The sequence below is a fragment of the Misgurnus anguillicaudatus genome, chromosome 3 (assembly GCF_027580225.2).
Source record: "Misgurnus anguillicaudatus chromosome 3, ASM2758022v2, whole genome shotgun sequence".
In the NCBI taxonomy this organism is placed as follows: Eukaryota; Metazoa; Chordata; class Actinopteri; order Cypriniformes; family Cobitidae; genus Misgurnus; species Misgurnus anguillicaudatus.
The window spans coordinates 38,369,389-38,441,477 of record NC_073339.2 but is presented as its reverse complement, the minus strand read 5'-3'; the positions used below and the strand labels follow the sequence as shown (position 1 = coordinate 38,441,477).

The 72,089-nt window shown below is 38.0% G+C and overlaps 1 protein-coding gene and 1 long non-coding RNA gene across 5 annotated transcripts in view; one reads left to right on the top strand and one right to left on the bottom strand.

Annotated features, from left to right (window-relative positions):
* The first annotated feature begins 13,428 nt into the window (after positions 1–13,428).
* On the top strand, positions 13,429–41,593 carry pcdh10a (protocadherin 10a). Of its 3 annotated transcripts, none has more exons than XM_055205821.2 (5): positions 13,429–16,557; positions 17,796–17,854; positions 20,259–20,365; positions 36,934–37,251; positions 40,476–41,593. In XM_055205821.2, exons 1-5 carry the CDS (start codon positions 14,068–14,070, stop codon positions 40,493–40,495), a joined length of 2,994 nt encoding a protein of 997 aa, XP_055061796.1. In that variant the 5' UTR covers positions 13,429–14,067; the 3' UTR covers positions 40,496–41,593. The 3 variants fall into 3 exon arrangements, with proteins under 3 accessions (XP_055061796.1, XP_055061795.1, XP_055061797.1); XM_055205822.2 differs by having other exon boundaries at positions 13,437–16,557; positions 36,934–37,091; XM_055205820.2 differs by lacking the exon at positions 40,476–41,593 and having other exon boundaries at positions 36,934–38,845.
* A 25,684-nt stretch (positions 41,594–67,277) lies between these two features.
* The window catches only part of LOC141363522 (uncharacterized), a 7,792-nt gene continuing 2,980 nt past the window's right edge, over positions 67,278–72,089 (bottom strand). For both annotated transcript variants that reach the window (XR_012369014.1, XR_012369013.1), the window contains one exon: positions 67,278–67,617. This is a non-coding gene — a long non-coding RNA (uncharacterized lncRNA). The remainder of the gene's footprint in view (positions 67,618–72,089) is intronic.

Here is a 72,089-nt window from a genome sequence, read left to right as displayed (position 1 = left end):
TACATTTTAATGTGTTTTAAATCAAATGTCATGATTTTTTTACTCTATCCTCTAATGCTGCATTTACACCAACCACGGTAGAGGCGTGAAGCGCAAGTGATTTCAATGTTAAGTCAATGTGAAGGCGTGTTGACGCGCATCAGGAGGTCCCGCGGTGCGGAAGAGGCATTCGGCGCGGAAGACGCGTTTCCGCCTCTTTCGCGCGTGAAACTCGCGCGAAAGGTGCAAATTGAACGTTGTGCGCGGTACGCGCTAATGTGCTTTTTCTGCATTTTGCGGTTCACGAGAATTTGCGGCTAACGCCCGAGTTGAAAATTTTGAACTTTGGCGGAATTTCGCGCCGCGTTAACCAATCAGGAGCCTGCTTGCTGCTGTGGTGGCAGCCCCGCCCGGAGTCACTCATTCAACCAACGCTTGTTATTGTCCATAAGCAGTCACCCGGAGCTATACGACACAAGTTCTTATTTCTATAGGAGACAGGAATAAAAAGGACCTCGCTTGAAAGAGTGTCAGTGAGGACATCGTGCAACCTGGTAAGCTGTAATACACATTTCATTTTTGAGTCACGTGACGTTTATCAACCCGCGCTGTTTATTTTCCCCTATAGTAAGGTTACCACATACAAACCGGTAACTCTCTCGATAAATGCACAATCAACATCAGTCATCTTGCAAACAGACAACCGCATAGCACTTGCCCCTCCCACAAGAAGTTTGCCTCTGATGCGCGTCAAATGCTTGCTTTTTCCGCGTGTCTACTCCGCTCTACACGCACGAATGCATTCAAAGTGTTCAAGTGGCAAACTAGGCGCGGTAGACGCGATTTTGACGCCCAAAACGCGGTTGGTGTAAACTAAGCATAAACCAAATTTTCAAAAGCATAATTTTTGAAATATCTGATTTTATACCACGGGCCTGTTGAATGCTTTATTCTGATTGGCTGAGAAATGGTCCATTGGTGTTGATTATTTTTCTGTAAACCGCACACCTAACCTGTCAAATGTCTTTAAAATAGGCACCAGAGCGAGTTTTGTGGTAACCGTGGTATAAGAGGATTAATTGACTCCGCTTCTTTTAATTATTTGAAAACAAGGGTGTGCAATATTTTCTTATAATCCAATGGCCGGTCATCAATTATTCCTTACTTAACATCTTATTGTTTTGATATATTATAAATATTATGTAAATATTATCACTGTAAAAAATTCTTTAAAAAAACTGTAAAATTCTGGCAGCTGTGGTGCCAGAAAAATACTGTAAAATAACAGGAGCAATAAATTACAGAAATTTTCCGTAATACAAAATATTTTTTCTGCAATTTTACATTATTTTTCTTATTGCTTTTTCACTTACATTTTTTAAGTTTGCGCACGCGAAACTAAACTTTATTTAATTTTTTCTCCATGTCCCATTCTGAGCTCCACACATGCTTTATTTTTTGGCAATTAATGTTCTATTGACGTATGATATTGAATATAATTTCATGTTTTTTTTTATTTCTTCCACAACCAGTGTCAGTAAACACCTGGTTTCCATTGTGACAACACCCACTATGGTGAAATAACTTTTCTTGGGTAATAATGGTGTAAATCTTCAGTAACATTTTGTAGCTAAGATTGTAAGGTGTGTGCTTAAGCAGAAATGAACTTTCAAACATCTCATCTATTAATCTTTAAAAACAATATTCATTCAAAGCAATTCACAAACTGCCCACCTTGACAGATTGAACTATGCAGATACTTAACATCAGTAACTATCTCTCAGATAATGATGTTTCCAGGGTTGAATTAAGAAGCGGTTTTTGCAGGATAAACAGGAAATGGATTTCTTATTAAAATTTCAATCACTATTCTGAAGAGTCTCCGTATTTCAATGTAATATGTTTGCATTTGGATTAGCTGAGCTCGGTGAATAAGAAATAAATCCTCTATTGATAAAGCTCTTTACCTTTCTTTTCTCCTTCTCAATCTAAAAAAAACAGAGGGGGTGGGGTACATAAAAAAAGTGTGAATTTTCTTTGGTACCAATTCTAGGCTTAGTTGAAGAGGACACGGAAGGAGAGAATGAATGAAATAAAAGCAGGTTTCGAGAAAGAAAAGCTACATGCAGAACAAGGCCACCTCTCATGCGTGCAATGTCCTTCATGCCGTTTAAATGGAATGACCACTCATCCATACCAACAATTGAGGGTTGGGGGGGTGGTAAGGTAGCGATGTGCATTTTAATACAGAAATAGGACTGAATTTTGGCGAATGACAGATGACCTCTTATATTGTGCCAAGTTCTTGTTTCTTTTACCCTCTCATTTCGAGCACAGTGGAGAAATAAGAGAACAGCAGAAAGATAACCGAGTCTCATGCTGGAAAACTATTATATCACATATACATGATAACAGCTCTTATCATTCATCACATGAATTCCATAATCCAACATGCATCACTGAAAATGTCAGCGTCTTCGAAAACATGTCTACGAGATGCAAAACAACTTCACTTTATCATCTTTCATCATCTTACCTGCTATAAAGCTGCCATATCACTTTATGAAATTGCATGTGTTTGAGAGCATTTTCAGTGGCGTGTGGAGTTTTAGTCTATACCTGAGAGCATAATTATCTCAGCGATTCTCACTCGTTCTTGGTTTCTTCAGGAGGTGTTGGGGACCGTTTCTGTGCCGTGCGCTCTAAAAACAAACGGTGCTAAAAAGCACTAAAAGTGGTTCACTGGCTCGTAATCATAAGGAAACCATTTTAAGTGCCATATAACACCTATGTAGCACCTGTGTAAAACCATATTGTGCTATGTAGAACCATATGTGGTGCTATAGTGGTGCTATATCACCTAGTGTTGGGGGTAACACATTACAAGTAACGCGGATTACATAATAATATTACTTTTCTGAAGTAACGAGTAAAGTAGTGAATTACTTTATAAATGTACACATTACTATTTGAGTTACTTTTTTACCAAAGTAATGCGAGTTACTTTTCAGTTTAATTAATTTAATTTAAAAATAAAATAATGTACTGAATTAAACTGAACATTAACATAGAATTATGCAGTTTAAGTCAGAAATGGAGATGGCAGGCCAGAGCTTGAAATTTTTGCGATCATAAAAAACACCTGCAAGGCCTGAAAGAGATCAAGCCTCAGCCAAGTAAGAAAAGTAATGCAAAAGTAACTTAAAAGTAACTTATTTAGGATTTTTGCACTCCTACAAGATCATTACCTTATCACACTGTGCGACATGGATTGTTTAAGAAAAAAATGTCAGGAAAGCTTCTGCAGCTGCGTCATAGGTTAGCGCAACGTCACCAGCATGCGCTAGTGGTAAACAAATACCAGTACGCAGGTCGTAGCAGCAAACACACTGTGCCGTGATCATGCTGAATTTCTGACACTGTCAGAAAACTATTGTAGGCTGTCTTTGGACGCAAGACCGGAAAAACTGCCAACTTTGAACCTCTCTCACTGTACGACATGAAGAGCCATGATCACAGAAATTGCAACGATTGTTTCACGATGGCAATCTTTCTTCTGGGACAGCCAAAAAGCATAGAAAAGCAACTTTGACTGAAATAACTACTAGTTACAACCGAGGTATGCAGCAAAGCATTTGTGAAGTCACAACACGCACAACCTTGAGGCGGATGGGCTCCAACAGCAGAAGACCCCACCGGGTACCACTCATCTTCACTACAAATAGAAAAAAGAGGTTACAATTTGCACAAGCTCACCAAAATTGGACAGTTGAAGACTGGAAAAATGTTGCCTGGTCTGATGAGTCTCGATTTCTGTTGAGACATTCAGATGGTAGAGTCAGAATTTGGCGTAAACAGAATGAGAACATGGATCCATCATGCCTTGTTACCACTGTGCAGGCTGGTGGTGATGTAATGGTGTGGGGGATGTTTTCTTGGCACACTTTAGGCCCCTTTAGTGCCAATTGGGCATCGTTTAAATGCCACGGCCTACCTGAGCATTGTTTCTGACCATGTCCATCCCTTTATTACCACCATGTACTCATCCTCTTATGGCTACTTCCAGCAGGATAATGCACCACGTCACCAAGCTGAATCATTTTTAAATTGATTTCTTGAACATGACAATGAGTTCACTGTACTAAAATGGCCACCACGGTCACCAGATCTCAACCCAAAAGAACATCTTTGGGATGTGGTGGAATGGGAGCTTCGTGCCCTGGATGTGCATCCCACAAATCTCCATCAACTGCAAGATTCTATCCTATCAATATGGGCCAAAATTTCTAAAGAATGCTTTCAGCATCTTGTTGAATCAATGCCATGTAGAATTAAGGCAGTTCTGAAGGCGAAAACAGTATTAGTATGGTGTTCCTAATTAACACAGTCTCACCCCATGTCGTCAATATTTGACGACACTTGACCATTCGTCAATATGTGACGCGGAGGGTATACCTTTCGCGTCATTTTTTGACGAACTGGGGACTTCAATACTATTACGTCCGTTGCATTCTCTTCTCCTATTTTCTTACCATTTTTGCGTCGGTTTAGGGTTAGATTACGCAAAATTAAACAGTGTACGCGAAATTAAACAGTGTACGCGAAATTAAACAGTTGTCACCTGGCGTTGGGGTTAGAAACAGTTGTCACCTGGCGTTGGGGTTAGAGTTAGGTTTGGGTAGGGATGTCATTATGTAAATCTAACCCTAAACCGACGCGAAAATGGTAAGAAAATAGGAGAAGAGAATGCAACGGACGTAATAGTATTGAAGTCCCCAGTTCGTCAAAAAATGACGCGAAAGGTATACCCTCCGCGTCACATATTGACGAATGGTCAAGTGTCGTCAAATATTGACGACATGGGGTGAGACTGGGTTGTCCTAATAATCCTTTAGGTGAGTGTAGTTTATTCCTTGAAGCTGACAACATAAACTAAACCAAAAATACTGACTGGATGTATACAATTTTAGTCCAAATACAGAGATCTTTAATAATGTGTGCTAACACTACCAGCCACCTACTCATGATAGCTAGCAAACTACTGTATATGGTTTAGCTAGACTACAGGCTTTTTGTAAAAAAGATAAGATTTTCAATATGTGTCGCCTCAACTTTAGATTTCAATAAAAAGTACGCCAACACAAGAAAGAAAACGGCATTTGTCTTCAACGATAACATTTTTCATACTAAAGGCAGGATTTAATATGTTTTTTTTCAACAACATCAGTGGGGTTGATAACTTCCAAGGTGGGCTGAAGAACCCCTGATGTGCTTTCTCTCTAATCTAAGGCTCCACAGAGCTGAGAAATCCAAGAGTTAGTGGGGTTTGTCAGAAATGGAAAATGAAATAAATGGGTTACGATATTTAGATGCTTCTTCAATGGGGTTGTTTTAGAGTGTAGTGCAAAGCACAGATTAACTCGATGCTCCAACTGTTTAGTAGAGAAACTGCATTTGAATCTGAAACATACTGTTCAAAATACACTTCTGAAGATAATACAGCGTACCTGAGGAGGACAGCCACATCGAGACAACCCTTCAAACTCTATATTAATAAATTCGAGGGCAAAATCCTTCGTCCGTCTGACATGTTTTCTTGCAAATGAGCATATTTTATCAGGCTTTCATGTTTAGGTTCACTAAGTTCGCTTTAAAGACAATGAACAGATTATTAGTCCTTATACCACGGGTCTGTTGAATGCTGCATTCTGATTGGCTGAGAAATGTTCTATGGGTGTTGATTATTTTTCTGTAAACCGCACACCTAATTTTTCAAATGTCTTAAAAATAGGCACCAGAGCAATGTTTGTGGTAACCGTGGTATAAGCGGAATAATTGACTCCGGTCCTTTGAATTATTTGAAAATAATGCACACCTGCAGTGTAACGGCACTCCTTGGTGTGCATTATTTTCTTATAATTCAATGGCCCGTCGTCAATTATTCCTTACATAATTAAAAATGCCTTAATTTCAAAAATGTTGGTATTTAACAAATTTGTTTTTGTAAATTAGTTTTCTGTTGATGTACACATGATATTGAAAATAATTTCATGTTGTTAAGGCAATGAAAAGATTATTAGTCCGTAATTGAAATTCCTTAATTCACAAATGTTACTTTAATCATTTCATTGGCATTTAAAGGCAGGGTGCATGATTTTTGAAAAACACTTTGGAAAAGGAAGTCGGGCCCAGTACCAAAACACACTTGTAGCCAATTAGCATTAAGGGGCATGTCTACTAACCAACATCGTTGCCTGGGTTGCTTATGTGTGGGGCGGATCTATCAAAAGAAAGCCCAGATTTCATTGGGTTGGGGCGTGTTTGTTTAGGTGATTTCAAATGTCAACATTGGCTTTCAGAGATCATGCACCCCGCCTTTAACAAATTTGTCTTTCGCTGCAAAACCTTCTAAGTGCATGCAAGCTTTTTTGGCAAGGTGGCAAAACGGGAGGCATTCGGCATGCATAAACAGCATGCAAAATGCTCACCGCCCATAAAAAACAATTTAAAGAAGGCACCTGCTACTACCAGAAACTGGATGTTATGCTTGCATTTATTTAATATTCAATTCAATCTGTGCAGTCATACTAGTTACCTTCATTTAAAACATGCTTCACATTAAATGTTTGCAATTGTCTAATACTTCAACTTATCTTTAGAAATCAAAGCAATATTAATTAGTAACATAGTACACTGTATTCTTTCCTGGTCAAATATATCCACACAATCCTCTCATGCACTAGTTGATATTTCTAATGAAAGGAACACGTCTGACCTTCGAGTGAGTAAGGGGTTAACTACATATGATAAGGTCATATTTATTCTTTTATTCATGAAATGACTCTACAGCGAAGGCTCTGCCCTGGGTGCCCTAGATTTGTTCATGTCGTGTACACTGCTGTGTGTTCCAACCATACGCTGCATTTTACCTCCCGGCCACCTACACTTCCTCTTTTTCATCCTCCCTTGCTGACATATATTCACTGTTACCAAAGAGGATCTTCTCTGACTAAGTGGACTTTAATATTGCTTCCTCAGCAACCTCTTTTAAAATCATCATTCAATTTCAGTGAAGCTTATTTTTAGCCTTTAAATTTCATAAAACTGAAACCTGACAGTGCACAAGTGCCGCTGAAACTAAATGGCAAACAGGCATTATCTTTTGCTCTTGTTCTGTTTCTTGTTCTAACTAGGCAGTCATGATTAGGCACACAGTTAAGACCCCAAAGGTACTATTACTTGACGATTAACTCTAAAATGTCCTCACACTACAGTTTATGATTTATACAGAGTATGTTTGCGTCATTAAAAGACGCAATTGTTTTAAAGTTCATCATAGTTATAAGTTTATGGCTTATTAGGTGTGTTTGAATTCATATGCACTGCGCAGATTGTTTGGCGTATTAAAAAACCGAGGAGAGATTTAACTCTTTCCCCGCCATTGACGAGTATTTCCGGCTTTCCACAATACCACCTATTATCCACCAGGTGGTGCTCTTCCGCAACTTATAAAACCCAGAAGTATCGCCCTAGGGCAAACAGCTGCATGTCCGTGTAAATTTTGAGGATCGCTCTGCATCTGATCTCTATCAAAAGTCCTTCACAAAATGCAATTTTATCCGCTATTTGCTCAAAATTTGGGGGTTTTGAAAAAAACTACCCATATTTAAGAGGTAATAAAAAGAGAACTAATGAAGGTAGGATGAAAGTTTTGATATATTGTATGTTTATATATTTTGATATATATATATATATATATATATATATTAAGAAGAACATTTTCTGGAAGACATCAAACTTTTGTGAAAATCATGAAAAATGCTGGCTGGAAACTTTTTAAAAAAACGCTGGCGTGGAAAGAGTTAAAAGTATGTAAAGAGCATATTAGTCTGCTCTAGTCCAATCACTCTTGAGCTGCTTTATTGTCATAAACCGGTCGGCCCGTGCTGCGTGCACGATGTCAATCACACCTCTGTTATCTGGGGTCGTTTGGGATGTGGTGACATGCAACTGTATGTATTTGTGCTGTGCTTACCAGGTTGTTTTACAGCGCCACTGAAGTTTTGCATTTCTGCCCCCGATTCAAGCAAACCAAACCTGAGACACTACTTAAAGGGATACTTCACCAATTTAGCATTCAGCTTTGTATCTGTAGAAACCCGGCAGTATTACTGAATGACCATGTTTCCCTCCATCATTTCCCCCTGAGAGGAGAGATATCTGCATTTTGGTTCTGCAAAAAAGTCCTCCGATGATGCAAAAATCGTCATATTACATCATCGGAGGACTTTTTTGCAGAACCAAAATGCAGATATCTCTCCTCTCAGGGGGAAATGAACAGTATGATTCTATGCTTTAGAATGTAGTGAACATTTTTTAGTAAAGTAAAGTAATTTTTTCCCAAGAAAAATACTCTGATAAAGCACAGATGCTTGGAAAATTTCATCAAAGTACTCAAGTAGTGTCCGCCTCTGACCCCAGTACAGTACGGACGATCACACTACCAAAGAACTGTACTTTGAGGTCAAACGTACTCGGGTACGGTGCGGTTCACATAATGTGAGTACACCCTTAAAACTGATTTGTAAAGATTTCAACGGCATCTAGCAAATATTGCAACTAACAGCTCAGTCCACAGCTCACCCCTCCCTTTTTAAACACATAGAGAAGGACAAACATGTCATCATCTGAGACAACGTAGTGACGAAATGCGCTCTGTAGAGCAGTTTGTCCATTTAGGGCTACTGTAGAAATGATATATATAGGTAAAAACGACTCATTCAAAGGTAATAAAAACAACAGTTCATTATGTCTTTATAAACCAATGAAAATAAAGGTATGTAGGGGTGCAAAAACTAACGCGGGGTTAGTTGTAACACTGACCGTACATTGTTGCACATGGTTAAGCAATTTGTTTTTCTCGTATTGTTTTCAAGCTGCCAAAAGATGATCTCCCACAAATGTATGGAAAGGTATAATGTTTTTCCATAGAGTTATTGTTGAAAGTGTGTTTTGGTGGCATGTAAGTAAAATTTTTCATCATATTCAACATATTTTTATATCGTATTTTTCTGTTTCTGAGTTGGGTGTGTAAGATACCAAAACCAATGTTATGTCATCTTAATCAGTGTCTTGTTGACTAACACATAGCATCATTTTGAAATTTGTCTGCAGCTCTTAGCAACCCAGGGCCAGTTCGAGGCATAAGCGAACTAAGCGGCTGCTTGGGGCCCCGTGTGCCACCATGGGGCCCCTAATTGCTTTGTTTTTTCTTTTTACAATTAAATAACTTAAATTAACATACATTTGAGGAATAGAGCACGGAAAAACAATGTAACATTTGTAATTCGTCCTCCGTCTGTGTGTGCACGTGCCAGCGTGCATTTAGGTGCACTCAGTAGTGCACACATGGAGAGATGCGTTTCAGAAAGCAAGCAAACATAACATCTTTCTGTTCTTGACAGGGAACATACAAACAAAATGATCTTCACAGTATTCTTTTTCCAATAAAAACTTTAGTTTATGTCTTAGGTTTATGTATAGATTAGGCAGAAACCAGGTATGTGCTTCAATTAACCAACTTAAGTCTGTGTCATTAATAAAGACAGTGTTATGATTCATTTGATTTGATTTCTGTACCTAATGCTAATTTTAGCCCAACTTTGTTCTTTTTTAAAAAAATTGTAATTTCTTTATTTTTTAATAAAAAAATTGTTGAGGGGGGGCCCAAACACATTCTGCTGTATTTAATGTAAACCAAATGCATTTTGGGCCAATACACATGACTGAAATGTTGTTTCTAAGTTGTTTCGCTGTCCGTGGTGCTGAAATCCACACATTGGAAAGAAAAATACATTTCAATACACAATATAAATGGATTGATAAATGTCACCAAATTTCTTCCCTTTCATGAATTCATACAGTTAATTTTAATGAAGAAACAATCTGTGCCGTCCAGGAGTAAAAGGCAATTTACAACGAGTATCATAACTGGATGTTTCGTCTCTTTAATTCAGTTATGAATGAGAGAGTCGTTTACATTATATGACTGTACTTAGCAATTCGAGTAAACAGGGATCGGCCGCATAGCGCGATGATCTATGAGTAAATTAAAGAGCCAGTCTCCCTGGGCCGAAGATAAGAATCGTATTTCCATTAGGTCGATTGCTAAGAGCCCCAATCGAATGAAAAATGTGTTTCACGCGCTCTTCCTGTCTCTCCCTTTCCTTTCCCTGCAGCACACGGGATCAGGACTAAAACTGCATTGTTTCATCATAATGGAGATGTTAAATTCGATGAATGTGTTTGTATTTTCCATGTGCGTTTAACACGCCGCTGCGTCTGTGTGGGATAATTAAATCGTGAGGCCTGAACAAAGGCCGGACACAAAACAACTCAAACTTCTTAATAACTTCAGCAAAATACCCTGCATCGCGGGAGCGCGCATGCCCGTATCGATCCATCCCCTGCCATTCCCGCGGCACGCCTCTGACCTTGTCCCAAGTTAGTGTAATTAATTAAAATCTGGAAAGGCGTTGACGCTTGATGGATTGTTTCTACTTGTTTGCTACAGCTGCAGAGGTAATCGCAGAGTAGCACTTCCCCCTAACGCTGTCTCTCTCTGTATATATACCCATTGTTGGGTAACATACAGTATATTAGTATGTGTGCATGTTTCCAGGGCCACCAAAAGCTTTTTAACATTCACACTACTTCTACTACAGTACTTATCTTCAAGGTGAATTGATAGGGCATTAAAATGGCAAAAAACAAGTGTGCTCATGATCACGCACACCCCACTCTATACACATACAGTACATACTCACAGGATTCATTAAACATACACACACACACATTTGGATTCGCTATTCATCCACAAATCACAATGGCGCCACTCCAAAAGCCAATTAACTTGCACATTTACGCAATCAATGACAGCTTTACAGATCCTAGACCTTGGATGAGAAGAAAATCTGTGTTAAAGTCCTCTAGCCAGTCAAATGCTCGGTGTGTGTCATGAGCGTAATAGCCCATTTACTGGAGAATTGGTCCGGCTTAGTGTCAGCAAACTTTGACTTCAATCTCACTGTTCTCACATCATATTTGAACAACACCAGTGTTTTATGTTGAGTAGTGTAAGGTGGGATTTGGGAGGGATGAGCGAGGTTTAAATCTTTAAAAGAGTTTGATAGGATCTGAGCAAAATCAAACACAGTGAAGCCCATCTCAGTCCAGACATCATTTTACAGAATGATATTACTGAGAGAAAGAGAGAGAGAGAGAGAGAGAGAGAGAGAGAGAGAGAGAGAGGGAGAAACTGAGACAGAGATGAAAAGAGAACAATTATTGGTCGGTTGCTGGGGAAATCGACAGATGCTCATCACATCATATCTTGGCAACCGTCTTTTCATTTCTTCAAATGGCGCAATATCATTACCTCGTCCTACTCTGACTAACACACAAAGACACTGATTTTAAGTTAAAGATGTGTTTAGTGTGTAAGGTGTGGGTGAATTTGGGGGGAGGCTAAAGGGAGTAACACCTATCACCCTCCTGCTGTGCAAGATGTACTGATTTACAAAACACAAATCAATCCACCAGGGAGATAGACAGCGTGAAACGAAATGGCAAAAACTTTTAATAAAACTAAAAATGCATTTTTTTTCTTCTAGGTAACATCTTTTAACTTTTTTTTCTCTAACTGTTGCTCAATTTAGCTTTGCGTTAGCAACACAAAGGTCATGGGTTTGATCCACAGGGTGCACACACACTAATATAAATGTATACCTTGAATGCACTGTAAGTTGCTTTGAATAAATTATTCTGTCAAATGCATAAAATGTGCTATATTTTAAGCAAATAACTTTAAATGTATTTTTACTATAACTTTGTTTCTGGTGCTCTTTGTTAAAACTCTGTCAATCATCTTCACCTTAGGTGGGTTACAGAGTCTGTCACAAATGCTTATTTACAGTCCCTCAAAATGATTTTCGCATTAAAGCTGCTTAATTATGTACACCCCCTTATAGCCCAGATAATCAACACCTAGAACACATAGACGGGGAAGTTCAAATGATTTAATTAACCGCTGGGCGGCGCTGTTGTTTGATGAAATGCATCTAGCAGTGCAGAAACATAAACCTTTAAGGAGTTCCTGTTTTTAAGAACTGTTTATGATTTACATTTATGCATGCAGACGCTTGTATCCAAGTAATCTTACTTGTGTTAATGCTAATTTCAGCATTTACTAATACATTTTTAAAATCAGTTGATTAATGCACAATGAACTAGGGTGAACAATTGTATTGGTATTAACTAAGATGAACAAAGATTAATAAATACTGTATTGTTCTTTAGTTCACGTTAAGAAATGCATTTATTAACAATAACATCATTATTGTAAGGTGTTTATCATTTATGTAAGGCAACAATAAACATTCGTGACATGTAGCACATTTTAATAAAATAGTTGTTCCTTTCTTTGTTTTTGCTAATATTACAATGTCATCTGAGTGAGTTTGAGCATCCCTCATACAAACCAGTTCTGTAAACAAATCGTTTTAAAACAATTTCTTACCGGAGCATTGCTAAACTTAGAGAAATTTGAAATATAATGAAAACATAAAAATTATAACAGGCATTTTCGCAAACATGACATTTGGGATTAAAATAAAACTGAATAATGCCCGTCTCGTGCCCTAGTAGTTCGTGGTTTGTCTGGTAGAGGGCGCAGTGTGCACGTCACACAGCGCGTGAGCTTACACGGACCGGTAACTGATTGCTACACAAACACGAAGCGGAAAAAAACTTTCTGACCATTAGCAAGATCGCAACAGCACCCACACGTTGGTTTATAACGGAGGCAGGGAGAAACGTACACGGTGGGTTTGTTTCTTGATGTCAACCGATCGGTTTAACCTGTCGCTTGCCTGTACCCGGGAATAAAACTGAGGGAAATTAATGTAGAAAATGATAGAGAAATGTTTACCGACATGAAGCTCGTCAGTAAACAAACTGATGCATGACAAAATCTCATTAGCTTCTGAAGCCAGGACTCCTCCGCATGCACGAGCTCCCGGCATGCGTGCTCGTGAACCGCATACTAAAAGTACACACGCGCACACACCTTTCCCTTGCATCCTAAATCTGCATGTCATCATTATGAATTACTTATCATTTATCGCTAATGATCACATTCATCAAACTACTGCCTAAAATCGCACATGGATTTGTATATTTTTATAACAAAACGCTTAATAATAAAGTAGACAAGCAAATTAATGGGATGCATTTATAAACTAGCAAATAAAAACTGGAAAAAATGTGGAGGGAGAGCTCAGGTAAGCGTGTTTTCTCGTGCTAATATTTACCTTGAAAGTGCCTGTTTGACTTTATAAGACATGTAAATCAATTCTCATTCTCCGTTTAAAGAAAGGGGCGCTGGAGTGAGCTTGTGAGCGCGCACTAAAGAGGGAGCTTTGATTGACGTTCCCACGGACCAATCAGCTGTCGCAGCGCTGGCACTCCGGGGTTTCCATTGGGCGCTGGTAGGAAGAGCTCTGCGCAAAACAACGCACGGACGCTCACTCTCTTTGCAGAAGTCGACAAGGAGACATCCACGGATTTCTAAGCATCCTGTACATACTGGGGACCATAAGAAAACTACGTGCATAAAGTGTTATCTATATGCAATAGTTCGCATTTGAGGATTTTTATGTTTTTGTTCACGAGGAACTGACTGGTTCATGTACTGGGCAAAATAGTTTTGGAAAGATTTGGCTCCCCATCATTAAGGATTGGGTCATCTGTAGATTCTGCAATGTCTTGTTCTGACGCACGGACTACTACATCGCGCACTCCCTGAGATATCAAATGGCTATGGACTTTGCGCGTATGGCGACATGGTTTCAGGCTGACATACCACACAGGAGCCTTCTTGTTCGTTTGGAAAGTTACACATCGCATATGTATTTTTGGACAAAGGCAATGGGTAATTCCTAAGCCGTGATCGGAGAAGAAACTGCGCACAGACAGACACGGAGAGAGCGAGCGAGAGGGAATAGAGAGGAGCGCACTTGTTGTTTGGAAATGATTTTGATATTTCTCTTTTTCTCGATCTTGGATGGAGGGTTATCGCAGCTGCACTTCTCGGTTCCGGAGGAGCAGGAGCGCGGGACGGTCGTGGGAAATATCGCCGAGGATCTGGGGTTGGACATTACCAAACTTTCCGCGCGCCGTTTCCAGACCGTGCCGAGCTCGCGCACTCCGTACCTGGAGGTAAACTTGGAAAACGGCGCGCTGGTGGTGAACGAGCGCATCGACAGAGAGGAGATATGTCGCCAGACCGTTCCGTGCCTCCTGCACCTCGAAGTGTTTTTGGAGAACCCGCTCGAACTGTTCCGCGTCGAGATCGAGGTGATGGATATAAACGACAATCCGCCGAGTTTTCCAGAGACGGACATCACCGTGGAGATCACCGAGAGCGCCACGCCGGGCACCCGGTTCCCGGTGGAGAATGCCTTTGACCCAGATGTAGGGACTAATGCCCTGAGCACCTACGCCATCACCACCAACAACTTCTTTTACTTGGACGTACAGACGCAGGGCGATGGCAACCGGTTCGCGGAGCTCGTGCTGGATAAACCCTTGGACCGGGAGCAGCAGGCGGTGCATAGGTACGTGCTCACTGCCGTGGACGGAGGGCAACCTCAAAGGACCGGTACCGCATTGCTGGTAGTTAAAGTGCTGGACTCAAACGACAACGCGCCCACGTTCGACCAATCCGTTTACTCCGTGAGCTTGCGTGAGAACTCTCCTGTTGGCACGCTCGTTATCCAACTGAACGCCACCGACATGGACGAGGGCCAAAACGGAGAGATTGTTTACTCGCTAAGTAGTCACAATCCCCCGCGCATTCGGGATCTGTTTAACATTGACTCGCGCACCGGGAGGATCGAAGTGACCGGTGAGGTGGATTACGAGGAGAGCAGCACGCATCAAATCTACGTGCAGGCGAAAGACATGGGAGCGAACGCCGTGCCCGCGCACTGCAAAGTTTTGGTGAAGCTAATCGACGTGAACGACAACACGCCGGAGATCAGTTTCAGCACCGTCACCGAGTCGGTGAGCGAGCAGGCTGTCCCGGGCACGGTGATCGCGCTATTGAGCGTGACAGACCGCGATTCCGGTGAGAACGGACAGATGACCTGCGAGTTGCACGGCGAGGTGCCGTTCAAGCTCAAATCGTCTTTTAAAAACTATTACACCATCGTCACGGACGGCCCGCTGGATCGCGAGAAAGCGGAGTCGTACACGCTCACGGTGGTCGCGAAAGATAAGGGGGTGCCCTCTCTCTCCACGACCAAGTCCATCAAAGTTCACGTTTCGGACGAAAATGACAATGCACCTAGGTTCATGCAGGCGGCTTACGACGTGTACGTGACAGAGAATAATGTCCCGGGCGCGTACATTTACGCGGTAAGCGCCGTGGACCCCGACGTTGGACAGAACGCATATGTCACTTACTCCATATTGGAGTGCGAAATACAGGGTATGTCCATTTTAACATACGTGTCCATCAACTCCGAGAACGGCTATCTGTACGCGTTGCGCTCTTTTGATTACGAGCAAATTAAAGAGTTCAGTTTCATGGTGCACGCAAAGGACTCCGGATCACCCGAGTTAACGGCCAACGCCACTGTTAATGTCATCATAGTGGACCAGAACGACAATGCACCGTCTGTAATAGCGCCTCTGGGCAAAAACGGTACAGCGAGGGAACATTTACCCCGGTCAGCCGAACCGGGATACCTGGTGACCCGTATCGTTGCCACAGATGCGGACGACGGGGAAAACGCACGCCTGTCATACAGCATTATTCGCGGAAACGAGCTTGGGATGTTTCGGATGGACTGGAGAACCGGCGAGCTGCGCACCGCGCGTCGGGTGTCCAGCAAACGAGACCCGCCGCACCCGTACGACCTGTTGATCGAGGTGCGCGACCACGGCCAGCCACCCCTCTCGTCCTCGGCGAGCATTAACGTGTTGCTCGTGGACAGTGTAGTGGAGGGCCGGAGTGGCGACCGGGGGTCCGTAAAGTCTAAAGAGGGCTCGCTGGACCTGACGCTGATCCTCATCATCGCGCTTGGCTCCGTGTCCTTCATCTTCCTACTCGCAATGATCGTGCTGGCCGTGCGCTGTCAAAAAGACAAGAAACTAAACATCTACACGTGCATGGCTGGAGAATCGTGCTGCCAATGTTGCAGTCGTCAAGCGCGAGGGCGCAAGAAGAAACTCAGCAAGTCAGACATCATGCTCGTGCAAAGCACCAATGTGGCCGGCACCGCGCAGGTACCCGTGGAGGAGTCGGGGAGCTTCGGCTCCCACCACCAAAACCAGAATTACTGCTACCAGGTGTGCCTGACACCGGAGTCCGCCAAAACCGATCTGATGTTCCTCAAACCCTGCAGCCCGTCCAGAAGTACAGACACGGAGCACAATCCTTGCGGGGCCATCGTTACCGGTTACGCGGACCAGCAACCAGATATAATCTCCAACGGAAGTATTCTATCAAGCGAGGTAAAACGCATATTTTATTACCTCTTTGAGTCACACTTTATTTAAAATTTCATTATTACAAACCGAACAAATGCATAAATTGTATAAATGTGTTATATTTTTCCAGACGTTTTTATCCAAAGCAAAAACATTAAAAGTGCTTCACTGGATCATAATCAGAGTGAAAATATTTTTAGTGCAATATAGCACATATGTAGCACCTGAGTAGAATCATATGGTGCAATGTAGGTGCTATATAGTAAAATGGTTCCCCATATGATTAGGAGCTTTTAGTGCTATTTAACACCATTCTTTAGAGTGTAGAGTGCAATCTTTTACAAGTAAAGGTGCCAGAAAGGATTCTTCACAGCAATGCCAAAGAAGAACCATTTCTTTCTTACCTTTTTAGTTTTTGAACCATTTTTCAATACCAATAACCTTTAGTGCATCGAAAGATTCTGTTACAGCCTGATAAAGAACCTATAAGGAACCTTTTTTTAAGAGTGCATGCATTTTATCAGTATGTGTTTTTGATGCTTCCGTTGCAACACGGTGCTTTACCAATTGAGCTACAGGAACATCTATGAATTAAATAAAAATCATCAACTGTAATGAACGTTACTATACAATGTTCCCAAAATAAGGCAAAAAAAAAAAAAAAACAAAGAGAGAAAAGAGTTAAATTCCCCTAATTTTCTCTTCATACACACATGCCCCTTAAAAAGCAATTTAGTACTTTTCCTGTGTAATTCAGTAGCAGCCTCCGCTGTTGGTAAAGTCAGATTGTAATCATCTGCCTGCTTGTGACTCATGTACTGGTTTCAACGGTGTTGCTCCGGGCTGTTACGTTTCTATTTTCAGAGGCTTTAATTACACTACAGGGTCAGTTACATATGATGCTGCGCTACCTGCCAACACAGCTCCTCTTCTTCCCCCATCTCTTTTCCTCTGAGCCAGGAGATGAGCCATGCTATCTTAAGCAAGCCCCCATATCCAACAAGTTCTACCTTACTATCCTTTGGCACACTCTCTAAGGGTGTACCGTGCTGGGGTTAAGTCTCAGTTGGGAGGGGGAGTGTATTGGATGGGAGTTTTAAGTATGCCGAGCACACACTCGCTGGGTATCAGCCGAACAAAGGCGGTTCTATGGTTGAGGTGCTGTAGTGTGTGGTCAGAGCAGAACCGGGACCTGATCGGTGTTTTAATGTGAAGCACAGATTGTTATTTCCATTATTATTAACATTATTCTTCTCTTTTAGACCAAACACCAGAGAACTGAGCTCAGCTACCTTGTGGATAGACCTCGACGTGTTAACAGGTGCGATGATTCTCCTAATCCACCATTCACATGCACACACCAACTCAGCTACCTACCGTATTTTTCAGTTTAACTTGGCTGGTGTTGCGTCTAATAGTCAGGGGCACCTCGTAAGTCAGTACGAATTAATTTTGACATTTATGAGGCAAGAGACAACATTACCGTCTACAGCCGCGAGAGTTCGCCATATGCTGCTTCTGTATTTATGTAATTCAACGGATTCAGTAATGTGGAATGACGAGCCTGCTAACTTCATGCTCATTGGCTTGTTCGGTTGATTTAGCCTATTCGGCCTTCCAGGTAAGTTCTGTATGCTATGGTTTAACGTTTAAATAACTGATAATATTACTTTAACGTACAGACATCTATTCAGCCTGCTGTTCTGTCTGCTATTGTTTAGTTGAATAACTTGCCTTTCCAGATTAAATGTCTGTTCTTCGGCTTGGATTTTGTGAAACAATTTTCTAAATAAATGCGACGTATAGTTCACTGCAACCTATATATGTTATTTTGTCTTAATGACGCATTTTTGAATGATGCGACTTATACTCCGGTGCGGATTATAGTCCGGAAAGTACTGTAAAAACTATTTAACTTTAAAAAAAAAAAAAAAAAAATTATATATATATATATATATATATATATATATATATATATATATATATATATATATATGTATTAGAGCTGGGCATAGATTAATTTAGATTAATCTCATACAAAATAAAAGTATTTTTTGCATAATATATGAGTTTGTGCTGTGTGTAATTATTATTATGTATATATAAATACACACACACACATTAATGTTTGTATTTAAAGGAATATTCCATTTTCTTAAAAGAAAAATCCAGATAATTTACTCACCACAATGTCATCCAAAATGTTGATGTCTTTCTTTGTTCAGTCGAGAAGAAATTATGTTTTTTGAGGAAAACATTGCAGGATTTTTCTCATTTTAATGGACTTTAATAGACACCAGCAATTGATGCTTAACTCAACACTTAACAGTATTTTCAACGAAGTTTCGGGGGACTGTGGGCGGTCCCAAGCGGGGCATAAGGGTCTTGTCTGGCAGACGGTTGTCATTTTTGACAATAAAAGTAGCAAGTATCCACTTTTGGGGCGCAGCTTCTCGTTTAGATCCGGTCGTCATGCGCTAGCGTGACCCGACGCAATACGTCATCATGTCAAGAGGTCACAGAGGAGGAGCGCGAAACTCCGCCCCAGTGTTTACAAGTGGGGTGAAAGAGGACCGTTCCTACGTTGTTGTATGTCAACTGATACAAATTAATGTCTTTGTGTCAGTTTATTGTTTAAAATATTCCGCAAATGTGCGTTTTATATATGTAACACGTGACCTACCTATGTCAATACGTATTTACGTTAGGTCGCGCTGGACCGGACCTAAACAAAAAGTTGTGCTTTAAAAGTGTATACCCGTTATTTTTCTTGTCAAAAATGACAATCGTTTTGCTAGATAAGATCCTTATGCCTCGTTTGGGATTGTGTATAGTCCTTTGAAAAAAAAACTGTTAAGTGTTGAGTTAAGTATTAAATGTTGGTGTCTATTAAAGTCCATTAAAATGAGAAAAATCCTGCAATGTTTTACTCAAAAAACATAATTTCTTCTCGACTTAACAAAGAAAGACATCAACATTTTGGATGACATTGTGGTGAGTAAATTATCTGGATTTTTCTTTTAAGAAAATTGAATATTCCTTTAAGAAACATTTACATTTGTATATATATATTTATTTATATTTTTATATATTCTAAATTATATATAAATAAAAAACTATTTAAATAAAACATTTATTAAATGTATATATATATATATATATATATATATATATATATATATGTATGTGTGTGTGTGTGTGTGTGTGTGTGTGTGTGTGTGTGTGTGTGTGTGTGTGTGTGTGTGTGTTTAAATATACATAATATTTACACACATCACAAACTCATATATTATGCAAAAAAAAAAAAACTTTTATTTTGTATGAGATTAATCTAGATGAATCTATGCCCAGCCCTTATATATATATAAATATATATATATATATATATATATATATATATATATATATATATATATATATATATATATATATTTGTAAAAACAGGATAAGTAGGTACACACCCATACAAAGTGATAAAACGAAGCAGCATTGCCAACGTGGCCCCTGGCCAAAATCTGACTCGGCTTCTATCCGTGTCATCTTTATGTTGCAGAATGCATTGTACATTGTAGAAGAGTAATTCAGATTTCATATTGAATTTAATCAGCAGTCTAAACAGCGGTTGCCAAAAGTGCAATATAACTAAACAATCGATAAACTATGAAAAACTACACTTCAAACGAAGCTACTAAATGACAACGGCATGTTTTTAAAATGTTTTACAGTTCAGCGTTTCAAGAGGCAGATATCGTCAGTTCTAAAGACAGTGGACACGGAGACAGCGAACAGGGTGACAGTGATCACGATGCCACCAACCGGGGCCACACAGCAGGTGAGTACAGTAATTACCGTTTATACGTCCACCGTTGACCTTGATGTCTTGCTAAAGACCTTGGGAGTCGAATGCTGAGGGTTAACATATAGTAGGAAGAAGCCTAGTACTCGATGTGCCTTAAAAAGAAACGTGACAAGGCTTCAACCGATTTGAGAAGATCAATAAAGGAGGTGCGTGGAAATTACACATCTGTCAACAGAGCTAAACGGATTTCAGTCGATGCGGCGAACAGGTCTGACGGACAGGCTTTCTGAAGCATTTAATGAGTATTTGAAAGCTTCCCTGGTAACAAACCCAAACAGCTGCCTACCACCCCACTGCCGCCCCCAAACCCAATTATTCTTTCATCCATATCAAATGCCAACGTTTGATGTAAACGGAGAAAATAGGCAATCGTTCGTCGGAGACAAATTTGATTCGGTTTTGTTTATTCATATTCAATTTCGCGAGCTTTTATTACTTTTAGCTTTCGCGTTTCATTTCTTCTCGATTATTGATCAAGGTGAAGCAAGGGAGTAAGTTTACGACTCTGACTGGATCTGGTTCTGACCTTTCTTTCCAAAGAATCATGACATTCAGCCTTCAGTTTGGCAAACAGCTAGACTATGGATTGCCAGATATTACATATGCGCTGCACACAATGGAATACAAATGCAATCGGGTTGGCCTGAACGAGCGTGGCAAACGTGGGTTCGGAGACCACTGTGTGAGGCAACCGTCTGTGGGAGGGCGGGAAAACCGAGAAGGGCAAGGAGGAGAAAATAAGTTAAATCTTGAAGAGGTAAACCGAGATGATGCGTGCCTGTCCTTCCACTTTAGCTGCTCTCCTCTGGGTGTGTGTTGGCAAGCTTACCGTTTCTGCAATTTCCTTTCACCGCCTGTCTCTGCGTAGCCAATTATCACAGGGAGGTTAAGAAGAAGGCCTGGGACACTGACGGGGAAAAGCACTCACATCTCCTTCACACATGCCTAGCTCGCCTCCCTTTGTTCTTACAGCATCAATTTGGAAAAATCAGTCTAAATTAAGAAAGGCCCGGCCAAGAAACGCAGCCAAAGATAGAGCCAATGAGAGAGTGAAGTGTTTGAAGCTAGGAGAGCGGCGCCTGTGGAGCCTGTTTGGATGACTGTTATATCTGCATTTGTTTGTGGTGAGGATAGAGGCGTGACAAATTGCACAATTAGATCAACATGAGTGAGCGATAGATTGATGATTATCTATAAATGAGGAACGCGCGGTGATGACGTTAATCAAATCATTCCTGTCGCCATAATTTAATGCTATCACATCGCCATCAGGAACACACAAACGCGTGCGCGCACACACAGATGATGGTGGCAACAGTAAGAGGATGCGTCGGGGAAGATAACTAAATTAAAGTCGACTGATGGGAGCATAACCTTTTTAAATACATAACTCTGAGATGATTTAATTCACTTGACGCAAAATCTCAGCAATATTTATCTGGCACAGAAACAACAAGGGTCTTAACTGTTGTAAATGGATTTAACATCTAAATAAATCATCTACTTTTATTTAACCAAGAAAGCTGGCTCACTGTACCGTGACAAACAAAAAAGCAATTCTTAGCCAGTTTAAGCTGCTAAAAGACATCCGACATTTTTAATCCCAGTCAAAAGTAGTCAACAGTGTTGGAGATGATCTATACGCTGACTATTTGTAATTTCAGAACACATCTGAAAAGAAATTGTGCTCATCAGGGCTTTGCCAGTGTTTTTCCTCTTTTTGTTTGATACTTTTGCACACCATTGATAAAATATGTGATGAGGTCTCCAGAAAGGAAAATGCAGGAGAGGCGAAAAGGCAGAAAATAACACACGCACAAACACATTGGGATGCAGAGCATCTCCTGATGGAGTACCGCTTAGTGTGTTCGAACTCAAAGCTGCATCTCTCCCTCGATGTTTGAATCCCTAGCATTCATTAATGTTTTCAATTAGATATCCACATTAGGAATATGCAATTTGTAATCATTTACAAATCTAATCTTACAGAATTTGTTGGGCAATTATGTAAATAGCATGGTTGGACTGAATATTTGTATTTATTTGTTTATGTATTGATCATACAGATTGGACTCTCATGGCAATTCATAACTATTTTACGAGGTGGCTAATCCGTATGAATTCGTATAATTCCATTAATACGTTTTTGTGTGATCTGCTTTCGCACCAGTGATGTTGAATTTATGGGTGGGGCTTCATTATTACTATTTGTACATTTTTGTACAATTCACGATGAGTAAAATAGTAACAGTACAGACTTTTTTAATAAATTGTTGACATTAGATAGTAGAATTGTTAGGTGTGTATGTGCAGTTTGTTTGCAAATTCTTTATTTGTACGTTTTTGTAAGTTTCACAGCGTACGATGAGTTAGCCACTTCGTAATATAGCTGAACAGTACAGACTTTCTGTGTTCAAAAATGTATTTAGTAGTAGAATTGTTAGGTGTGTACGTGCAGTTTGTTTGCGAATTCTTTATTTGTACTTTTTTGTACGTTTCACAGCGTACGATGAGTTAGCCACTTCGTAATATAGCAGAACAGTACAGACTTTCTGATGTCAAAAATGTATTTAGTAGTAGAATTGTTAGTTGTGTACGTGTTTGCGAATTCTTTATTTGTACATTTTTGTACATTTCACAGCGTACGAAGGGTTAGTCACTACGTAATATAGCAGAGCAGTACAGACTTTCTGATGTCAAAAATGTATTTAGTAGTAGAATTGTTAGGTGTTTACATGTTTGCAAATTCTTTATTTGTACATTTTTGTACATTTCACAGCGTACGATGGTTTAGCCACTACATATATAGCAGAGCAGTACAGACTTTCTGATGTCAAAAATGTATTTAGTAGTAAAATTGTTAGGTGTGTACGTGCAGTTTGTTTGCGAATTCTTTATTTGTACGTTTTTGTACGTTTCACAGCGTACAATGAGTTAGCCACTTCGTAATATAGCAGAGCAGTACGAACTTTCTGATGTCAAAAATGTATTTAGTAGTAGAATTGTTAGGTGTGTACGTGCAGTTTGTTTGGGAATTCTTTATTTGTACATTTTTGTACAATTTACAACATACGAAGAGTTAGCCACCTCGTAAAATAGTAAAACAGTACAGACTTTCTGATGTAAAAATGTACTGAATAGTAGAATTGTTAGGTGTGTACATGCAGTTTGTTTGCAAATTATTATTATTTTCGTTTTTGTACAAGTTACAGCTTACGATGAGTTAGCCAACTCGTAAAATAGTAAAACTAGTACAGAATTTCCGATGGCAAAAATTTACACTGTAAATTTGAATAGTAAAATTGTTTTTTTTTTTGCGAATTCTTTTTTGTTTGTTTTTGTACAAATTACAGTGTACGATGAGTTTTAAAGTAGTAAAACAGTACAAACTTCTCAAGTCAAAAATTTATTGAGTGGCAGATTTGTTAGGTGTTACGTGCAGTTTCTTTGCAAATTCTTTTTTTGTATGTTTTTGTACAATTTACAGCGTACGTTGAGTTAGTCACCTCGTAAAATCGTAAAACAGTACAAACTTCTGATGTCAAATATGTATTGAGAAGTAGAATTGTTAGGTGTGTACGTGCAGTTTGTTTGCAAATTTTTTATTTGTACGTTTTAGTACATTTTGCAGTGTACGATAAGTTAACAACCTCGTAAAATAGTAAAACAGTTCAGACTTTCTGATGTCAAAAATGTATTGAATAGTACAATTGTTAGGTGTTTACATCTAGTTTGTTTGCGAATTCTTTATTTGTACGTTTTTTGTATGTTTCACAGCATACAATGAGTTAGTAGCCTTATAAAATAGTAAAACAGTACAGAATATCTGAAAATTCATAGTACAATTGTTAGGTGTGTACATGCATTTTGTTTGCGAATTCTTTTTTTTAACGTTTTTGTAAAATTTACAACGTACAAAGAGTTTGCCACCTCGTAACATAGTAAAACAGTACAAACTTTCTGATGTCAAAAATCTATTGAGTAGCTGAATTGTTTGGTGTATATGTGCAGTTTGTTTGCGAATTCTTTATTTGTAAGTTTTTTTGTAGGTTTCACAGTGAACAATGAGTTAGCCACCTTGTAACATAATAAAACAGTACAAACATCTGATGACAAAAATTGATTGAGTAGCAGAATTGTTTGGTGTGTACGTGCAGTTTGTTTGCGAATTCTTTTATTTGTACGTTTTTGTACAATTTACAACATACTAAGAGTTACCCACCTCGTAACATAGTAAAACAGTAGACTTTCTGATGTCAAAAAATTATTAAGTAATAGAATTGTTTGGTGTGTATGTGCAGTTTGTTTGCGAATTCTTTATTTGAACGTTTTTTTTATTTTTTTGATGTTGTTGTAGGTTTCACAGTGTACAATGAGTTAGCCACCTCATAACATAATGAAACAGTACAAACATCTGATGACAAAAATTGATTGAGTAGTAGAATTGTTAGGTGTGTACGTGCAGTTTGTTTGAGAATTCTTTATTTGTACATTTTTGTACATTTCACAGCGTACGATGAGTTAGCCACCTCGTAAAATAGTAAAACAGGACAGACTTTCTGATGTCAAAATTGTTAGGTGTATACATGCAGTTTGTTTGCGAATTCTTTTTTTACGTTTTTGTACAATTTACAACGTACAAAGAGTAAGCCACCTCGTAAAACAGTACAGACTTTCTGATGTCAAAAATTTATTGAGTAGTAGAATTGTTAGGTGTATACATGCAGTTTGTTTGCTAATTCTTTTTTTAAGTTTTTGTACGATTTACAACGTACGAAAAGTTAGCCACCTCGTAACATAGTAAAACAGTAGAGACTTTCTGATGTCAAAAGTTTACTGAATAGTACAATTGTTAGGTGTGTACATGCAGTTTGTTTGCAAATTCTTTTTTGTTCATTTTTGTACAAATTACAACGTACGAAAAGTTAGCCACCTCCTAACATAGTAAAACAGTAGAGACTTTCTGATGTCAAAAGTTTACTGAATAGTACAGTTGTTAGGCGTGTACATGCAGTTTGTTTGCAAATTCCTTATTTGTACGTTTTTGTACAACTCACAGTGTACGAAAAGTTAGCAACTTGTAAAAAAGTAAACAGTACAGACTTTCAGATGTCAAAAAATGTATTGAATAGTACAACTGTTAGGTGTTTATGCGCACCTGCGAATTCTTTGAATAGCTGTTATATTTTAATGCGGTTGCTTAGCTCGAATTGGTGCTTTATTGCTCCTTGTCAAGCTAACAGCACCTTTGATTTTATAATTGTTTGGTCTAGTGCACTTCATACTTCTACAAAAATCGTTAAGATTCAAGTTTGAAAATATCCTGCACTGACTTCTAACGAGCATCATATATCATTGTAAAATTTACATGATTATTACATTGCAACACGCTCTTTTTCCATTTACGTGCGAACAGCATTGCGAATACATTTGCACTCTTTGCAGTGTGACACAGAAGCATTATGCCTTCAACACTTTTCAATGCTGTTTTTCCAAACACTTGTATTTCCTTCAGAGCACGCAAAACTTGCTCTTTAATGTGTTTTTCACAGGCTGTTAATTTCACCTACAAAAGCAGGCCTTACTCAGATGGCATCGAGACCTACAGTATGCGTCACACGTATCTGTGTGTAACCGTGATATCGATGTGAACTTCACGCTGCGAGCTTCTGTCTGCTGGCTCTGTACGGATATTTAAAGACCGTTCGTTTAATTACATTAAGTTCGACTGTATTCTATCATGTTTATCTGTGTACTTGATATTGATGTGGCCATGGATCCCTGCCTTATAAAGTCTCGTCTCCATGTACACATGCGTATCTCTATACACACATACATTTGTTTCACTATATTAGTGAGGTAATTTCATAGACTTTTATTGATTTTATATCAGGCTAATACGATTTTTTTTTTCGCCTAACCCTATCCCTAACCATAACCCTTTTACAGAATGACAAATCAATGTGCACAACATTAGATTTAAAGAAAAACATGATTTGGTTGATGCATGAGCCTATTCATTTAGTAAGGACATTTCACTATATGTTAGAAAGGACATTTGACCCTCACAAATAAACTTAAACCAAAAATACAGCTAAAATGCAGGCAGGTTGTGGAAATTATATATGGATTTCATGAGACAACAGAGCAGATTTGCGATCCGGGTACGGTTTCAGATGTTAAAAGTGTAAGATGAGAAGAATTGCTTAACTTGTTTGAAGGACACATCATGCATGAGATCTCTTAATAATCGCTCCTTGACATCGGTGGGATTAAATGGATTGCAAATGGAGGGTTTGCTTTAGTCTCCTGCTTCTCAGATTTCTCCCATAAACCCTAAATATCTCAAATGTCTCCTTGTTTAAAAGAGAACCACATCAAAATCTTGGATTTTGTGCTTGGATAAAAATATATAGAGAAACGTCAAGATGTATTCTTGCAAGACCGAAATAATATACGGCTCTGCAGTCTTATTGTACATAACCAATTGCCTCATCTGTCTAATGTTATTTCACAATAGTCGAATGAGAATGGTGTATTAAAGGACAATCACCAAAGTACGAATTGTCCTTTGGGCATGCATTTTACATTATTTAAGTACGAATTATAGTTCAATTCAAAATCATTTTTTTTTTATAAATGAATGTGCATCTTTAATAGTAATCTGTTGTACAATATATATCTGAAGCTTAAAGGTGCAGTGTGTAAAATTTTAAAGGATCTCTAGACAGAAATGCAATATAATCTACATAACTATATTATCAGTGGTGTATAAAGACCTTACATAATAAACTGTTATGTGTTTTTTACCTAAGAATGAGCCGTTTTTATCTACATACACCGCGGGTCCCTTCACATGGAAGTCGCCATTTTGTGCCGCCATGTTTCTACAGTAGCCCTAAACAGACAAACTGCTCTTTAGAGTGCGTTTTGTCACTACTGTACTTTGTCATAAACAACAACATGTTTGTCCTGTGGCAGCTACCGTAGCTTCTCTATACATTTCGGTGAGCGGTGGACTGAGCCGTTGGTTGCAATTCACAACCTCACTGCTAGATGACGCTAAAATCTACACACTGCATCTTTAAATAAAGAGTTCAGATGCAAAACACAAATGTGAGACATGGTGATGCACTAAAATTGAAAACAATAGATGCCTACGAAGTCTGCGTGTGATTCGCGAGGATTTTTTTTTCGACCACGACCAGTGTGGCGCCCTGCAATGAAATGCGCCATATTTCTTTGCAATAGTGAGTGGCGCTACCTAGTGGGCAGGCGCAAAATGCATCGTCAGTCAGCACCACCTATTGGGGATGTGTGATTTAGCACAATACAATTGTAAACCTCGTGCAATAATTTAGTGCTCTGTGTAAAAGCTTGGCTTGCTGGCGAGCCCAGTATGAAGGGTATTTTTTGTGTTCACTACACAGCGTTGAGAGTAACTATTATCCCGAAGCCTATAATCCAGCAGGCCACATTACCAGTTATCCTGCTTTGCTTTGTTTTCCTGGAAATGAATGAGGCATTACAAACAAGCTGATTTTGCAAATGCACAACATAACAAAACACTTCTATCACTGAATGCTTCTGTGTTCCCTATATTAATGTTAATCAAAACTGAACCCTGTGAGTGTATTTAATCCAACAGTGTTATGCATATATATCAACAGCACTAACAGCATGTTTCCCGGTAACCTACGTAAATCATTACAAGTGTGCTATACTAATAAAACATTAGTCCCTTGTGTGTTTCATCTAAGGATGCTTGCATGCACACACACATGCACACACACACACAATATGGTGAGGTTTATCAGTGGGTCAGATTTGTCTAACTGGGTCCTTTGATCTCACTCAGAAAAGCCTTCTGCCACAAGAGATTAAAGATTGGCCTGACATGCATCCACCCCCATCTCTTTCTGCCTGTCGTTGACCCTCTGTCTCTCATCTTTTAGATCAGCCTATACACTCTTTCATCCTGTCCTTTATATACCTTCTTCATATTTCTAGCATCTCTTTGCATTTACCTGCTGAGTTTGACCTTGATGCAGCTGAAATTATTTTAATACTTATTGTTTAGGGGTACAAATGCAGTTTGCTGGACAGTTTTTGAGTCATTCTACGAAACGGGTGCCATTTCCACTTTGCAATTTTCCAAATTTTCATTAAGAACAAACTTTATTTTTTTTACTTACAACTTTAAATATATTGTTAATCCTCCCAAAAAACATATTTTCCCAGCTCAGGTACAAAATTGTTAATAATATTATCAGTTTTATTCTGGCACAGAAGTCTTTCTTTTACCACCCCGTCACGGACAATATGTATGCCATCTGTGTAGTAAAACAAGAAATATATTTATAAAATCTAATGTTTTCCTAATAGTAAAATGTCCCTTTCTTGGAAACCATCAATAGAAAGTCTATAATTTAATTTAAATAATTATTATTCGTTTTTTAATCTTGAAATATGAATTCGACATTTCAATGGCCTCATTGTTTGTACAAAAACATACGAATACACTTAAAAAATACAAATAAACTTACATTTATTTGATTAGTCCACACAACAAGAACATCATTCAACATTAATTTATTTAAAATGTATTTTCTATTACATAAGTTTTTAACAAAATGACCCCGTGACGGGGTGGTAACTGATGTCACAGATAGGTTCACTGTGACAAGGTGGTATGGACAAAGTGTGTATCTATATATGGTATGCTTGTTTTAATCTTTATAAAACTGGGGGAGGGGAAACATTAACATTGGAAACTTTGGTCATGCTGTGAAAAACTAAAATAAGAGCATCATTACAGTGAGTGAGTGAGAGAGTGAGCGAGTGAGACAGTGAGTGAGTGAGTGAGTGAGTGAGTGACACAGTGAATGAGTGAGTGAGTGACACAGTGAGTGAGTGGCACAGTGAGTGAGTGGCACAGTGAGTGAGTGAGTGAGTGAGTGAGTGACACAGTGAGTGAGTGACACAGTGAGTGAGTGACACAGTGAGTGAGTGAGTGGCACAGTGAGTGAGTGGCACAGTGAGTGAGTGAGTGACACAGTGAGTGAGTGAGTGAGTGACACAGTGAGTGAGTGAGTGACACAGTGAGTGAGTGAGTGGCACAGTGAGTGAGTGAGTGAGTGGCACAGTGAGTGAGTGAGTGACACAGTGAGTGACACAGTGAGTGAGTGACTGAGTGGGTGAGTGAGTGAGTGAGTGAGTGACATAGTGAGTGAGTGACACAGTGAGTGAGAGACAGAGTGAGTGAGTGACACAGTGAGTGAGTGACACAGTGAGTGAGTGACTGAGTGGGTGAGTGAGTGAATGAGTGAGTGACACAGTGAGTGAGTGACACAGTGAGTGAGTGACACAGTGAGTGAGTGACACAGTGAGTGAGTGACACAGTGAGTGAGTGAGTGAGTGAGTGAGTGAGTGAGTGAATGAATGAGTGAGTGACATTGTGAGTGAGTGACATAGTGAGTGAGTGAGTGAATGAGTGAGTGACATTGTGAGTGAGTGACATAGTGAGTGAGTGACATAGTGATTGAGTGACATAGTGAGTGAATGAATAAACAAACCATGTTAAGTTAACAGAAACAATTTATTAGTCTATATCAGAACTACCCCGTCACATCCCTTACCACCACGTCACAATAAAACTTGTGACGGGGTGGTATGTGACGGGATGGTAAATATCATCCCAAAATGGCCGCAGATCTCCCATGTGGTCAAGTTCCTCACCTAGCATACATGCATTCTATCTGAAATATAATTTTATTTGCATTAATAATGTAAAAAAATATATCGAAATTAGTTTTCCCTCTCTATCTTGCGTGACGGGGTGGTTGCTTTGAGCTTGACGGAGCCTGTCTAACACAAAAAATCAACAAATAAAGAATGTAGAGGAATGTCAATACTTGCCTGTTTTTGTTCTTGGTGGCAACAAGGCTCCAATGATGTCACTTCTGCTTTGTGATGTCATTTAAAGCAACAGTACATTATTTATAGATAAAACAAGTTAGTGTGACGGGGTGGTAAGTCAAATTGAGGGACGCACACAAATCATCAAATATTTACAAAAAAATAAGGTTTATTTTGAATAAAATGTATCTTATGTGAAAAGGGACACAAATATAATCATGAAAACAATATATTTTTTTTTAAAATACATAACTTATTTGGTGATATTTTGGATGCAAATATCATGTTGGTCAACACGGACATGTGGAAATGGCTATGTACTAATGCAAAAGTATTAAAAATAGTATGTTATTCTTTAAGAATAGTGTTTTTATCATATATCATGTAAACAAGAACCCTTGAATGAATAACTTTAAGCTTTGTAAGAACATTTTGGGACATTTTTGTGCCTTATGCATCTCATCAAATGTTGCGGACCCAAATGGCACCCGTTTCATAGAATGACTCTTTTCATGTAATTATTAAAGGTGCAGTGTGTAAAATTTAAAAGGATCTCTTGACAGAAATGCAATATAATATACATACCTATATTATCAGTGGTGTATAAAGACTTTACATAATAAATGGTTATGTGTTTTTTTTACCTAAGAATAAGTCGTTTTTACATACACCGTGGGTCCCTTTACATGGAAGTCGCCATTTTGTGCCGCCATGTTTCTACAGTAGCCCTAAACAGACAAACTGCTCTTTAGAGTGCGTTTTGTCACTACTGTACTTTGTCTTGAACAACAACATGTTTGTCCTGTGGCAGCTCCCATAGCTTCTCTATACATTTCTGTGAGCGGTGGACTGAGCCGTTGGTTGCAATTCACAATCTCACTGCTAGATGCCCCTTAAATCTACACGCTGCACCTTTAAATAAAGAGTTCAGATGCAAAACCTCTGACACGTTTTCTTGTAAATAAGCATTTTGATCAGACTGTTATGTTTAGTTTCAGTCATTTAACTGTCATTTAACATTTCACAAATGTCACTTTAGTCATTTCATTCAAGTAGATGTAACTGCAGGCTGGAGCAATAGCCTCTTTCACACAGTAATTCTGGTAAATTACCATGAATTTACCAGAATGAATTTACCAGTAAATACAAAAATGTGCTGTTCACACACGCAGTGGCGTTCCGTTATTTTACCAGTAAGACATCATTCACACATCAGTATCAAAATACCGGTAAATTCTTTGAGAAAGCGGAAGTACCTGTAGCACGCGGCGAGCTCAGTGTTGTATTTGTAAACAGTCCAAGTCGTTTATATCCACAGTCCGTATTTTGCTGTTTTCACATCTGTGGTAAACAGTCGCGAAGTTGCTCATGACCAAACAACATTGAATGAGACGATGTCAAACCGAAAATGCGTTTTTAACAACACTACTGTTTGCACGTTAGGCTTCACAGAGGGCGTGCTAAGGACGTCGGCAATTCGGCGGTAAGCTGTTTTAAACAACTTTGGTGAAGAAATGTGGACATAAACTTCAGGTGTGCTCAACTTTCAAGCAGCATGTGTGTGGAAACGTCCGTAAACAGTGCGGGGGTAAACGCGTCATCTGTATTAAACCGCTATGATTGGCCCGAAGCTGTCAGCACGGTCTGACGTCGTCCGTTCTAAATGCCGGTAATCCTTTAATTTTCGTTCACACATAGCGCTTACCGGTAAATTACTGGTAATCTTACAACCTGTCTTACTGGTAAATTGGGAGCACTGAGTTACCGGAAAGGTTCTGTTCACACATGATCTGTTAACTGCAATTTACCAGTAAATTACCAGTAAAGACTGTATGTGTGAAAGGGACTAATGGGCGTGCCATAAGGTCGGAAAGAAATGAGGCTTGTCATGAGGAATGGGCGTGCCGTAAGGTCTTTTCAATTGGACGCGAAAAGCTTCCTGGTCCACATAAAAGCGAGCCATAAACTTGATCACTAATTACACAAATAATTATAAAAGACAAAATACATTTCTTATACTGTAAAAATAGCAATAATGATGGAATACAGGGAATGCCCTGTGATTTGTTGAGCAGATTTATTGCATTCTGCAGAGAAGGAGGACTAGCGTTTGTGGCGGTTTGGGAAAAAAGGGAGAAATGATGACACAATAACACAATAATGTCACGACAGGGTAGGAGAGACAGGACGCAAACGCAAGGTTCCAAATAAATAACATTTAATAATAAAAACACGAGGGCTGACAAGGTGAATACAGAAACTCAGGAACATGAACACAGGAAACAGACAGGGTATCGAAGACAATGATCCAGCAGTGAGCAAACAGAAGACAGAGGTATATATACACACACAGACTAAATGACAAACAGGTGTGATGAGGCAGGTAATTAATCAATGAATGTCCAGGTGATAACAATCGGAACAGAGACAAGACATGACACGGATTAACCGTGACATTACCCTCCCCTCTACGAGTGGCTACCAGACACTCACATAAAACAACAAAAACAAAGTCTGGTAGCGAGAGTCCAAGGGAGGGGTGGAGGGCTTGGGGACCCTGGCGAAGCCTGCAGCCGCCGGGATGAGACCAACAGGACGGTTGGCCGGACTGCGCCAGGAGAACCGGAGCGATCGCTCCGAGAACCGAGGCAGACGAATTACCCCCCTCCTGGGAATCGTAGACGATCAGATGCCCCCGGAAATCATCTCCCATCCCCTCGCGGAAACGGAGACCCTCGGTAGCCACCCCGGGAAAATGATCGGGCGTGGTCCGTTCCGGATCCCCCTCCGAGCAGGATGGTGGTCCTCCGAGGGACCGTCGACGACGACTCAACCGTTGGGGGACCGCCTGGGCCGATCCTCCTCCCGCAGGAGCGAGCGAGCGCTCACGGTGGTCCCCAAGAGACATCGGGGCTGATGGGGAATGAACCCCGATGTCACTACTCCCCCTCGACGAAACTCCTTGGGGGAGCCGCCCTCCGTGAACCCGCTGCGCCCAGTTTGGCTGGATCATTATGTCACGACAGGGTAGGAGAGACAGGACGCAAACGCAAGGTTCCAAATAAATAACATTTAATAATAAAAACACGAGGGCTGACAAGGTGAATACAGAAACTCAGGAACATGAACACAGGAACAGACAGGGTATCGAAGACAATGATCCAGCAGTGAGCAAACAGAAGACAGAGGTATATATACACACACAGACTAAATGACAAACAGGTGTGATGAGGCAGGTAATTAATCAATGAATGTCCAGGTGATAACAATCGGAACAGAGACAAGACATGACACGGATTAACCGTGACAAATAAGAATTGACTTTTTAATACTGACCTGATACAATACTGATTTTGGCGGTACTTATTAAAAAATGCAGTTTATCGCATTTTGGAACTAAACTCTTCAAATATTGGAAATTATGAAAGTCCAAATGTAAAATTTAAGAAGCTGAACCACACATTAGGGGGCGCTGTGATGTATGTGGCTGCCACATTTGAGATCTATTCAGGTCCAAGTACTCACAAGGGACCCTAGTTTGAATGTAAAACACAAATTTAATACACTGGAAAGGACATGAAAACATAATATGGGCCAGAATCAAACCCAGATTTCTCACAAAAGACCAAGACTCCAAGCTCTGCACACCAAAATGGTTTTCACTATGCCTATTGTACATCCCGATCCGCATGTAGGTTCACAGCTCTGGACCCTCATTTATTTTCAGTGTGACACAGCAATGCAATCTGCCCTTTTCTTTCATGTATTTGTTTTCAACCCTTCCCTTCTTTCTTTTCTGAAACCGGCTAATTATCACACTCTGTGTAGTCATTAGCCAAAAATGCGCAAGTGTTTGTGTTTTGGTAGTGGGTTTCTCCCCGTGCTGTGTGTTTTGGTCGTATTGCAGAGTGTCTGATTGAAGGACTTCAGAGACTCACAGATGAAATTTATCGCATGTAAATATCACAGCAGATTTGTTCAATTTCATATGGTGGGAGGGACACGTACAGGAGAAGAAGGATAAACAAAAGGCTGGAGGGTTCACTGCTTTTGTGGGTATAACTATCTGTCTTCCAGCGGGCCGCCTTCCAGTCAATTACAGTGCATCAAGACTGCGGTGGTTGATTATAAAACGAGTAAAAGCTAGCAATGCGTCTCTGTCAGTAGGTTTAAATAATCATCTCCATTCAAATATGAATAATTTCATACGCTATGCTGCAGATAATTTATAATAATTTCACCTTTATCTGTTTGTCTTTGTTACTCTTGACATTGCTAAGCAAGAGAGCAGATGCTGAAGTGAGAGCAGGGGATCTTAAAGCTTTTTGAATGTGTGAGGCATCCACACAGATGATTTAACACTTGGGTAAATAATTATTGAGTTTGTCTTAGCATGATGTGTGATTTTAACTCTTTGTTATGCTATTGTATCATCTAAAATTATAGTTTTTGCAATAATACAAAACTACACATGTAAATTCATTTAAAGGTGCCGTGTGTAAATTTTAGTGCATCTAGTGGTGAGGTTGTGAATTGCAACCAACGTTTCAGTCCACCGTTCACCGAAACGCATAGAGAACGCATGTGCAAAGCATTTCTATAGCAGTGGTTCTCAAACTTTTCAGCACATGGCACCCCTTGTGTAATGTCCATCCTCTTTGTGGCCCCCCAAAGAAAATTCAGCACATAAAACAATTTCAAACTTAGAATTCGAATTAAACAAAAAGATATTAAATATACAATGTAATTATGTTGGTTGGTAGCCTTAAAGGGATAGTTCACCCAAATAATGTCATTAATGACTCACGCTCATGTCGTTCCAAACTCGTAAGACCTCCGCTCATCTTTGGAACACAGTTTAAGATGTTTTAGTCCGAGAGCTTGTTGACCTTTCATTGAAAATCTATATACGGTATATTGTCCATGTCCAGAAAGGCAACAAAAACATCACCAAAGTAGTCCATGTGACTACAGTGGGTCGGTTGGAATGTGTTGGGGCATCGAAGGTATATTTTGGTCCAAAAAGAACAAAAATTACGACTTTATTCAGCTCAGCATTGTCTTCTCTTCCGCATCTGTTGTGGGGCGCATGCGCGAGACTGGGGTCACGTGACTGCAGTGACGCGAATGACGTGTTATCCTCAGACATGTTTTTTTCAAACTTACAGCATGCGTCTCCCTCAGACTGTAAACGGAGCCCGGGCGCACAAAAAAAAAACAGCTGGGGCGCACCAGATAACACGTCATCCACGTCACTGCAGTCATATGACTTAAGTCTCGCGCATGCGCTTCACAACAGAGGCAGAAGAGTAGACAATGCTTAAGTCGTAATTTTTGTTATTTTTGGACCAAATTGTATTTTCGATGCTTCAACACATTCTAACTGACTCACTGATGTCGCATGGACTACTTTGATGACGTTTTTATTACCTTTCTGGACATGGACAGTATACCGTACATAGTTTTTTAATGAAGGGTCAACAAGTTCTCAGACTAAATCTAAAACATCTTAAACTGTGTTTCCAAAGATGAACGGATGTCTTGCAAGTTTGGAACGACATGAGGGTGAGTCATTAATGACATTATTGTAATTTTTGGGTGAACTATCCCTTTAAGTTTGATTACACAGAAATTATAATAATTTATTTCATAAAATGACATAAAACTGGATTTTAAAACTTCACAACAAGCCCACTATTTATTCACGCATACAACATAAATATTTGTGTATGAGTTACATGCATTATTTGGTAAAGCTTTAGATTACAGCCCGGAAAGTACTGCGCAAGTACAGCTAATTTACAGCGTATGTTTCTGTAATTATAGTTTACTTATGAAGTACGTACGTGTAATTATAAGGGAACAATTTATAATATTTGGGGAATAAAGGGGTAACAACCAGGAAAAATACAAATAATATATGCAGTAAAGTACTGCGTAAGTACAGCGAATTTACAGCATACATTTTTGTAATTATAATGTGCTTATAAAGTACATATGTGTAATTTTAAGGGAACAATTTATAATATTTTGGGAACAAAGGGGTAACAAGTGCCATTTTAATTTACAGCCCGCAGATGTTGTATTTACTCTTTAAATATGTGAAACAAGGGGGTAACAAGTGCCACTTTAATTTACAGCCCGCAGGTGTTGTATTTTAGGGATGTGCATCGATGCATCGCGTTCCCATTACAAAGACCTGTCTAAAATTGATTCTGAATCGTAAGGCTCCCATTCAGTGTTTCATGCACAGCTTGTGCATGTACTACGACTCCGTGCTCAGTAGGAAGTCCTTATCAATCTAAAATCACCACGAGTTTGACTCGTTTATAACGTGCATTTAAAAAAGCAACACTCGTCAAACACAATCATTTTAAATATTCTCTATTATCATGAAAATACCTGAAACAATCTGAAGAACAACGATATAAATATGCCTCTAGATATTTCAATATCAATCAATGATTGAAATCAAACTTTGATACATAATACGATTATGAGACCTAAGCCTGTATTTTACAGACAGGGTCATATTTATATTAAGCAATAGTTGCCTTAGCAAGCATGCAAAATTATTTGTTTTAAAGCTAACAAACAAGCTTCTTTGCTCTGTGTATTTTCAGGTGCTGATCTTTTCTCCAACTGCACGGAGGAGTGCAAGGCTCTGGGTCATTCTGACCGTTGCTGGATGCCCTCCTTCATGCCCAGCGACAGTCGTCAGGGTGCCGATTACCGTAGCAACCTGCACGTCCCGGGGATGGATGCGGTCCCGGACACTGAGGTACAGGAGAGCGTGGTTCCGGGCGATGCGTGCATCGGGCCTGATGATAGATCATTCTCTACGTTCGGCAAAGACAAGTCACACCACGGCACGCTCACACGTCACGAGCTACACACACTCTTACCAAGCGCGAGAGCGCCTTACAAACCCAACTACCTGTGTGAGTACTCGCTCAAACTGTACGATTTCTGAAAGCCCCCGATCTGATTCACCGATTCACAGACATCTGTTCTGAATCTAACCCATGGCTCTGTTTGCATATACCTATTTATAAATACTGTAATCCCATTCCTCAAAACACCCATTTTTCCACATTTTCTCTCGCTCTCCAATTTGTTTTCCCCTTTCTTTCAAAAAACATAATTATGTATAATATATGGACATATCAATAAAGTACTTTTTTTGAAATTGTGCAGTTGTGTCCAACATTTTGTCCTCCCAATACCCTCTAAATTCTCCCACCCAAAACATCCAATCACATTGGTTACACTATGCTCCATTATAAGTTTGCTTTATCGGCTCATAAATACTTTATTAATGAGTCATACTAGCCTACATACTACAACAAACACTGTGTGCTGTGACTTTTCCTTTAGCTGAGACCTATCAATATCATAACCACATAAGCATGGTATGCAACACATCGCTCTCCACGATACTAATGCTTTACTTAATGTCTATATACAGTATATGATGTTTTATTTTATTTTTTTATATTTGCATTATTATGCATGCATAACCAATTATATGCAATGCATTATGCTCTAAGCATTTTAATGTATTATAATCATGCAACAATTACTATTAAGCAAATACCTTCAGAATGCAGTGTATATGAGGTACTTAAGTAAAGCATAATCTTAACCACATCACATGCTTGTAATCATGGATCTCATAGCACATCTTCAGCTGTATGCATTATGGAGCATGTTTACGTTCTAATACACATAAATATACAGCATGTCATATGGAATGGCTACATGCATTATGGATTAAAGCTTCAAAGCACATTTATCCCACTGTCATATGCATTTTCCAGCATGCATATATGTAGGTGATAAAATCTTTCAGTGTTTGGCTATGTGTCTGTCATCATGTACGGTATCCATGTGGGTTGTAATTGCCATATGTCACCGTTATACTGTAAGTGCACTTGTGACAGCAGTCAAAGCGGCCCGCCTCCTTGTCTGAGATTATAGCATGCAAACTGTAGCGGGGTACACTCACTGCAGCCAGAGACATCCAGCACTTTTGACTGTTGACTGTGTTTATATTTTAAATACAGGATATTGTATGTAGCACTTCACTTAAGCATGGGGATGTGTACTGTACAAAATGTGCACTAAATGTGCATGTATTTTTTTCTTTTTTTGAGGCATGTGGATATAACAGACCTTATATCCACAAGCTCCGCCTTCACAAATATTTGCATAATTGTTTTTAATTGAAATTTGTGTTAAACAATCTCACAAGCAAATGTTACTCTTACTAAAATTCATATGTTTTGTAAGCCTGTGCACTTTAAAAACAGCGGGTTGTTTCAACACACGGTAGGGTCAAAAATTACAAACCCAGAAAATGTTCAATATTTGACCCAACCATGTGTTTAAACAACACAGCATTTTTAGGGTGGTTATTGTTTCAGATCTTCATCCATTTTAAATCTCTTTGGATGTCTTGTGTTATATTGCTTATTACGGTAATTTGATATAGATTAGTTTTATACATTTACGCATAACAACATTGATCAAACAGAACAAAGCACACACTGTAAAAAAATGCAGTACTACGTTTAAACAATTTGGATTTGCAAGTCAATTCAACCTACTATTTTATGTTTTACATAACTTATAAATTCAAGTTGAAATTAACTTATTTTTTAAATTTAAAGTAACATAAAAATATTTGTCGATTTGACAAAAATACTGTAATTTTTTTACAGTGAGCTACTGTAAAGTAAAGTAATACAAGTGTCCTCAATAGTGTACTTAACTAATAAGTGTGTTACACTTAATTGCTGTGCGCTCTGAAAGCAATCCAATCAGAATACACTCTAAGAAAAAAGGAACAATTTTGTTACCTCGAAAGAACCACTGTGTACTTTTGAGGAACCAATTTGCATTTTTTAGGTACAAAATTGTAGTTTTTGAAAAGGTACGGCCCCAGCGACAACTTTTGTAAATTTTTTCTGACAGTGTGGAGGAACACAAAAAAAATATATGTTGGTTCAAGTTAAAAAAAAAAAATAAGTTACAGGGTTGCCTTAAAATTTTGACTTGATTTGACTCAAAAAAGTGTAAAATATAGTCAACAAATATTGAAATAAATTTTGAAGACAACCAGGTAAGTTACTTTTTTAAGTTGCACCAACAATTATTTTTTACAATGGCAGGTCAATTGGTTGTATAATATATAATATCATATAAACTATCTGAAGAGTTTGGTTCCAAAACGCAATAAATTAATTTTGATTAATTTCGGTAAAAATGTGTTTTCTATACCAAGAAAGGGTACAAGATAAAAAAGCACTATTTTCTGTTACAAACGTTCACATAGCATCTTTCGGTTATAAAAACATAAAAACAGTTTATTTTTTTCTGCAAAATGCAATAAATCCATGACAAGTTTTTTTTCTTAAATGCTATAAATCTATTGAATCAATATATAAATGTGCATTCATCTTTGCCATGTTATATTCATTTAGTTGACTAGTGGTATACACTGATAAAAAATAAACATTAATGGTATTAATCAAAACACTTATTAAGAACACTGTCATTGCTGCCGTCATCCTTGGGACGTCATCTTTGTTTGACAGCGATAAGCTGTAAAATGTTTTGGTCCTGCTCGATCCTGCTCGATTTCGTTGACTTCGAGTAATGGAATGGTTTGTCGTGGTTTGGAAAAAAAGGGAGAAAAGATGACAGAATAACACAGCGGAAATCAGATTTTGCGTAAAATTAAGAATTTTTTTTTTTTAATACTAACCAGATACAATACTGATTTTAGTGGTAGCTATTTTTTTTTAAATGGCGTTTATCGCATTTTGGAACCAAACTCTTCATCTGTTACAATTTATATATGACCTTTGGTGTGATAATCACACTTTTCATCTGCTTTGTTCTGCACACCACATGGTCAAATATATTATGAATTCATGCTCATTTATGTAATTTGTATAATAATAAATTAGTCCAACGCATAATGACATCCAAAGATATTCAAGGGTTTACAAAATCCTCTCGAAATGAAGAGCAAACAATAGCAAAACAGTGATTTGGTGGCTTGTGCATAAATGTGTGTACACAATATTTGCTTTGTGAGACTGAGCTAAATTACAGCAAAGCCATTTAATGTTATCTGCCTGTTCTCTGTTCTCTTCAGCACGCAAAAGGATTTCCTAGCACCTTCCGCGTGGACATTCCTGAAAAAGCGTGAGTTTGCACAGTTACGCGAGCGGCCAAAAGCATCAAGCTGTTCTTTTTAAAAACTTTGCTTCGTTCGTTTCTTACCGAATTCGATAATCGCGACCAAGCCGGTCGTTCCCAGCTCTGACGGATTGCTGAAAACGATTCAATCGGATACGATCCGATGACGTAAGGACCCTGGGAGTTCTCAGCAGGACTGAGAAACCTCGACAAATCCCTCCAAAAAAACTGGATGTGCACAGGGAGGAATGGGGAAGATGATATCGCATATCAAAAGTGATGGAGAGACAAAAAGAAGAACGATGGAAATATCAATGGACGTGGCTGTTTATTATCAATCTCTCCGCTGTGATCAGTGTGTGTCTGTTTACAGTCAACTATAAACTATATTAACTATCTGAGCCCTTTACCTGTTTCAACATACGCATACACGCACACACACACACACACACACACATGTATACTGTACAAACTAACTGTACAAAGAGCAGCCCAACAATGTGCATTATAAACTCAACTATCCGTTTTAGACTTGACTGTTTTCTATAGTCGTTTATTTTTCTTCTTAATCAATGTGGTCAAGTGTTCTTCTGGATCTACTATCTTTAGAAAAAGAGTGGATGCGGAGGACAAAAAAAGACGATTCTGTCCTCTCATTGGCCTATACATCATCAGACATTGTGCTTATATTCACGTGTGCAAGTGTGTACTGTTCTCTTTAAAAGTTTCAAATAACTGTAAATCTATAACTATATATATATGTATAAACATACATATATAATATATATATAAATATACTTTTTTCTGAACCTGTGTAGCCCATTGGATAGTTTCCTAAACACCATATTGCCATAAACCAATACAAAGTGCTGATAAGACTTGCATTAAAAGTGGGGCTTCAAATTGTGTGGCCTCTCTGTCTTCAAGTACGAAACGTTTTTATGCTGTAATCATTTTATTATGTAATTCTCTTTCAAAAATTCAAGCACACATTTTAAAATATCTAATACATAGTTAAAGGAACAGTATGTAAGAAATGTATATCAAATAATATTAAAATGGCTCTGATATGTCCCTAGACATTAAGAAATCATTACTTATATCACTGACAATAGTGGTCTGGCCAGGATATTGTCATTTAAAAAGTGCAGTTGCAGCCCTCAACTGATGTTTATGTTGTCATGTTGTGTATTGGCCACCAGTTGTGTGATTGCAGTACCAGTTTTAGCCACAAGTTTTGTGATTGCAGTACCAGTTTTGGCCACAATCCTACATACTGTTCCTTTAAAGGCATAGTTCACTCAAAAATGTTGTCATTTATTTACTCATAATTTTTTTTTCTTCTGCTAAACACAAAAAAATATATTTTGAGTCATGTTTATAACTAAACCATTTTTGAGCACCATTGACTTCCATAGTAGGATTTTTTCGTACTATGGAAGTCAATTGTGCTTTTGTTTCCCGCTTTCCCGCAGAACAAAGAAATGTATACAGGTTTGTAACAACATAAGGGCGAGTAAAGGATGACCGAATTGTAATTTTTGGGTGAACTATCCCTTTAATTCAATGCAGCAGTATTGCAACACTATGTAATAAGTTGTCACAATAGGGGCCTGCTGTTTATGACGTTTTAAAGACATTTGGTACAGTATTATCTCAGTATTATATTATAAAACAAGTCAACTAATCTGTATTTAAATGTATCGTGGGTTCCATAAAGGCACCTCTTTTTAATTGCCTTTCAGCAAAATGCAAAACAGTAAAACGATTGTGAAACAACAAAAATAATATATAACTGAAAATAATCTGGCCATTTTTTATGATTTTTTTAAAACCCCGTTCCAGTATCTATGGCTATACTTATGTCAAGAACTAGTTAATATATACAGAAGCTGATCCATACACATGTTTGGCATGTCCAATTCACCTAACCTGTGTGTCTTTGGATGTTCTGGAGAAAATCAAAGTACTCGGAGTAAACCCACGCTGAAGGGAGAACATGCAAACTTCACACAGAAAGACATCCTGACCCAGTCTGGGCTCAAATCTGGGACCTTTTTGCTGTAAGGCAACAGTACTACCTACTGAGCCGTCCCTGGTCATTGTTTTAGCTAACAAACTGTGTTAATAAAGTAAAAAATGACAGCAAGGATGTCCCTTAACCTGCTCCCTACACAAAAAATAAAGGTGCTATAAAAAAGTTCTTCACAGCAATATTATTGAAAAACAATATGTCAGGAACCTTTACTTTTTAAAAAAGTGTACATGACATTCATTGAAAAAAAACAAATTATTAAAATCTACCTTAATTTTGAGTCTTGTCTTAATATATGCCAATGCAATTTTACACATTTGTAAAATGACTATATTGTAAATGTGTGTTTGGAGTACAGAATTCCTGAAAATGTGCAAATGTCAGAACAACAACCACCAAATACAACAAAGATTTATACAATTGAATGTCTAACTCACTGAGATACAGTATATATAATGTAGAGCCCCAGTCTCTCTTCCACTCTTCCTCTCTCTCTCTCTCCTCACATTCATACACCCATATGAAATGAATCTTTGAGCTTATGTCTGTATATATATATATAAATAAGCTCATAGTTTCATTCAAAGCAATCCAGAAGATCTTTTACTTCTTGGCCCGAATGATAAGCAAGAGTATGAAAGGCTTTGATTGCGGATGTTTATTCATTCCTGCCACACTGACTGTGATTAGAGAGCTGTGCTGAACAGAATCTTCTCCGGCCCTGTCTCCAGTATTCCTGATTGGCCATTAGCAAAGAGAAATAAAGCAGCCGCTTTAATGCCATTGGAAAGATCAGCATGTAAAAACAAGGCTTTGAAACGAACTCTCCTGCATGACTAATCAGCAACAGAATAACATCAAGCTCTCCATTTACAAAGAGGACAAATATGGTAGAAATTACTTTTCACTTGCACAAAATGGACACGACGAGTCTTCACGACAGCAGAATGGAGGCTTTTAGCTAAAGATGAACTTGCTGTTTAGACCGGCTTCTGTGCGTGGCTTACGCATGCATCGCTGGTTTAATCGTGTGGCTGTAAGGCCAGAGCAAAAATGAGCCAAAAACATTGTGTCATTAAAAAAGATTTCAATGTTTTCATGTTTAGGCAATGTGCATTTATTCTTAATAATACATACATGCATCATTAAAAGTAAACAACACAAATAGATGGAAAGGTTACACAAATCCAAATCTATTGGCTTGGTATAAACGTTTTTAAAAAGTGTTTACAGCAAGTATAATTAAACTATAAAATATGCTATAAGTCAATACAAGGTATGCTATAAAATAACCCTGGACCAGAAAACGTCTCAGGTTCCGGTAAATAATAGTAAGTTGAAATGACTTGTAAATCCGGGTTGATTCAACAAAAAATTTGAAGGCAGCAAAGTATTTTTTACAGTGTAACCATTGTTCCCTGAAAAGAGAATGAGACACTGTGTCACTGAAGCTACACAATCACATAAAGGGCGTTCCCATATAGCTTTAGCGACGCAGCGCCTCGTTCCCTCGTAAGGGAACCAGACATACAGTAAGTTGTACACTGGTACACTGTAAAAATGCAGATTTAAGTTAAAACAACTTAGTTTTGCAAGTCAATTCCACATACTATTTTAAGTTTTGACCTGTAAATAATTAACATAACTTATAAAAACTAGTTGAAGTAATTTTTTTAAGTTAAAGTAGTAAAAATATATTTATTTGACAAAATGCTGCATTCTTTTACAGTGTGTAGCAAAAATATATTGTATGGGTCAAAATTAGCGTTTTTTTTTTGTTTGTTTGTTTGTTTTGCCAAAAATCATTGATATTAGATATAAGAAGTGAAGATCATGTTCCATTAAGATATTTAGTAAATATTTTACAGTAAATATATCAAAAACTTATTTATTATCAGAAATATGTGTTGCAGAAGACTTTAAAGAACAACTTTAAGCACAACAAAGGCGATTTTCTCAATATTTAGATTTTTGCATCTTGGCCAAATATTGGGTCTCATTCACTAAGCATGCGTACACAAAAATTTGTTCGTGAAATGTGCATACAGGCGTTTTAACAGCAAATCATGATCCAGCAAAAACGTTCATACTATTTTTTTTTAAATGTATCCAAAAACATAAGAACAACTTATGCTACGTTCACATCAAACAAGGGGCATCGCGTTACTCGCTCTAGTTGTATTTTTTGCTCGAGTTGAATATTTTCAACTTGGGCGAAGATGCGTTTGAGGCGAATAGCGTGTGTTTTCGCTGGAAACGCGCTGCCCATATTGCGTCATTCGTATCGCCCTACGCAAGGACGCATTTGATTGCGTCTTTGCATTGACTTTGTATGTAATCTACTCGCGCAAATGAAGAGTTTGGTTCCAAAACGCAATAAATCCATTTTGACAAATTTCGGTAAAAACGTGTTTTCTATACCAAGAAAGTGACAAGATGAAAACCACTATTTTCTGTTACAAACTTTCACATAACATCTTTAGGTTATAAAAACATAAAACATTCAAATCCATAACTTGATTTTCAAAGATTTATTATAAAAACTGATTATTTTTTCCACAAAATGCAATAAATCCATGAGTTTTTTATTTCAAAATGCTATAAATCTATTAAATCAATCGCTTATATAAATGTGCATTCATCTTTGCCATGTTATATTCATTTAGTTGACTAGTTGTACACACTAATTAAAAATATAAACATTAATGTCATTAATCAAAACACTTACTTTGTGACATTAAGAACACTGTCATTGCTGCGGTTATACTTGACGTCGTCGCTTAATTTTTTCACAGCAATCAGCTGTAAAATGTTTTTTTTTTACTGCTCGATTTTCATTGACTTTGAGTAAAATAATGTAAAGTTTTTCATAAGATCCCCTGAGGGTCAATGTGTTATCATGACAGAAACTTGATGCTGTCGGCCTGGGCAAACAAGCACCCGTCTCCCTAGTGCCTCTTGCGTAAATTATTAGATGTTGATGGCTTACGTTTCTTACCTATCACAGAAAACCATCACAGGTTTATCAATGCTATTAAAGTATTATTTTGTTTTTGTTTGTTTGGTGATCATGAAGTATATAGTAGATGAGGAAAACTAGGATTCTGTGTACTCAACGCGCCGCCATTGTTTGTTTACATTGCGTGGAATGGTGCGCTGTAATCTGTGGAGCGGATTTATGGCATTCTGTAGAAAAGGGGGAGTGGCATTTATTGCATTTTGGGAAAAAAGATGACAGAATAACACAGCGGATATTGGATTTTGCGTAAAATTAAGAATTTACTTTTAATACTGACCTGATATAATACTGATTCTGGCAGTAACTAATTTTTTTCAAAAATGGCGTTTATTGCGTTTTGGAACCAAACTCTTCATATATAAGTTGTTCTTACGTTTTTGCATACATTTAAAAGAAATTTCAGTATGAAAGTTTTTGTTGATTCATGATTTGTCAGTTATAATGTCCGTATGCACATTTCACAAACAAATTCGTGTGTACGCATGCTTAGTGAATGAGTGTCAAACCATTTTTTAATGGAAAGCTTATTTTTTCAGCTTTCATATGTATAAATATCAATAAATAGACCCTTATAAAAAGACCCTTATGACTGTTTTTGTGGTCCAGGGTCACATATTTAGTTTAACGGTGATTTTCTAAAGACAGCATCTTTGCATGCCATAAATTCTAGCTAATTTTATGACAGTTTTATATTTCAATGACAGAGATTCGATGCAAAGCCACAAGTCTTACTGTATTAGCGAGTGAAAGTGGCCTTTGGAGAACTGTGACAAATATAGATTCATGATAATTTCTCTCAGGACTTGCCTGTGTTGTCTGAGGTAATGATTTCTGCGCATGACCTGTGTGCTTCTGAGAACACAGTGGCGAGTCAGATGAAAAATGGTGGGGTTAGTTTTTAACATTCTCCAAATGCCAAAAAAAAAAAAGATATCTGCTTCCTCTCAAGTCACAGGGCAGTAGGTAGTGGGGGTCTTTAAATAGGGGCCGGTACTACAAAATGTCAAACAGGCACAGCACCGAGATAAAACTGAGGTCAAGAGATATCACTGAAACACTGAATGACCACAGACAAAGACATACTATCAGCCAATCTACCCCCCTCCTCCTTCTCCTCTGGGCAGGACTATTCCACATAGACACTGGCAGAGCTGGAGAAGATCAAACCAACAAGTAAGTGATTGTAAGGGCCCTTGATATCTGGTTTCGCTCTGGTTTTTGTCATGAGACGCACCAGAGACCAGAAAGGATCTCTTTACTTTATAAACAGAGTGATCAGCATGTGATGGGCGAGGGGAGGGGTGGATCATAATCAGAACAAACATGCATTTAACAAACTGATGGATCACAAGCCTCTGAATTCCGGTGCAAGCCTTGTTGGAGCAGGGGTAGTGCATGACGTTATTTTAAGTGATTTGAGAATTAAGGTGTGGCTTTCAAGGGGACGTGATTCTAGCCTGTGTAATGTCCTCATAACATTCCACTCTTTATCTTCCCAGCCCATTAAAGGCAAAAAGCCCATTAAAAATCTTCAGCATGTTGAAAATACCCACAAGTCCCAGTGGCAAGGTCATAATAATAAAAAAAGAATTAGCTGTTTAAAATTGATTTTTTTTTTAAATAAATTTATCTGCTGATGATAAGTTTTTAAACAATTGTATGTCTCTACCTCATATATCAAAGTTCAAATCACTGCATAAATTAGACTGGTGGTCTTCAAATATATGGTTTGTCTTGCATAAAGAACTGTATAATAGTGATAATAGTGTATGTATACTATATATACAGTATACAAGGTACAAGAAGGTACAAAAGTAACTGGGGTTATATCTTTCAAAAATTTGCATATTAGTACCTCAAAGGTACACATTGGTAACAAAATGGGACATATTAGAACATTTTTAAAAGGCACTGTCCCAGTGATAACTTTTGTACCGTTTTTATGAGTGGATGAACAATCACTTAAGACAGCTTTGAAAACGATTAACTACGTCAGAAAAGAATTATCCCTATAGCTGTCACCAGGGCAGTCCTTTTCAAAAAGTACAACTTTGCACCTAAATAGTTTATAATAGGTACATATTGTTATCAAACAGTGCATTTAATTACCTAAAGGTACATATTATTCAGTGGCAGCTGGTGACTCCTTTTTTTTTGAGAGCACTCGATGCGAAGTTCGTTATATGTATGTAGCCCGTAATGTGTGTGGTTCCTTTTTCAAAATATGTGTTCTGCGCGTCGAGAGATCCTGTGTGCATCATGTGTCATGCCAAAATAAGTGCCTGCTGCAGATGCGCCTAAAGGGTTTATGATAAGAGAGACGATCGCGTATGCCAGATACTCGCATAATGTCATGCGTAATCAGAGTTTACTGTTAAAGGTGCTGTGTGTAATTTTTAGAAGGATCTCTTGACAGAAATGCAAAATAATATACAAAACTATATTATCAGGGGTGTATAAAGACCTTTTTATTATAAACCGTTATGTTTTTATTATCTTGGAATGAAACGTTTGTATCTACATACACAGAGGGTCTCCTTACGCGGAAGTCGCCCCTTTGTGACACCATGTTTCTACAGAAGTCCTTAACGGACAAACTTTTTAACTAAGTTGTCTCCCCGGTGGTGGCTACCATAGCTTCTCTATGCGTTTCAAAAGCTAGGGGTGAGCAGTGGACTGAGCCGTTGGTTGCAATTCGCAACCTCACCACTAGATGCTGCTAAAATGTACACACTGCACCTTTAAGGGAGTGTCTTGCATGTATTTTGTGAACGTAAGCGTCTCTTTTAACTTTATGACGCGTGTGCAGCAGGCACTTATTTTGACAAAACATGTGATGCACACAGGATCTTTCGACACGCAAAACACATATTTTGGAAAAGGGAACCCCACACATGACACTCCTAACACTTATTTTGAATTAGCGTCCCTCGGATGAGCAGTCACAAGCCGCCACTGATGCTTTTAAAAGAGAAATATCATGAAAATCTGACTTTTTCCATGTTTAAGTGCTATAAATGGGTCCCCAGTACTTCTTTAAACCTAGAAAATGTGAAAAAGATCAACCCAGTCACTTAGTTTTGTCAAACCATTCTCTGCAATGTGAAAAAATTGTTTTGAACATTGAATTATAATCTTATTATAATAATACTGTTCCTTAATCTGCACTATCCAACCAAGACACTTCCATGTAGTGCAGAGATCAGCTCATTTGCATTTTAAAGGACACACCCAAAAACTACACATTTTTGTTCACACCTAGTCGCAATTTTATTATATGCTATAATAAATTATCTATATGGTATTTTAAGCTAAAACTTCACATAGGTACTCTGGGGACACCAAAGACTTATTTTACATCTTAAAAAGTCTTCTAAAATGTCCCCTTAACATATTGGCACCAAATGTTAAGACATAGCTGTATCTAAATGGTACATATTAGGACATTTTTAAGGGTAATGCTCCAGGACAATTTTTTTCTGACAGCGTAATGAGACCAAACAAATCTTAAAGTATAAAGCATTTCCGAAAAACTCAAAAGACTCAAAGAAAGCATAACTTATACTACCGTATATGACCCTTTAAAATGTCATGGTGATGAATTGGGGCATGCAAATTTGCTGATATATGAAAAACGTTTATCTTGCATCAAACACAAAAAGTAAAGTCTTTCAAATAATGTGACTGAGGTAAGTATCCTATTTATTATTTCAGTAAGTGAGGCACCGTTTGCTTGCCAAGAATGGCAATACAGTAGATCAGAGCCATAATGTGACTCTATAGCAACCAATCCAGACCTCTGACAAACTGATACTAACTGATAAATGACTGATTATATAGACACAAACAGGCAGAAGACAAAAAACAGACCTATTTACAGACATGCATAAACATAAACAGGAAACACACCTTCACAGAATAAAGGAACAAATGATTTATATGCTAACGATTGACACCTCCAATATTCAACGCTGCAGTCTCCAATTAGTATGAATCACTTTTTCCTATAAAAAAACCCCTTAAAAAACGAATTGACTCGCATCTGAAATCACCACATTTTGTATGTGCAAAATAAGTAGTATGTCCGACACCTTAGTGTGCAAAAAAGGTACGCGAGAAACACCCAGACAGTCTTGTTTCTGGTGAGATGTCCAAGTATAAACAGTTTTCTACCTCATGAGGCCACACAAGCAAAATTCGCCAAATTCAAAAAGGTTAATGCATTAAAAATACAGATAAACTGTGAACCAGGTGACCCCTTACAAATGTAAGTGATATAGGCCTAGTTATCAAAAATTTATTCCCCCAGGTTTAACTATACTAGTTTGTTAGTATGTTGTTTTTGGTATGTCACACTGTATGTGAATAAGAAAAATCACACAAAATCATCTCTAAAAATGATGGGTTCTTTATAAATGATGGTTTGGGTTAAAATAACCCAGCATAGGTTTATTTATAACCCAACTTTTGGGTTTGTCCATATTTAACCCAACTATAGGTTAAAACAATAAATAAAAGTGTATGTCCATAATATATGCATACTGCACCCTCACATTCTATATAGTATTGTTTTATCAGTCAAGACCTCATTTAATTTAGTAGGTGTGCTTTCAGGGTTGGTGTTACGTTGTTCAGAATTGAACATCAGCTAACATGAAGCTCGTCTACGCACATATTTTTAAAGCACTATCAGATCATTCATTATGCTGTACTGTAAACAGAAAACAGTCCCGCTGTTCTTCATCCACTTCTAAAGCATTCAATAATGCTGCACATCAGGAGCACCTTCTGAGGGAAATATAATATCAGCTTAGCCCGAGATGAATCGATTAGAACTTAATGAACACCTGGGCGGACCTCATTTCTGCCGAGAGTAAGCGAGCGAGCGAGCGAGAGAGAGAGAGAGAGAGAGAGAGAGAGAGAGAGAGAGGATGTTTGGACTTACATCCAAATGTATCGTGAGTACCTGCATAAAGCATAAGTAAAGAGCTACATTTGCATTTCTTGAAGGGGTTGCGAACGTTAGCAGCTTAAGGTGGGCAGGCCAGGTATCCAAAGATAATGACTTCGTTGTTTGTGTCTTATGTCTACTATTTCCTACACTCCTAGAAAAAAAGGTAAAGGTGGTGTGGTACCGTTTAAAAAAGTACAACGTTGTTCCTAAAGGATGCATATTAATACCTCAAATGTACATATTTGTAACACAGGTAAATACCTATTAAGATAATTTATAAAGGTACTGTCACAGTGACTTCACTAGCATGACTTACTCCGTTCAACGAGTGCAGGGGAACGAATTTGAGTACCGGGCTATTTTAGACATGGTCATTTATTATCTTTGAACAGGTTTTCCTAACAGTCCTCTGTCTGCCACTTGCCAAACTACCGTGTCAATGTTGCTATGTCAGACTGGTCAGTATGGTTTGATACAGTGAAAAAGCATGCACTTTTCAGGAAAGTCAAATAGCAACAGACGCGTACATGTTTCTGCAAATTGGAACTGGTTTAAAAAAATGCACACTTCAGCGTTAAACAATAAAAAAATACAACATACAGTAAAGGGTTTGTAGCAGAAAAGGAAAACATTTCAATAGTGTTTTCTTTCTAAAGCCATAATAATATGTGAAAATATAAAATTCTCAGCGATTTAATACAGACCAATCCATAGCCTCAAGAAATGAAGTTGAAGCACAAAGAATAAGGGCCCTATCATACACCGGTGCAATGCAGCGCAATGTGTCCAGCATCATGTTGTATGCAAGTGGGCATGCTGGCTTGAAAATGAGGTGTGTTCAGGCCCAGTGCTAAAAAGGGGGGGGGGGGCATATTTGTAATTACAGTTTTTCCGATTATGAGAATAGGAACTACCCTTTTAGACTGTGTGCCAGGCGCATAGACCATTTTTCCTGTTGTTAAACTAGCAAAAGTGGATTTGGTCATGCGCTAAGTGAACTTGCGGCGTAAGCTGTAGACCATGCGCTTAGAGCGTTAAAATAATGCCCTAGGATGAAACGAATTTTAAAGGAATAGTCTACTCATTTTCTATATTAAAATATGTTATTACCTTAACTAAGAATTGTTGATACATCCCTCTATCATCTGTGTGCGTGCACGTAAGCGCTGGAGCGCGCTGCGACGCTTCGATAGAATTTAGCTTAGCCCCATTCATTCAATTGTACCATTTAGAGATAAAGTTAGAAGTGACCAAACACATCAACGTTTTTCCTATTTAAGACGAGTAGTTATACGAGCAAGTTTGGTGGTACAAAATAAAACGTAGCGCTTTTCTGGGCGGATTTAGAGGAGGAACTATATTTTATGGCGTAATAGCACTTTTGGGAGTACCAAAACTGAGTTGGTGAAAATTGCCTACAATATTTTCCCTGGTTTAATAATAATACATGCAGCAAAAAAGCTATACTTATAGTATAACAATAATGATATTATCAACCAAGCAACCATTTTACATTCTAAATGTTTAGTTCCAGTCATTTATTCTGATTGGTCAATAGGCTTTCTGCTCAACTTTCACGTTCTTCTCAATTCGACTCAGTGTTTTATTTACGATAAAACATATGACCACTCCACCCAATGATTCTGTGTATCCTCATATGGCAAAAATAAATTAAATATATATTAAATACATTTTGTGGAAAGTAAAGCTTAATTAAATATATTTTTGAATTTGAAAATATATTAACATATATTTCAAAATGTATTTCAGGGCAACAAATACCTTTCTAATTTTACAACACATATGGCAAAAATGTGTAAGTTTGTATAAAATATAAAAATATAAGTATTTTTGCTGTTAAAAATATATTTAATATTTTACAAACCTGTTATGTTTACAGGTTTATAAAATATAAAGTTTTTCTTTTAATGCAACATGACTATAAATGCTTTAGATATATTTATTTTTAAAATATATTTCCAAATATAAAAAACGGGCCAAAAATATATTGGTGAAAAATATATATTTTCTGGCCATTTCTTGTATATTTTGAAAAATATATAAAATTATTTTTGCAAATAATATATATATATAGCCGTATGGGTCACTGCAGCACCCTTAGCAAACACCAAGCTATTAAACATAAACATTCTGCTGCTAACAGGTGGTCATGGACTATTTTTCGGTGGAAGGAAAGCTTTTAGTGATTTTACTCCACGAGAGTTCCGTTGATACATAGTTCTTTACTTTACTATTTGTATTGTGCGGTAACCGTTTTATAAAAGCAATAAGGTACTTCAGGCTTGTGCCACATCCTGAATAAATCAAGGCTGAAGGGGTTGTAGGCACCCTAAACATCCTTCAGCAATGACTTATTCCACGATACAGCACAGCATCTCGTACCTTATTGCTTACCTAAACTTTTTCCGAAAATATCAACCTGTCTGCATTATTTTGCTAACTTTGACTGAGACAATTGAGAGACAGAGTTGGAAAGAACTATTCTAGAGAGAGACGATCTTTTGAGCATTGTATTTTCCCAAGAGATAATACAAGCAGATCCATGATGCAGTGCACTGTCCAAGGACAAGAATAGCCAGCTGAAAGCAGAAATAACCCCTGTAGCAGCACCACAGAAAGAGTGCCGACAGAGTCAGTCTGAGGACAAGCATATCAGCTAATTCACAAACACCTGGTGTGCACATAGGGCCTGTACATAGATTCTGGTTACACGCAGCCGTATGCACAGTAAAAATGCTATACAGTCAAAATTACAACACTAACCTACTGTGCTGTCAAATTAAAACGCTATTATGGGCAATGCATTGCGGGTGACCAGCGCTTCCTGCGGGGTAAAGACCTTTGCTTTACTTTGTACCTGTAAAATAACAGCTCTCTCCTGTAGGAGATTTACAGTCGCAGTGGGACCAACCTAGTTAAATAAAAGTTGATTAAAATGTGTCAGATTAAACGCTAAAGTTTATGGCCATTTGGAGGGTGGCACAGATAAGTCCCAGTTGGTGGCGGCACCCAGCTCTTAAAATGCACCTCTAAGCTTTGATGGGAAAATGATAGGCAAATTCCTGGAATTCTGGGATTAAAGAAAGCAAGCACATTATGGATCACAATGCAGATAAACAAGGAACTGTCAGTTTCCAAAATTATAAAAAAGCAACAATCCCAGATGTGTACGACTTCCTTTCTTCAGTTGAACAAAAATATTTTATATTAAAATGACATCATGCTATCTTCCACATACTGTACATCTATCATTAAAGTAATCTGAAGACGACAAGGGGTTAAAATAAGTTTCTGAAGCAAAACAGTACAGTTGAGAGAAAATCCTGGCTTATTTGGTGATTAATATGTAACATATTCATGGCAGCATGGTGACCAGCAGGGTAAGTTCAAATACAGCATCATGTCAATAATGTTGAATCTCACTGATATCACTAGTTTTCAAGAGTCTCGTTACTACTTGCAGTATGTGTGTTTTGTCACAAGACGTGAGAACCAGTGAGATTCAACAATATGAAGGAAACATATATGCAAAATCCATTTTAACAAGGTGTGGACATAAATGTGTGTTGGCAGTTTGTGAACACAACAACCCTACAATGAAAAATATCCACCTACTCCTTTTATAATCACAATTTCATGAGTTTGCATTAACATGTAATCGATAGGGAATGATATAAAGGATATTTGGCGTGCTGTCCGAGGAGAGGGCTCCGAGCTTGGAATTTTAGCCCGAACCCAGAGTACTCCCCTCTCTTTAACTGTGATAAATGAATCTAGATGAAAGTGAGGTGATGGGGTGGAGGAGGGATGCTGCAAAAAATCTGTCATGGGACAGAGGTGAGGGACTGCCATTTATAGGCACCCCTTTGCACTGATTGGTTGGATCACATGACCATGCTCCTCCCAAACTTAGTTAAATAAACTTCATTAAACAAAGCAGTCTCATTATACATGCTGTTCTGATTCTCTTGTTAATGTGATGACACACAAACAAAGCCCCACCCATGGCCACTGACTGACTGGTTAATTTGATCCAAAAGCTTGTCTAAGGCCCTGTTTACACGAGAGCGCTTGAGGGTGAAAACGTAAAAAAATATTTTATCGGATGTGCCTTTCGTTTACATGACGACAGGGTTTTTGTGGCTTAAAAACGCAAAAAAGTGAAACCACCCTCCAGAGTTAAAATCCTAAAAACACTCTACCGTCGCGCTCTCGTCTAAAGGGTAAAAAACCGAGGGTCATCCTTCCGATCTCACTAATGAAGCCAATAAGGAAGTGATTTAAACTGCAATTCATCGACTGGTCACTTGAGGCTGGCTCCAAAAGAGAGTCAATTCCCACATTCCCCCAAGTTAAAATTCTACTATACGGTAGAAAATATTCTTACAGCCTGGTACAAAAATAGTTTTTGGTCAGTATAGCTAGCTTGCCCTTTATGACATTTGTGAGGGGGGTGCATTTTTTTGTAACTCATCCGTTTAAATTATATTAAAGGAATAGTCTACTCATTTTCAATATTAAAATATGTTATTACCTTAACTAAGAACTATTGATACATCCCTCTATCATCTGTGTGCGTGCACGTAAGCGCTGGAGCGCGCTGCGACACTTCGATAGCATTTAGCTTAGCCCCATTCATTCAATTGAACCATTTAGAGATAAAGTTAGAAGTGACCAAACACATCAACGTTTTTCCTATTTAAGACGAGTAGTTATAGGAGCAAGTTTGGTGGTACAAAATAAAACGTAGCGCTTTTCTAAGCGGATTTAAAAGAGGAACTATATTTTATGGCGTAATAGCACTTTTGGGAGTACTTCGACTCGGCGCAGTAACACCCTCCCTCTCCCATTATGAGAGTGAGAAGGGGAGCGGACTTTTCAGGCGAGTCGAAGTACTCCCAAAAGTGTTATTACGCCATAAAATATAGTTCCTCTTTTAAATCCGCTTAGAAAAGCGCTACGTTTTATTTTGTACCACCAAACTTGCTCCTATAACTACTCGTCTTAAATAGGAAAAACGTTGATGTGTTTGGTCACTTCTAACTTTATCTCTAAATGGTTCAATTGAATGAATGGGGCTAAGCTAAATGCTATCGAAGCGTCGCAGCGCGCTCCAGCGCTTACGTGCACGCACACAGATGATAGAGGGATGTATCAACAATTCTTAGTTAAGGTAATAACATCTTTTAATATAGAAAATGAGTAGACTATTCCTTTAAGCCTTAAAGTTCGGCATAATTAAGGGCGTGGCCACTTGAGTGACGGTTGAACAGCCATTACTGTAACTAAAGTTGAGCTAGGCAGGCGCAGAGCCATAGAGAAACAGAGTTGTGACAACGGAAGTCCAGAAGCTCAGCCGTCACGTGATTCACGGAGACTTCAGTTAGTTCCTAGAAGCCCATAGTGAGCCATTGAAATACATTGAGTTAAAGGCAAAGAGCTGTGATTTTTCTTAATTTATAGTCAAGAAACGCATTTTTTTACAATATTTATATATCACATCAAAATGTGAATGTAGTATTGTTATGTAGTTATATAAACAATGTTTTTTGACAAATTAAATCCACCAATATAGGAACATTTGTATGGTCATCTGCTGGTATGTGGCTTGTTAACATGTTTTACGCTGCCTTTAGCCCTTTAAAATGCATCACACTGTACTAATGTAAGTTTATAATGTTATGCTTGTTTATAATGTACAAAGTGAATGTGCTGTGAATGTAACTCATACTGGTTTAATTTATAAATATACAAAGCACAACATTAAAAAACACTTACCAAGCACTTTGTTTAATTTATTATAAATTGTAATAATATTTCTGGCTTAGTGTAGTTTTCTTTTTGTTGTTAATATAAACATCTGATGGGAAATAACATCATCATCATCACTTTAAATGATTACTAATCTCTTAACTATTTAAGTATAGATTTGATGTTAATAAATACATTTATTTTATTTTATTTATTAACCAGCAAAACCACAGTGTTAAAAACATTCCACCCATACGTTGATGCATAAATATGCACTTTATACCACCATGACTTTATTTAGCCTCTCTAATTACACAATATTTACAATAATGGATGAATCTGCATTAAGAAAACGAAATTTACCAATACAAGACTGTCCGTGGTTTGTTGTGTGTTGCTAAAGTTATCCACAGCTTGTCCTAGCCTGACCCGTTTTCTACTAATACCCCCTAAATGTACTAATTAAATGAGAAATAATGCACTACAAACACACTGATGCATAAAGTCATTCGATTTACATGTATTGCTAACATACAATCTTTTTTGTCAAGCGTATTAAGTCTTAAAACTTGTATTAAGTTCAACACATTAAATCTTTCTAATGCAACTCTTTATGGAGCTGACTGTGACTTCCAGGAACTCTGGAGAGACTCCGTGGTCCGCCATTGCTGTAAAAAAAACGTTCCATTGGAGTGAACGGACTTGACGTAACTCTATCCTTCTATGGCTCTGGGCAGGCGTAGTTTCAGCAACCAGTCACCTCAGCTTCACTCACGTCCTACCTTTTAACCCATTTTTGGATTTATGCGTAGTCAAGATGTCGACGGAAGGCACCGCCTACTTTAAGCTTCAAAAACAATCTTCAGAAACACATGGGTGACGTCACCGGCACTACGTCCATCTTTTTTTACAGTCTATGTTAAAAACGCAAATGTCTGCTCGAGGTGGCTCTCGTCGCGTGCGTGTTTACGTCACAGGTATGCTTCAGTTCAGGAAAATAGGAAGGAAGGTTGTATGCAGGCGCGCGGTGTTGTTGTGTGTCAGTGCTTCACATTGCCACCTAGCTGCCTGGAGTGCATACTACATCGAATATCATACAGTTTTGCGTCACCATATACACTCAGATTCCCCCCAAAATGCTTGTATAAATGTGGAATGAAAAGTGATAATGCAATGCCACTTTTGCGTTTTCTCTTCAGATCGTTTCCGTGTAAACGTAGCCTAAAAGTGTTTAAAAAGCGGTTAAAGATAGCATTGACTCAGACAGAAATTAGTGCTTTTTGCTCCCACCTGAATAGGGGCATTATTGACATGCTCCAATAAATTATCTGTGGGGTATTTTGAGCTGAAAAATCACAGACACATTCCGGGCACCCCTGAGACATTACATCTTGTAAAATGGGCATAATATGTGCCCTTTAAAGCATCGCCATATGTGAACTGTTATTTTTATATTTTACTTTATGACAGGAAGTCACAGGGTGAGCTATTACTAATGCACTAACATTTCATCCTTCACAGAGACATGGACAATATTTACATTTTAATTGCATTTTACCATCAGTCATTACTAATTAAAAATTTAATCTAGTGGAATTTGCGAAACAAACAAAGTAAACACAGCTCATTAGTTTGTTGTTTTAAGTGTGCTGGAGTGCTAAACGCATGTGAAGATGTACAGCAAGAGAACACTGTACAAACATTTAATTATTGTGATGTGTGACCGAGAGGTACAAAAATAACTCCCCCAGTACACGTATTTGTACATATAATGGCATCACATCAAAACAATATAAAACTTGCGTAGTTTCAATATAAAATGATTGGTTTTAGCTTCAGAGAACAAATATGGCATCGTAATAAAAAAAACGAAAATAACTTTTGCCGTTACTGTTTACCAACTACTGTGACTTTACAACAACATTTTTATTGATTACCTTTCTCTCTCCTTTTATTACTACTGTAGTCCACAGACTCAACAATACAGAAAAAAATGATGAAAGCAAAGTAATAAGATGGCAGATGTATAAACATGGAAAGATTTGTGCGTGTGGTAAAATCAAAAACATGCTTTTAATGAGCACAAAGCTTATTTGTGTGTGTCGATGTGTTATGAGCATGTCTGACAGGTTTGGTTTATACCTGTTCTGTGTTTCTCTTAGGGTACAATTAACGGTCGTACTACACTACCACAGAGCGATAGTAAGATGTGTGAACAACACAAACAGACAAACACATATCCACTTACAAACAGTACACACATATACACTCACTGGGATTTTGCTAAATTCAAAAACAAGCTTCTAGATCTTCTATTTTTCTTCAGTATTTAATCAGCATCTATGTCAAATAAACACGGTGCTAACCAGGAGGTCAAGGTTTTAAAAAATATTTGAAAACAGAAATGTCTAAGCTTTCAGCAGGAAAACATGTCTTTCTTTATTGAGATAAATAGGAAAGCTAATTAGATTTTTTTAAATAGAAATTTCGGTAGCACTTTATTTCACAGTACGTGTACTTACCTTGTACATAAATGGTAAATATGTTGTACTTACAGACACATGTGTGGTACTTACTTTTGAGTATCTACATGGTAATTAAAGGCTATCATTACTGTACTTACCAGTGGCATATACTTAATAGTTATTATGTAACTCTAGGTAAGTACTGGGTAATACTAGATACATACTTATAGTGTATGTATACTGTAACTAACAAGAAACATTACTGTACTTACAAATGAATGTACAATATAAGTATTTAGTACTTACTGGCAAGTGCGGGTTAATGAAATGTACTTATAGTGTACATATATGACAACTAATAACAAACACCACTGTACTTACAAATTGTATGTACATGGTAAGTGCATACATGTAGTTCTTACAGGCCAGTGTAATTAATGACATGTACTTACTGTATGTACAAAATAAGTACATGTACTGTAAAATAAAGTGCCACAGGTACATCAGGAGTCCACACATCTGAATTCTACAGCGGCAGCCATTTTGTTGTAAATAGATTCAACACACGCGATCTTTGATGACGTGGTTGATTACGTTACTGTTGATCATCTGTCCATCATTGTATAAAGCCCGCCCTGACAATTTGATTGGTCGACCAGCTTTGGGTCTTGCATAGTAGCTCCTCAACGGAGAAACCCCAGACCGATCTTCCCTTCTTTTAAAATGTTGTGAGCGGGACTAAGATCGGCTGGTACCCAGGGTACATATTTAAATGAACTTGTGCTTAAAACAAGCAAAAACAATTTGCAAATGGGGTTCAAAAATAATCTTGAAATAAGTTTGCTGTTTTCTTTAACACTTAAATCAATAAAAAATGTCTTACTCCATTGGCAGATTTGTTTGCTTGTTTTAAGCACAATTAATATATATATTTTTTAATATATCACTTAAATATATTTTTGTCTAAAAACAACTTTTTTTAGGTCATTTTGCTCATCAAGCAAATACATCTTGATTTAGAAAATTTTTGATATTTGTACTGAAAACAAGACAAAAATACTAAGAAAGAAAGTATTTTTGAAGTGTATTGTAGGGGTGTGCATTGGCACTTCCCTCACAATTCGATTCAATTACGATTCACCAGGTAACGATTCAATTCAATTCGATTCTACGATGCATCAGAATTCTACTGTACACAACAAGGCAAATTTTTAATCAGTCAAGTGCAACTATTGTCAACAAAAACGGTAGCTTAGCAGCTTTAAGACAATGACAATTATATACCTGAGATGAGAATTTACACACAGCGTAAGTCTTGTCTAGTTTCACATTAACTTCGTAGAATCTGAAATGTGCCCATATGTCCACTTTCCATGGAAAAGGGTGCGTTTTTATTTACCCGTCTATCACTGTCATCTCTCTCCGCCTCAGCCATCTTGATTGTTGTTGTTATGCCCCTGGAAGTAATTGTAACTTCACAACTTTATTGTCCACTCGAGGCCAGAAAATAAACATTGACATGGCACTTTGCTGCATCGATGCTGAATTGTGCATGTGCGCATTGCGATGCATTGCCGAATCGATTATTGTTGACACCCCAAGTGTATTGATATAAACTATTGTCCACCAAAACATTGACAAAATTTACATTTAGAAGAGTTTAAAATTTTAGGTCTCTGACTTCCGCCAATCATTTTTAGGACATCATTTTGCACTTCACTTTTACGTTTTTTACATTTTAGCAGATGCTTTTGTGTAAAGCAACTTACAAATGAGATAGCATTTAACATTTTGTCTTAAAAGATACTCATCAGATTCCAGGCTGTGAGGTAGGCTAACCGCTATTGACTTTAGTAAAATGGGGAGGAGCCACACAAAATGACCCACAATAACATCCTGTTTTGGTGGAAATTATGTCAATGCATCAGCAAAGCTGCATATTTCACATTTTTGAATTATTATTACAAGTTTTTAATTATATTCTGTTTCATCCAAGCGTTTGTTTAAGTTGAAAGGTTTCTTTTATTATTCCATCAACTCAGAGATTTCAATTTAATGATATAAGGGGGCGTGTACACCAAGGCCAGCATATGTTTTTAATTGTTTCCAATAGAAATTCCACGCTTTTAGCAGCTGGTAGGTTTTGTTCGTATTGAACTCAAACTCTGCGTTTTTTTTCAATGTAGTCAATGTCACTTTTCACTTAGCCGTTCAATTACGGTGGAGGAGGGGTGGGACAAATACCACAACTACCAACCGGCACATCGTACATTGGCTGATTAACAAAACCGAAGTATCACAGCAACCAAAGCACTTAGCTGAAGAAATGCTGGCAAGCGCCCACAGTTGGCATCTAGTTCAAAACAGACATGTTTTCACTAAATCAATGTTATGTACCAATAAAATATTAAATAGTTGCAAAAACACTTAAACATGTTTAATGTAATCATTTTAAAGCATGAAAAATGCTACTGTACACATAAACATCTTTGTAAACTCTTGACCGATGATGCAAACCAATTTTTACTTTTACTTTAATCTTGGTCTACACTGTTGTCATAGAATGCTGTACTGACAATTGTCTACACAACATCCATACTGTACTAACATTCGCATGCACACAAATTGCAGTGCAATACACTTTAAAAAAGTATCAAAATTACTTAAATTGGTAACACCTAAAAATATTAGGTTGTTCCTACAGTGAAAATTTAAGTTGAAAAGAGTTACCAATTGAAGTAATTTTTTAACCCCAACTTTTCACTTTTTACTGTGTAAGAGGCAACAAAACTTAAAATCCTCAAATAGCCTAAAATAAACCAAAAATAGCCTATATTATGTGTTTATCAATTCTGCAATGAAGCCATCATGAATATATTTAAAAATTCTTAAATCAAAATGTATTTTCTTGATAAGCAAAATGAACTAAGAAAATAAGTCAAATTTTTTGACAAAAACTAAGTGAATTTGTGCTTAAAACAAGCAAAATTATATGCCAATGGGGTGAGAAATGTTTGCTTAAATTAAGTGTTTAAGAAAAAATAAAACTTATTTTTAGATTTTTTTCTTACCCCATTGGCAGATATTTTAGCTTGTTTTAAGCACAAATTCACTTAAATTGTATATTTTTTGTTTATAAACTAGACTTATTTTCTTAGGTCATTTTGGTTATCAAGAAATTGCATCTTAATTTAAGAATTTTTAGATATTTCTACTGGAAACCAGACAAGAATACTAAGAAAGAAAGTAATTTTTGCAGTGTGTACTTGTGAATGTATATTTGTGTTCATCACCTACTGTACAGTAGCATATTTATCCAGCGTTGCTGTAGGTCTGTCTCAAGAACCTAATGTGTGTGCGTGCATGCATGCGTGCGTGTTTGTTTTGTGACGGCATTCCAGCACGTTCTACTTCCAATGCAAATGCATGTAGTATATGCATGAAATGATTTAACCGCATGCAACAGATTGCGAGTTGCCCAGCAGTTTGCCCACCCCACAGTTCTGCTGTTTTCCACAATCACTGCTTCAGTCTAACAGTCGGAGGCAGGTCCTTACACATTTGGGCTTACAGAGGGAAATGCGTGTGTGAATGTATTGTGCATGTGCGCATTACGTTTAAAAATAGAGACAAGACTTGTATCATCTTTGTTCGTTGTATAATCGTTGTGGAAAGCTGTCAGAGATGGTTGGAGTTTGTTGTATTTTTCCAGTACAGAAAAAGACTTCCAGATTTTTATTCCCTTACATTCTTTTCATCTTGAAAATTTTGTTTCTGTTGATCCCACACATACAGAAAAAAGACAGAACTACTGAAATATGCTCAATTGTGACCCATGACCACAAAACCAGTTATAAGTACCACATATTTGTAGTAATAGCCAACAATAAATTGTACTGGTCAAAATTCTAGATTTGTATGCCAAAAATCATTAGAATATTAAGTAAAGATATTTTGCACATTTCCTACCGTTAATATATCAAAAATTATTTATCATTAGTAATATGTGTTGCTAAGGACTTCATTTGGACAACTTTAAAGGTGATTTTCTCCATTTTTTTATTCTTTGCACTGTCAGATTACATGTTTTTAGTACTATCTCTCGCAAAATATTGTCTTTATGTCTTAACCAACCATGCATCAATGCAAATCTTAATTTAAAAAAAATTGTCCCTTATTTATATAAATAGCATGTGTTAGTGTTTTTGTGTGCATTTTGTATCACATGTGACATGATTTCTCATTATTTGTTCAAGTCAGATTTTTTGTGTCCACATCCTTATACAGTAATAATCAATGAGATTTTAGGGAAAATATGTGTGTTCTAAAAGATATCGACAGAGCATTGATTTTAAAAGAGGAACAGAGAAACGCGATCAAGGCATTTGTTGATCGGAAAGATGTTTTTACTGTCCTTTCTACAGGATTCGGCAAAAGTTGATCGCACTTATGGAGGGCAAAGTTAAAGAAGCAACTGAAATGGGTATCACAGCAATGCAACTCGGCGTGCACAATGAGATGGATATAATTAGCGGTCGTTGCCAGCTTCTTTTCGGAACCCCGGAATCGTGGCTGCTGAATAAGTGGAGGGACATGCTAGGCTCCGATATTTTTCAAGCCAACGTAACGTTAACGGGTATCGTCGTGGATGAAGTTCAATTAATGTACAAATGGTAAGAGATACTGTATGACTTAGTAAATACTTAATGTTGTGATATAAATGAAATGTTGTAAACATAGTAGGTGTTGATGTACGTTCGCTAACTCAGACTTAGTATAATCACAATGTTAGTGTCATTGTAGCGAAATAATAGCAGTTCAGTCATGCTGCAAAAGACGTCATTTCAGCATACTTCACACTAAGTTGCTCTGATTGGTCATAGGTCTATCCAATTGAGTGCAGAGGCATTTTTTGGTTGAGACACGCCTCATAGTCATAGCCCAATCACACTAAACACAGTACGTTGGATAGACGTGCAGATCATGTCTATATTGGGTCCGTCGGTCCATGACCAATTCTGGACATCTATTCGACGTCCAAACTAGGTCCACTATTTGGACGTCCAACCATGACCCTACTTGGGCGTCATATTTACGGGCAACATTTGACGTTTGAACTGGGTAATTTTTTGGACGTCATATTTACGGCAACATTTGACGTTTGAACTGGGTAATTTTTTTGGACGTCATTTGGACGTCATATTTACGGCAACATTTGACGTTTGAACTGGGTAATTTTTTGGACGTCATTTGGACATCATATTTACGGGCAACATTTAACGTTTTAACTGGGTGATCCTTTGGACGTCATTTGGACGTCTATGACAGGCCTATGTCTATATTACATGATTAGGCCTATAACAATGTGTTTATTTACAAATATCAGGATTGTTGTACCAAGATGATTAATACTTACGAATAGTCTATATTATTTATACAGTACTGTTTTTTCTGCTTTCTTGAATCATATACAAATTCATCTAAATGTACAATTAAAAATCTGTAATTAAATGTGTAGTTTGTTATATTAAAAGTATATGATCTTACTAACAATTTAACATGAAAGTATTGTCACATATTCTAATAATGTTGAGTTCATGGTGAAGATATGGCCGTGTGTCCGAGTGGTTAGCGAGACTTGCTTGTAACCCAGAGATCGGTAGTTCGAATTCCCGCGGCCGGCACAAAATGACTAAAGTGTTTCGGTGTTGCAATGGATGGGTGAACTGCAGAGACAATCATCTCTTTTTGCTTTTTTCATGTCTATTTTCCTTACACGGAGGTCCTACGGATGTCACCCTTTAAAGGGACAGAAGACGTCGAAAAAAAGACGTCGCCTGGAGTTACAAAACAACCCCTTTTATGGACCGGATTCGGACGTCCAAAAATTACATGAAAAAGACGTCATTTCAACGTCACTTTGTGCAGTGGGAATGGAGCGGTATCAGACTCAAATTCTGACTAGAATTGAGTATGACAATGTCAGGCTATTAAATATTATATTTTTTGTATAAAAAATAGACTTTTTGTCTATTAGGTAATTTTGCTCACCAAGAAAATACTTTATTTATTTATTTTTTTAGATATCTGTACTAAAAACAAGACAAAAAGACTACATAAGAAAGTCATTGTTTTTGCAGTCTTAAGGGGGTCCCACACCAGATGCGCAGCTTAGAGCCGCACCTTTCTAAAAAAATCAAACACATTGTTTTCTATAAGTATGCACACCGGCGCCGACAGGTGGCGCTTGTCCGCAGCGCCCAGCTTTGACTCAGGAAGTTTCTCAAATCCCTGTCGCACCACAGAGCACCACTCACATAGTTTAACATTAAATAACATCATATTTGTCCCAAATCATTAACGATTAACATTGGGGGCTAATGTATATTTTGCCTTTTGAAGTAAACGCTATCTGACGAAGCTTGCGCTATTTAATGTGAACTTCCAGTTTACGATACCTCCGAGTTGTCCTAGACGCGACTCAACGCGGCGCTGAGCTGCGCGTCCGGTGTGCAACCCCCTTTAGGCTAACATATTCATACCAAAGGCCAAAAAACTTCAATTCTGACATGGGGACTTTAAAAGCATTCAAAGATATATTTTCTGCTATATTTTTTAAAACCAGGACTGGTGCACAGACATTCAGAACGATGTAATAAATGGACCAATTTGGCTTGTGTTGACTAATCGCAGAGCAAGCATTTCATCAATGCCAAATACTGTACATCAATGCAATTGTCTGGTATTGCTCACGTTGTGTTTTGCACATGTTCACTCAAGCAGCGACACACTTTACAGAAGAATACTTTCCAGTCTAATTTATTATGACAATATCACTTAAAATTTTGCAGTCAACAAAAACAGGTTCCTTTATGCCTGGAGAACTTTTTTGGCAAATTAATTTTCCAACGTCAGAAGCGGTTCTGCCCTTAAGCTAAGGAAATACATGAGTTATTGCCTCTTGGTGGGCACAAGAAATAAACACATGTAGAACACACACCGGAAAACCTTTTCCTGAGTGAAATCTCAGCAGGCCAATCAGAAATGATTGTATCTTTGAGGACTCATGGATAATCACTCCTGGGGCATTTCCACCTACCCTATCATTTATTTACCCTCCTTCATTTTCTCCCCCTCTGACCTCGACTAAACCACTGCAAGGTTTGTGATGCTGAAGAGAGAGACATTCAGAGAGAGAAAGGGAGGGAGGGAGGGTGTAAATAAACAACTGGAGCACCTCATACTGCTCATTAGTGGTTAGCCAGAAGTAAGTTGCTGTGGCAGGACAGGACTGTCTCATTAGCGATACAGAAACACTGCCAGGCCAATGAATGAGAGAGAGAGAGAGAGAGAGAGAGAGAGAGAGAGAGAGAGAGAAAGAGAGAAAGAAAGAGAGAGAGAGTTAGTAAGAGAGTAAAAGGAAGCAAGGACAAACAATTTAAACCTCCCATAGGGAGCGAGAGAGGTAGCAAGGACAAACAATTTAAGAAGCAAAACAAGAAAGAACGAGAGAGAAAGAGACCCTTCACCTTCATAATTATTAGGCCAATAAACAAGCTTCCATTTAGGAGGTAAGCAGGTGTCTGACATTTTTGTTGCACTCGCTTCAGTAAATTTTTTACGTTACATCATACCACAAATCTGTTCTCAGTATGTTGAATAGGGTTGGATGATATTAAAGACAAATGTGGAATGCAATAGCATGCTAAATATTATACGACAATTCTTGCTTAACCTGTAAGTTAACTCCTGTTAGCATTGCATGTGAGCGAATCATTCAGACATGGTAAGGAGCGTCACATTTCCTGCTGACGTCAGAAGTATTCAGGCCAATAACAACGTACAGATTAGCTGGCCAGTCAGGGACACAGTGCTACAGTATGTGGAAAATAAGGTGTTTGTGTGGTTTATGGTTAAAAAACAAAATTTTTTTGCTCCAGATATACTGCTTTCCTCAAACGCTCTGATTTTGTACAAAGCTCATCGATCTGAAAAGCACTGTGTCCCCGATTGGCCAGCAAATCTGTACATTGTAATTGATACCTCTGATGTCCCATACAGAAATGTAATATATGTCAATATATGTAAATTACATATATAATATCAGTGCCCATGTATGTCTGCTGCATATATTAAATATGCAAAATTCATATATGTAAAATACATGGACATATATGGAAAATATATTTCAAAATATTGCAAAAATGGCCGTTTTCATATAAGTGCCATATATTTTCCCATATATGGACATACATGTGAAATATATGTAAGACACATATATGTATACATGCATATATGTACTTATTTCCATAGTACATACTTTCACTTATATTAGGGATACAAATATGCTTCAAATATGATGACACCATGTACTTTCACTTATATTAGGGATACAAATATGCTTCTTATATGATGCCACCATGTACTTTCACTTATATTAATGGCACAACTATGTTTTTTATACAGCCTGCACATATATTTGTACTCATTCTACAGAACAAACAAATTCCAAGTCTTTTCAAATACAAACTTTACTGCATTTTTTCAGCACAGACTTGACAAGTACAAACAAGTACAAACTTTTCAAGTAAAAACTTTAACTTCATTTAACATCAACTTCAGACTTTATTTTCTTTTTAAAGCCTTTTCAAAGCGCTCACTTTTTTCCCTCAGTATTACATTTTCAAACTTCTAGGCACATTTATAACATTCCCAAACTCACTCGCTGGGGAAAAACACACTCATTTTTAGTTAACATTTTTCCTGGACATTGTCAGTCTTAGCTCTGCCATCTTCCCATTCAGGTCTCTTCCAATCTGGCCAGCCAAAACGAGTACTTTGACATAACTGCATCTGAGAAAGTACATTTTCAAGAAAAAGTTTTAGGTATTAAGCAGACAAAACACTGGTGGATAAACTTATCACTAGGGTTGGGTACCGTTCACATTTTTACCGGTACCGGTTCCGATACGGGTACCTGGAATTCGATACCGGTACCCAGCGGTACCTTTTTCGGTACTTTACTCTGACTTAAAGGAGCAGTGTGTACATTTTAGCGGCATCTAGTGGTGAGGTTACAAAATGCAACCAACGGCTTAGTCCATGTCTCACCCCTCGCTTTTGAAACACATAAAAAAGCTAAGGTAGCCGCCACCGGACAAACATTTCATTGTTGGAGACAACTTAGTAAAATAAATTGTCCTTTAAGGGCTTCTGTAGAAAACTGGCAGCACAAAATGGTGACTTCCATGTAAGGGGACACTCAGAATATGTAGATAAAAAGGTCTCGTTTTAAGGTAATAAACACATAACGGTTCATTATGTAAGGTCTTTATACACCCCTGATTATATAGTTTTGTAAATTATTTTGCATTTCTGTCAAAAGATCCTTCTAAAAATGACACACTGCACCTTTAAGTGACTTTCGGTGGACATAATAAGCCCAAACCTCTCATTTTCAACATTTTGTTATTTATTTCAAAATGTTTAATACACACAATCTTTACAAAAAAATCCCTATAACATCCAGGGCATATGTCTTACATATAAATAAATAAATAAAACATATTAAGTAAGATAAATGATCAATGAACATAAACGTCATAAAAGCAACATAAAAGTAAACTTTTATGTAGAAAACAATACAGAGCGAGTGTTCTCTACAGCAAGGGACACAGTGAGGATGTAGAAAAGAACTGGACACAGATACTTTTTTGCCAAGCTGGCCAGCATTGGCATTTGGTCCGCATGTGGTTGAATGTGTTCTCGAACAGCCACACAGACTGCCTTCTCTCCGTCCATTTATCTAATCTGAGGTATTGAGCACAAAGTTTTACGTCATTTCTGACTTTTAGCGTGAACACACAGTCTTTAGGCTTTCATTGATAAAACTAAAAGCGGCTGATCTCCGCAGTTTCATTTTGCGAGCGCATGAAAGTTGCGCGATCTTATTTCATTAATTGCGCTGAAAAATCCGAGAAAGCGCCAACATATTCATGTACAAAACACTGTGCAGCATGTTTACTTAAAACACAAGCAGTGCCATATTAGTTCGCGTCCATTTAAACAGTCATTACTCCAGCTCGCGCTAAAAGGAAAGCAGAGGGACTTCCCCGCAGTCTCCACGGACCACCACTCAAAGTAATCAGGACAGAAGCGGTCGAAAGTGGACAAAAGAGACGGACTGGTGTTGATATATACCAGGTGTTTACAGAATTTGTCTCTCTCCACTTGTGATCCGATCGACGAAAACGCATCTTAATAAGCCCTCTTGTGCTTTTAAATACACATTGTGTAAGTGCTTCCTCAGGTTGGATTTATTACACTGCATGCCTTGCACTTACTGCACTTATATTGCACTTAGGTAGCATTGTCTGCATCATCCTTTGTGAAATTTAACCACACGTTAGATCGCTTTTTGTTAGCCATTAAGCAAGTTGCAAAGGGGTGTCACCAAGTTCCCACACGGTCTCTCTCTCGCGCGCGCGCGCGCGTACCAGACGCGGCGCACGGACATGTTCTCTCAGGTACCGAAATTGAGCACCGATTGATTTTATGTGAATCGATACTGGGTAGTACCGACGCAATTCGGTCGGTGCCTATAAAAGTACCGAGTTCGGTGCCCATCCCTACTTATCACAAAGATAAAAAAACTTTATTGCAGTTTCTTCTAGTGCAAGTCAGTAAAATTAAGTGACAAAGTACGTGAATAGGCAAGTAAGGCCACACTTAGTGCAAGCATGGCGGCCAGTTTTGCACCAATTTAATTTGCAGGCGAGATAGGGTCATAGTGCCAAACACCACCCTCCTCCACCACCTCTCATCAAAACTATTTTTTACGCAGAATGTGAATTTGAACACATACATTGAAAATTCTTGAATGCACTAACTGCAGCCCCATGAATGATTGTCCATTTGTTGGCAGATACCTCCACGGGTGTGGTTCGAAAGCAGGCACTAAGCCGAAAGGGGTGGTGGTAGCACAGCAGTTAAGGAACCTGGCCAGTATGCTAGCCTAGAATTTGTGAGTTTGAATCCTGGTCACCACCGTTGTGCCCTTGAGCAAGGCACTTAACCCCAAGTTGAACTTTGTAAGTGTACAAACAGTTTAAGAAGTAGGGCTGTCACTTTTTATTCGATATTCAAATATGCATTCAAACATGACGTGAAATATCCACTATAAATAAACCATCCGTTTTTTTAAAAATGCCATGTGTAGCGCATTTTTTACAGTCTAACACCTCGTAATAGGGAGGAAGCTGAGAATGAGACCGACGGCAACTGTGCGCAAGAGAGTAGTGATGGGAGAAACGAAGCTTTTCGAAGCTTCGAATCAATTGAACCAATTGCTTCGATAATTGATTCAGTTTTTCGAAGCAGTTCGAAACCCACACACGCTGGCGACCCCTGCTGGTCAAAATAGTGTAAAAGCAGATGTGTCCAGACATTTTACACTTTGTTTTACAAAATAATAGCAAGATTTTTATTAAAATATGTTAAAAAAATTATTTAACTTAATTAAGACATAGTTAAAAGTGTATTATGTGTTTTTAGTTTAATTTAGGGCAAACAAATGATTAAAACTAACTACCCTTTTAATTATGCACATTTTTGTCATTAAATCTGTTTATAAACAAAAAGTAGACAAAATGGCAGTGTAATTAGTCAGAAGGATAAATGTTTTATGAACTTTTATAATAAAACTTACCCGAGTTCACCGAAACATATTAAACACTGGTCATGTGATCAACTCCCCCTAGTGGTGAACCATCGGATTTTCGAAACGTTTCGAAACAGTTATGACGTAATGAAGCCTCGTTTGCTAAAATCACGTGACTTGGGCCAGTTTGAAACAAGCTCCGAACCACTGATTCGAAACAAAAGATTCGTAAATGTTTCGAAGCCTCATGAAGCAGTGCTTCGAAAACGACCATCACTACAAGAGAGGGAAGATGTGGCTCCGGCTTCTGCAGACTTTTTTTGCTTTTCCTGTGGAAATTTTTTGGATAATTCTGCGGAATGATTTTAAATATTTAAAAAATACATAAGAGAATTTAAGCCGTAAATATTACCAAATTGCATCTAGAATAATTACTTTTTAAAGGCTTACAATGAAAATGAAAACACCAAACCAAACAAGTGCTCTGAATTAAATTGGACCAACACGAACCAGATAGATCGAATTATAGTTTGCATATAAAATTACATATATTATTGTTTATAGTGTTATAGCAGAATAAAAAGCTTGTGTTAAAGGGACATTCCACTTTTTTTGAAAATATGCTAATGTTTCAGCTCCCCTGAGTTAAACATTTGATTCTTACCGAGAAAATATACTCTCAAACTGGCATAATAATCAGTGACTGCCGATGCAACATGGCTGCAGCAGGCGCAGTGATACTACACACTGCCCGAAAATAGTCCCCTTGGTTACCTTTAATGGCAGGGGACTATTTTCGGGCAGTGCGTATTATCACTACGCCTGCTGCAGCCATGTTACATCAGCAAAGTCACTGATTATTACGCCAGAATGAGAGTATAGGTCTAACCATATCTGCAAATAAAATAGCAACTTTTAATTTCCGTCGGTCTTAGTACACAATGTAATTACAGAAGAGTCAAGTTTTAAATAGGAAAAATATTGAAACAGATCACGACCCACAGTTCGGCTCGCATGCGATTTGCGGATTAATATGCAAATTTAAATAGGGTGAAAGTTGATCATTTGCACGTGTTTCAAAGGTGTTTAAACAATTTAACCGCAAAAAGGCGCTAAAATAAAAAAAATTCTGTACACACAGACGCACATGAAATTGAAAGTGTCCGGCCCAACTCCAATCAAACATGATTATCCCTACGCCCTTCAAAGATCAGAACTCTTGATGTATAAAATACATTTGGCGAATAAAGCACTGAAAAAAACATGTGGAGCGACTGTTTATGCAGCATCTTCTTCCCGAAGCGCCGTTTGGAATTCGTCCTCTGTCCTAACCGGTTCAGGAACGTCAACTTTAGGGTTGAACCAAAAACCGGAAACTACTGTTTCTGTTCGGAACGAACCAATTGGGAAAAAATTCAGGTTCAAAGCCATGATGTAAACTTTATATTAAACAACAACAGCATTTGTCTTGTAAACTGATTTAAAATGATCAAGTGCTGACTGTCGCATGTCACATAGACAACAGAGTGAAGTAAGATCTGCTTAACTCAGCGGTAAGTTTTATTTCTCAAATATCAATGGTTTGTGTTCTCTATCATTAAAAACGGTCAAGCAAACAGCACGCGCAGGGTTAATGCATATGCACGCGCGCATACATAGGCTACGT

Coding starts and splice junctions, on each gene's coding strand:
- pcdh10a (XM_055205820.2), top strand. CDS start 14,068: ATGATTTTGATATTTCTCTTTTTCTCGATCTTGGATGGAGGGTTATCG. Junction 16,558..17,795: donor GAAGTATTCTATCAAGCGAG/GTAAAACGCATA, acceptor CTTCTCTTTTAG/ACCAAACACCAGAGAACTGA. Junction 17,855..20,258: donor AGACCTCGACGTGTTAACAG/GTGCGATGATTC, acceptor AATGTTTTACAG/TTCAGCGTTTCAAGAGGCAG.